Raw genomic sequence first — 70,385 nt, 5'->3', positions numbered from 1 at the left:
TTTGCTTGTTGCATTCATCATTGCATCATGTGCATTGCATCATGTCATCATGTCTTTAATCTTTCCAACTCAACTAAATAAACCGTATGGATCTTCGATCCATTTAAACTGAAGGAACTCACATGGTGGTTTCTCTTTATAACATACCCTCCCGATATTTAGGGAGATATTATAAAATATTCCATTGTTTTGGAATTACCCATGAACCCACTTGCATATTAAATCCCTTGCCTTTTTTTCTTCTACAAGTTTCGACTCTCTAGCATTGCCAATAATTCTTTTACCATTTTTCGGAACTCTACCAAAATTCTCAACATTTTTGGATACTCCTAAAACCCCGTCCTAGTTCAAACCCATTTGAATTAAATTCAAATGAGTTTGCATTCTTATCGTTCGATCTGGCCTTTCTAATTTTCTCGGACCGAGCATATTTTTGTGAGTCCAAGAAAATTAACCACATGCCCAAATTCTTCCTCTAACCTTCTCTTCTCTCTTTTCCTTTCTCTTATTTCTTTGTTATTGTAAAGAGAAGGAAATAGGAGGGAGGGAGAGAGAGAGAGCCCAAACATGCCATTTGGGCCTCCTGCGGCCCATTTGGTCCAAGGTTTCCCGCAGCTCCAGCAGGCCTCTGGCCACTTCCCTCTCCCTGGGCCGGCCTCCAAGGCCCAGTCTCTCCCCTGATCTAACCTAGGCCCAGCCGCTACCTAATCCATCTCCCTCGATCCCTTCCCTCGTCTCCCTCCTCACGCCGCCAGGAGAAGCCACGCCCGAACCCCATCCCATCGATCCCTCCTCCCTCTCGATCCCACCACAGCGCTGTTGGGGAACGTAGCATAAATTCAAAATTTTCCTACGTGTCACCAAGATCTATCTATGGAGTCATCTAGCAATGAGGGAGGAGTGGATCTACATACCCTTGTAGATCGCGCGCGGAAGCGTTCAAGAGAACGGGGTTGATGGAGTCGTACTCGTCGTGATCCAAATCACCGATGATCCTAGCGCCGAACGGACGGCACCTCCGCGTTCAACACACGTACGGAGCAGCGACGTCTCCTCCTTCTTGATCCAGCAAGGGGGAAGGAGAGGTTGAGGAAGATGGCTCCAACAGCAGCACGACGGCGTGGTGGTGATGGAGCTGCAGTACTCCGGCAGGGCTTCGCTAAGCTCTATGGAGGAGGAGGAGGTGTTGGAGAGGGAGAGGGAGGCACCAAGGCGCGTGGTGAGAGGGCCTCCTTCCCTCATTATATATAGGGAGGCCAAGGGGGGGGGGGCGCCGGCCCTAGGAGATCCAATCTCCTAGGGGGCCGGCGGCCAAGGGAGGAGTCCCTCCCCCCCAAGGCACCTAGGGGTGCCTTCCCCTCTTAGGACTCTTCCCCTAGGGTTTCCCCACCCTTAGGCGCATGGGCCCTAGGGGGAAGTGGCGCCCCAGCCCACTTTGGGCTGGATCCCTTCCCACTTCAGCCCATGGGGCCCTCCGGGATAGGTGGCCCCACCCGGTGGACCCCCAGGACCCTTCCGGTGGTCCCGGTACAATACCGGTGACCCCGAAACTTGTCCCGATGGCCGAAATAGCACTTCCTATATATAATTCTTTACCTCCGGACCATTCCGGAATTCCTCGTGACGTCCGGGATCTCATACGGGACTCCGAAAAACATTCGGGTTACTGCATATACATATCCCTACAACCCTAGCGTCACCGAACCTTAAGTGTGTAGACCCTATGGGTTCGGGAACCATGTAGACATGACCGAGATGACTCTCCGGCCAATAACCAACAGCGGGATCTGTATACCCATGTTGGCTCCCACATGTTCCACGATGATCTCATCGGATGAACCACGATGTCAAGGACTTGATCAATCCCGTATGCAATTCCCTTTGTCTATCGGTACGATACTTGCCCGAGATTCGATCGTTGGTATCCCGATACCTTGTTCAATCTCGTTACCAGCAAGTCTCTTTACTCATTCCGTAACACATCATTCCGTGATCAACTCCTTGATCACATTGTGCACATTATGATGATGTCCTACCGAGTGGGCCCAAGATACCTCTCCGTTTACACGGAGTGACAAATCCCAGTCTCGATTCGTGCCAACCCAACAGACACTTTCGGAGATACCCGTAGTGTACCTTTATAGCCACCCAATTACATTGTGACGTTTGGCACACCCAAAGCACTGCTACGGTATCCGGGAGTTGCACAATCTCATGGTCTAAGGAAATGATACTTGACATTAGAAAAGCTTTAGCATACGAACTACACGATCTAGTGCTATGCTTAGGATTGGGTCTTGTCCATCACATCATTCTCCTAATGATATGATCCCGTTATCAACGACATCCAATGTCCATGGTCAGGAAACCATAACCATCTATTGATCAACGAGCTAGTCAACTAGAGGCTTACTAGGGACATGGTGTTGTCTATGTATCCACACATGTATCTGAGTTTCCTATCAATACAATTCTAGCATGGATAATAAACGATTATCATGAACAAGGAAATATAATAATAACTAATTTATTATTGCCTCTAGGGCATATTTCCAACAGTCTCCCACTTGCACTAGAGTCAATAATCCAGTTCACATCGATATGTGATTAACACTCAAGGTCACATCCCCATGTGACTAACACCCAAAGAGTTTACTAGAGTTAATAATCTAGTTCACATTACCATGTGATTAACACTCGATGAGTTCTGGGTTTGATCATGTTATGCTTGTGAGAGATGTTATAGTCAACGGGTCTGAATCTTTCAGATCCGTATGTACTTCGCAAATCTCTATGTCATCTTGTAGATGCAGCTACTACGCTATATTTGGAGCCATTTCAAATAACTGTTCTACATGGAGCTATTCTAAATTGTTGCTCCATTATACGTATCCGGTATCTCTACTCAGAGCTATCCGGATAGGTGTTAAGCTTGCATCGACGTAACTCTTTACGTCGAACTCTTTATCACCTCCATAATCGAGAAAATTCCTTAGTCCACTAGTTACTAAGGATAACTTTGACCGCTGTCCTGTGATCCATTCTTAGATCACTCTTGTACCCCTTGACTGACTCATGGCAAGGCACATTTCAGGTGCGGTACACAGCATAGCATACTGTAGAGCCTATGTCTTAAGCATAGGGGACGACCTTCGTCATTTTTCTCTATTCTGCCGTGGTCGAGCTTTAAGTCTTAACTTCATACCTTACAACTCAGGCAAGAACTCCTTCTTTGACTGATCCATCTTGAACACCTTCAAGATCATGTCAAGGTATGTGCTCATTTGAAAGTACCATTAAGCGTTTTGATCTATCCTTATAGATCTTGATGCTCAATGTTCAAGTAGCTTAATCCAGGCTTTCCATTGAAAAACACTTTCCAAATAACCCTATATGCTTTCCAGAAATTCTACGTCATTTCTGATCAACAATATGTCAACAACATATATTTATCAGAAATTCTATAGTGCTCCCACTCACCTTTTTGGAAATACAAGTTTCTCATAAACTTTGTATAAACCCAAAATCTTTGATCATCATCAAAGCATACATTCCAACTCCGAGATGCTTACTCCAGTCCTTAGAAGGATTGCTGGAGCTTTGCATACTTATTAGCATCTTTCAAGATTGACAAAACCTTCCGGTTGTATCACATACAACCTTTCCTCAAGAAAATCGTCGAGGAAACAATGTTTTGACATCCTATCTGCAAGATTTCATAAATAATGCAGTAATCGCTAATATAATTCCAACAGACTCTTAGCATCGCTACGAGTGAGAAAGTCTCATCGCAGTCAACTCCTTGAACTTGTCGGAAAACATCTTAACGACAAGTCGAGCTTTCTTAATGGCGACATTTACCATCATTGTCTGTCTTCCTTTTAAAATCCATCTGCACTCGACAGCCTTATGACCATCGAGCTGTTCTGCCAAAGTCTACACTTTGTTTCCATACATGGATCCTCTCTCGGATTTTATGGCCTCGAGCCATTTATCGGAATCCGGGCCCACCATCGCTTCTCCATAGCTCGTAGGTTCATTGTTGTCTAGCAACATGACTTCCAAGACAGGATTACGTACCACTCTGAAGTAGTACGCATCCTTGTCATCCCACGAGGTTTGGTAGTGACTTGATCTGAAGTTTCATGATCACTATCATAAGCTTCCACTTCAATTGGTGTAGGTGCCACAGGAACAACTCCATGTGCCCTGTCACACACTAGTTGAAGAGACGGTTCAATAACCTCATCAAGTCTCCACCATCCTCCCACTCAATTCTTTCGAGAGAAACTTTTCCTCGAGAAAGGACCCGATTCTAGAAACAATCCCTTATTGCTTTCGGATCTGAGACAGGAGGTATACCCAATTGTTTTGGGTGTCCTATGAAGATGCATTTATCCGCTTTGGGTTCGGCTTATCAGCCTAAAACTTTTCACATAAGCGTCGCAGCCCTAAACTTTTAAGAAATGACAGCTTAGGTTTCTCTAAACCATAGTTCATACGGTGTCATCTCATCGGAATTACGTGGTGCCCTATTTAAAGTGAATGTGGTTGTCTCTAATGCCTAACCCATAAACTATTGTGGAAATTCGATAAGAGACATCATGGTATGCATCATATCCAATAGGGTGCAGTTATGATGTTCGGACACACCATCACACTATGGTGTTCCAGGCTGTATCAGTTGTGAAACAATTTCCACAATGCCTTACATTTGTGCCAAACTCGTAATTCAGATATTCATCTCTATGATCATATCATAGATCTTCTATCCTATTGTCACGACGATCTTTCAACTTCACCCTGAAATTACTTGAACCTTTCAATAATTCAGACTCGTGATTCATCAAGTAAATATACTCAACATCTACTCAAATCATCTGTGAAGTAAGAACATAACGATATCCACTACATGCCTCAGCACTCATTGGACTGCACACATCAAAATGTATTACTTCCAACAAGTTGCTTTCTAGTTCCATTTTACTGAAAACGAGGCTTTCAGTCATCTTGCCCATGTGGTATGATTTGCATGTCTCAAGTGATTCAAAATCAAGTGAGTCCAAACGGTCCATTTGCATGGAGTTTCTTCATGCATATACACCAATAGACATGGTTCGCATGCCTCAAACTTTTCAAAAACGAGTGAGCCCAAAGATCCATCAACATGGAGCTTCTTCATGCGTTTTATACCGATATGACTTACGTGGCAGTGCCACAAGTAGGTGGTACTATCATTACTATCTTATATCTTTTGGCATGAACATGTGTATCACTATGATCGAGATTCAATGAACCATTCATTTTAGGTGCAAGACCATTGAAGGTATTATTCAAATAAATAGAGTAACCGTTATTCTCCTTAAATGAATAACTGTATCACGATAGACATAATCCAATCATGTCTATGCTCAACGCAAACACCAATCTCGATGGTAGAGGGAGCGTGCGATGCTTGATCATATCAACATTGGAAACACTTCCAATACATATCGTCAGCTCACCTTTAGCTAGTCTCCGTTTATTCCGTAGCTTTTATTTTGAGTTACTAACACTTAGCAACCGAACCGGTATCTAATACCCTGGTGCCACTAGGAGTACTAGTAAAGTACACATCAACATAATGTATATCCAATATACTTCTATCGACCTTGCCAGCCTTCTAATCTACCAAGTATCTAGGGTAATTCTGCTCCAGTGGCTGTTCCCCTTATTACAGAAGCACTTAGTCTCGGGTTCGGGTTCAACCTTGGGTTTCTTCACTAGAGCAGCAGCTAATTTGTCGTTTCATGAAGCATCCCTTTTTGCCCTTGCCCTTCTTGAAACTAGTGGTTTCACCAACCATCAACAATTGATGCTCCTCCTTGATTTCTACTTTTGTGGTGTCAAACATCGCGAATATCTCAAGGATCATCATATATGTCCCTGATATATTATAGTTCATCATGAAGCTTTAGCAGCTTGGTGGTAATGACTTCGGAGAAACATCACTATCTCATCTGGAAGATCAACTCCCACTTGATTCAAGCGATTGTTGTACTCAGACAATCTGAGCACAAGTTCAACAATTGAGCTTTTCTCCCTAAGTTTGCAGGCTAAGAAAATCGTCGGAGGTCTTATACCTCTTGACGTGGGCACGAGCCTGAAATCCCAATTTCAGCCCTCGAAACATCTCATATGTTTCGCGACGTTTCAAAACGTCTTTGGTGCCTCAATTCTAAACCATTTAGCATTACGCACTGAACTATCATGTAGTCATCAAAACGTGTATGTCAGATGTTCGCAACATCCACAGACGACGTTCGAGGTTCAGCACACTGAGCGGTGCATTAAGGACATAAGCCTTCTATGAAGCAATGAGGACAATCCTCAGTTTACGGACCTAGTACGCATAATTGCTACTATCAACTTTCAACTAAATTTTCTCTAGGAACATATCTAAACAGTAGAACTAAAGCGCGAGCTACGACATAATTTGCGAAGACCTTTTGACTATGTTCAGGATAATTAAGTTCATCTTATGAACTCCCACTCAGATAGACATCCCTCTAGTCATCTAAGTGATTACATGATCCGAGTCAACTAGGCCGTGTCCGATCATCACGTGAGACGGACTAGTCAACATCGGTGAACATCTTCATGTTGATCGTATCTGCCATACGACTCATGCTCGACCTTTCGGTCTCTTGTGTTCCGAGGCCATGTCTGTACATGCCAGGCTCGTCAAGTCAACCTAAGTGTTTTGCGTGTGTAAATCTGGCTAACACCCGTTGTATGTGAACGTAAGAATCTATCACACCCGATCATCACGTGGTGCTTCGAAACGACGAACTTTCGCAACGGTGCACAGTTAGGGGGAACACTTTCTTGAAATTTTAATGAGGGATCATCTTATTTACTACCGTCGTTCTAAGCAAACAAGATGCAAAAACATGATAAACATCACATGCAATCAAATAGTGACATGATATGGCCAATATCATATTGCTCCTTTTGATCTCCATCTTCGGGGCTCTATGATCATCAACGTCACCGGCATGACACCATGATCTCCATCATCATGATCTCCATCATTGTGTCTTCTTGAAGTTGTCTCGTCATCTATTACTTCTACTACTATGGCTAACGCTTTAGCAATAAAGTAAAGTAATTACATGACGTTTAAGTTGACACGCAGGTCATAAATAAATAAAGACAACTCCTATGGCTCCTGCCGGTTGTCATACTCATCGACATGAAAGTCATGATTCCTATTACAAGAACATGATCAATCTCATACATCACATATATCATTCATCACATCCTTTTGGCCATATCACATCACATAGCATACCCTGCAAAAACAAGTTAGACGTCCTCTAATTGTTGTTTGCATGTTTTACGTGGCTGCTATGGGTTTCTAGCAAGAACGTTTCTTACCTACGCAAAAACCACAACGTGATATGCCAATTGCTATTTACCCTTCATAAGGACCCTTTTCATCGAATCCGATCCGACTAAAATGGGAGAGACAGACACCCGTCAGCCACCTAATGCAACTAGTGCATGTCAGTCGGTGGAACCGGTCTCACGTAAGCGTACGTGTAAGGTTGGTCCGGGCCGCTTCATCCCACGATGCCGCCGAATCAAGATAAGACTAGTAACGGCAAGCATATTGAACAAAATCAACGCCCACAACTATTTTGTGTTCTACTCGTGCATAGAAACTACGCATAGACCTAGCTCATGATGCCACTGTTGGGGAACGTAGCATAAATTCAAATTTTTCCTACGTGTCACCAAGATCTATCTATGGAGTCATCTAGCAATGAGGGAGGAGTGGATCTACATACCCTTGTAGATCGCGCGCGGAAGCGTTCAAGAGAACGGGGTTGATGGAGTCGTACTCGTCGTGATCCAAATCACCGATGATCCTAGCGCCGAACGGACGGCACCTCCGCGTTCAACACACGTACGGAGCAGCGACGTCTCCTCCTTCTTGATCCAGCAAGGGGGAAGGAGAGGTTGAGGAAGATGGCTCCAACAGCAGCACGACGGCGTGGTGGTGATGGAGCTGCAGTACTCCGGCAGGGCTTCGCTAAGCTCTATGGAGGAGGAGGAGGTGTTGGAGAGGGAGAGGGAGGCACCAAGGCGCGTGGTGAGAGGGCCTCCTTCCCTCACTATATATAGGGAGGCCAAGGGGGGGCGCCGGCCCTAGGAGATCCAATCTCCTAGGGGGCCGACGGCCAAGGGAGGAGTCCCTCCCCCCAAGGCACCTAGGGGTGCCTTCCCCTCTTAGGACTCTTCCCCTAGGGTTTCCCCACCCTTAGGCGCATGGGCCCTAGGGGGAAGTGGCGCCCCAGCCCACTTTGGGCTGGATCCCTTCCCACTTCAGCCCATGGGGCCCTCCGGGATAGGTGGCCCCACCCGGTGGACCCCCGGGACCCTTCCGGTGGTCCCGGTACAATACCGGTGACCCCGAAACTTGTCCCGATGGCCGAAATAGCACTTCCTATATATAATTCTTTACCTCCGGACCATTCCGGAATTCCTCGTGACGTCCGGGATCTCATACGGGACTCCGAAAAACATTCGGGTTGCTGCATATACATATCCCTACAACCCTAGCGTCACTGAACCTTAAGTGTGTAGACCCTATGGGTTCGGGAACCATGTAGACATGACCGAGATGACTCTCCGGCCAATAACCAACAGCGGGATCTGGATACCCATGTTGGCTCCCACATGTTCCACGATGATCTCATCGGATGAACCACGATGTCAAGGACTTGATCAATCCCGTATGCAATTCCCTTTGTCTATCGGTACGATACTTGCCCGAGATTCGATCGTTGGTATCCTGATACCTTGTTCAATCTCGTTACCGGCAAGTCTCTTTACTCGTTCCGTAACACATCATTCCGTGATCAACTCCTTGATCACATTGTGCACATTATAATGATGTCCTACCGAGTGGGCCCAAGATACCTCTTCGTTTACACGGAGTGACAAATCCCAGTCTCGATTCGTGCCAACCCAACAGACACTTTCGGAGATACCCGTAGTGTACCTTTATAGCCACCCAATTACATTGTGACGTTTGGCACACCCAAAGCACTGCTACGGTATCCGGGAGTTGCACAATCTCATGGTCTAAGGAAATGATACTTGACATTAGAAAAGCTTTAGCATACGAACTACACGATCTAGTGCTATGCTTAGGATTGGGTCTTGTCCATCACATCATTCTCCTAATGATGTGATCCCGTTATCAACGACATCCAATGTCCATGGTCAGGAAACCATAACCATCTATTGATCAACGAGCTAGTCAACTAGAGGCTTACTAGGGACATGGTGTTGTCTATGTATCCACACATGTATATGAGTTTCCTATCAATACAATTCTAGCATGGATAATAAACGATTATCATGAACAAGGAAATATAATAATAACTAATTTATTATTGCCTCTAGGGCATATTTCCAACAAGCGCCGCCCGGACAACTCCGCCCCCACAACCCTCGTGCTCGTCTCCCTCTCCTTCTCTCGCGCCACCGCCATGCCGTGGTCTGCCGCCCTCCAGCCGCGGGACAGTGCCGCCTCCCACCTACCGCCGAGCGTCGCCCCTCCTCTGCCATGGCCTTCTCCTTCAGCGCGCGCCTCTGCCTCCCGCGACCATGGACGTGCACGCGTCCACTCGACCCCGTTGCCTCCGTCTACATCATCGTGCCGCCCATGCTCCTCCTCACCGGTCAACAGCAACAGAGTACCCCGTGCCGTGCCAACTCCCAGCACCACCCCATCGATCCTGCGCTCGGATTCGTGCCGCCCCTCGCCGTCCTCACCCATCTCCGGCCAGACCCGACGCCCATGGACCAGATCCGCCCTTCCCCGTTGTCTCTCCATCTCACCGGAGTCCCAGCGCTGCCGCCGCGAGTACCCAGCGCCGCCTGCTATTGCCGTTCTGCTCGGGAACGAGCGAGCGAGCCTGGCGCACCTGCAGCGGCTCCATGGATCGCTCGCCCGGCGCGTGGGCCGTGCCCTTCCCCCTGTACAAGCAGCCTTCGTGCCCCTTTTTTTGCTTTGACTTCCTGCCCGAGTTTCGTTTCCGTCATGAACGTGGGGGAGCAGCTGAATGATACGTCCATTTCGTATCATGCTTTTATATCGATATTTATTGCATTGTGGGCTGTTACTACACATTATGTCACAATACTTATGCATATTCTCTCTTATTTTATAAGGTTTACATAAGGAGGGAGAATGCCGGCAGCTGGGATTTTGGGCTGGAAAAGGAACAAATATTATAGACCTATTCTGCACAGCTCCAAAAGTCCTGAAACTTCACGAAAGTCATTTTCAGAATATATAAAAAATACTGAGCACAAGAAGTTCCGGAGGGGGGCACACCCTGCCCACAAGGGTGGGGGGCGTGCCCTGATACATCTTCAACGTATCTATAATTTATGAAGTATTCATGTTATTATATTATCAACCTTGGATGTTTTATATGCATTTATATGCTATTTTATATGGTTTTTGGGACTAACCTATTAACCTAGAGCCCAGTGCTAGTTTCTGTTTTTTCCTTGTTTTTGAGTTTTACAGAAAAGGAATATCAAACGGAGTCCAATTGACGTGCCAATTTTGGACGATTTTTTATGGACCAAAAGAAGACCCCGGAGTAAAAGAGTTGGGCCAGAAGAGTCCCGGGTTGTCCACGAGGGTGGGGGGCGCGCCCACCCCCTAGGCGTGGGCCCCTGCCTCGTGGACGCCTCGGGCACCTCCTTGACGTGAGACCGACGCCAAAAATTCCTATAAATACAGAAACCTCGGAAAATTAACCTAGATCGGGAGTTCCGCCGCCAGAAGCCTCCGTAGCCACCAAAAACCAAGCTAGGCCCTCTCTGGCATCCTGTCGGAGGGGGGTGTCATCACCGGAGGGCATGGAGGAGGATCCCGGAGGGGCCATCATCACCATGAAGGCCAAGGACCAGAGGGAGAACCTCTCCCCATCTAGGGGGAGGCCATGGAGGAGGAAGCGCAAGGGGGAGAACCTCTCCTCCTCTCTCTCGGTGGCATCGGAGTGCCATCGGGAGGGGAATCATCGCCGCGGTGATCTTCTTCATCAACGTCACCATCATCATCATCATCACCCTCATCTCTTTTATGCGGTCCACTCTCTCGCACCCCGCTGTAATCCCTACTTGAACATGGTGCTTTATGCCACATATTACGATCCAATGATGTGTTGCCATCCTATGATGTTTTGAGTAGATATATTTTGTCTTTGGGGTTATTGATGATCTAGATTGGTATGAGTTGTATGTTTTACTTTGATGCTGTCCTATGGTGCCCTCCGCGTCGCGCAAGCGTGAGGGGTTCCCGCTGTAGGGTGTTGCAATACGTTCATGATTCGCTTATAGTGGGTTGCTGAGTGACTGAAACACAAACCCGAGTAAGGGGGTTGTTGCGTATGGGAATAAAGAGGACTTGATGCTTTAATGCTATGGTTGGGTTTTACCTTAACGATCTTTAGTAGTTGCAGATGCTTGCTAGAGTTCCAATCATAAGTGCATATGATCCAAGTAGAGAAAGTATGTTAGCTTATGCCTCTCCCTCATATGAAACTGCAATAGTGATTACCGGTCTTGTTAATGATTGCCTAGGACAATTCCACACACCGATCCACCATTATTCCACACTCGCTATTTATAATATTTAGTAATATATTCTAACTTCATGATAACAGCACCTACTTTTATATTTTAGCTCTCTGATATCATACAAAGTTATCCTCTTCATACCCACAACCTAGTTTTATTTCTCTTTGCTAGTTGGAAGCAAACGTTCGGTGTACGTAGAGTCGTATCAGTGGAAGATAGGCTTGAGAGAATATTGATCTTACCTTTAGCTCCTTGTGGGTTCGACACTCCATACTTATCACTTCCACCTTTGAAAATTGCTACGATGATTCCTTGCACTTGGGGATTATCACGCCCTACCCCCTGCGCGCGCCCCCTGCCTCGTGGGCCCCCTGGTGGCCCTCTGATGCCCATCTTCTGCTATATGGAGTCTTTCGATGAGGAAAAAAATCGTAAGCCAGCTTTCGGGACGAGACTCCGCCGCCAAGAGGCGGAACCTTGGCGGAACCAATCTAAGGCTCCGGCGGAGGTGTTCTGCAGGGGAAACTTCCCTCCGGGAGGGGGAAATCATCGCCATCGTCATCACCAACGATCCTCTCATCGGGAGGGGGTCAATCTCCATCAACATCTTCACCAACACCATCTCTTCTCAATCCTAGTTCATCTCTTGTATCCAATTCTTGTCTCTAAGTCTGGGATTGGTACCTGTGGGTTGCTAGTAGTGTTGATTACTCCTTGTAGTTTATGCTAGTTGGTTTATTTGGTGGAAGATCATATGTTCAGATCCTATATGCATATTAATACCCCTCTGATTATGAAAATGGATATGCTCTGTGAGTAGTTATGTTTGTTCCTGAGGACATGGGAGAAGTCTTGCTATTAGTAGTCATGTGAATTTGGTATTCGTTCGATATTTTGATGAGATGTATATTGTCTTTCCTCTAGTGGTGTTATGTGAACGTCGACTACATGACACTTCACCATTATTTGGGTCTAGAGGAAGGCATTGGGAATTAATAAGTAGATGATGGGTTGCTAGAGTGACAGAAGCTTAAACCCTAGTTTATGCATTGCTTCGTAAGTGTAACATCCCAAATTTTCAATTTGGAATGTTATACACTAGATCATCATTGCATATCATATTTTATTTCATTTTGGTTGATCCTAGAAAATTCTACGCAACTCAAGGACCCTCAGAGAGAGTTGGGGATTTCGTTATTTTCATATTTGAGTTTTTCTCAAATTTTGAAAATAGAATCATTTGATTTTATTTATTTTATCTTCAATTATTTCTATTACAAAAATATGAGAGAGGGAATAAGATGACTTTCCCAAAATAAAGAAATATTGAGGATTTAATAAAAATCAAATAAGATTTTATTTTGGTTTTATTTGCTATTTTATTTGAATTTAGGAAAAATGCGCGTTTTTCAAAATTGCATTTAGGCCCCAAATAAATGTTCATCTTGTGCGGCTTGATTTTAGAAGCCGGCGAAAATTTATTTCGGGATTTTTGGAGTCCGTTTAGTATTCCTTTTATTTTTTTTCTGAGCGTAATTATTTAAAAAAAAGTCCGAACCGACTCTGGGCCGTAACCGGCCAGGACTCCGCCTGGCCGGGCCTTTTTATAGCGCCGCCGAGGCCTGAGGCCAGCCCAGCCGCGCCCCGCCCCAAACCCTAACCCTAGAGCGCCGCCGCCGCCCCGCGCCGCCTCGCCGCGCCGCCGCCGGATCCGCCGGTTTTTCTTGCCGCCGTTTTCTTAGAAAACCGATCGATTTTCCGTCGGTTTTGTTCGGTTTTTTTAGATTTGGTTTTTTTAAATAGATTGGGTTTTTCCGGTTTATTTAATTAGCGAGCGTTCGCCTGTTCATTCGTTTTAACGAACGTTCGTCGTTTTTCTTTTTCTCAGATTAAATCCGTGATTTTTCTGATCGCGATTCCTGATCCGATTTTCGTTTTAGTCTAACTTTTCGCTCGTTTATCGGAATCAGGCGATTCAAGCGCCTGGAGTTTCGTCTCGAAACCCTATTTTCGTTTAACCAACTCAAACCAGTTTTTGCCACAGTAAAAATTGCCCTAGATCCATAATAGTAAACAAAGTCTGTTTCTTTTGCCGTTTGTCTTTCGTTGCTTCGTTCGATTTGATTCTTTTTGCCAACCGGAGTTCTTAAGTTGAACTTTCTGGTTAGATCTCTTATTTGAGTTTTACCTGTGCATTAGTTGAGTGCTTATTGTATGCTTGTTTGTTTGCGATAGAGTACCCGGAGTGCGCCGCTTGCTACTTCGAATCGCTAGGTTTTGCGGATCATCAGCAAGGCAAGTAACACTTTGATCATACTTCCAACTACCCAGTTTTTATTGCATTAGATCAACCCTCACACATTGCATGATTAGGATCTAATTAAATTGTGGGTTTGGGAAGTAGTGGAGGTAGAACCTATTACCTGTTTATTATCAAACCTTGGGAGTTACTTCTACGTTTGCTTATTATGCCATGATATGCTAGTAGACGTGGATTGGGTAAGTGTATCCATGACGGATGTGAGATTGTTAATTTAATGGTTTATCTAAGGTGGCAACTTAAACACACATCTGGGTGGATTAAGGCACCTGGGTATTCCAGTGATTGCCTGTTTTTCTTTTGGACCGCCACCCAGGCTCAAAGGGATCATGAGATTATTCATGCTAGAAACTTCCGTGTGCAGCCACAAGCTACTATGGGCTCTAGCATAGTTGAGTAGGTTATGCAAAGTCTTACAGTGGTAGACTAGCAGATGTAGGGGAAAGTAGGTGTAACGGTCTACCCGATCGTAAGGTGCTAGCGCTTCTAAAAGACTATGTCTCGGTCATTCGTTTCTCAAACACCATGTAGTGCGAGAAATCTAACGGAGGCGATCGAGTCTTGTGGGTAAAAGTGCGCAAACCTCTACAGAGTGTATAAAATAATCATGATTAGCTGTGTCCCCGGTTATGGACATCTTGAGTATCTAGTACTTGGATTATCATGTGAATCTCATCATGTTACTCTAAAATTTATTTGTTGGGTTTTGTTTAATGATGATGCTTAATTGGGATTGAGAATGCTTTCAACCATTCTCAATGTTTAACAACTACCATGATAGTTAAATAAAATTTATTCCTTTGCAGTAGGTAAAAATTGGCTTTACGCAAAACTATAACCATAGAGCTTTCCACCAGCCAAATATGCATATAGTATAGCCTTATTCTTTCATTGCTCTCTATGTGTTACATTGCCAACATATTCCATGTGCTGACCCGTTTCGGGCTGCAACGTTAATGTTGCAGACTTTTCAGACGACGATTAAGGTGCTTTTAGGTTGTGGTTCTATACTCAGTGATGCCGTTGGAGTTGATGGACTCACTTATCTTCCAAGCCTTCCGCTGTTATCGTTATTAGATGGCCTTAAGCCATATTTATGTAATAAGTTCTCTTTTGAGACACTCGATGTAATAAGTGTGTGATTGCTACTCTGTTATAAATCCTTCAAGTACTGTGTGGTGTCAGCATTACTGATCCAGGGATAACACCTGAGCACAGAGATTGGACCGTCTGAGGTCTGGTCGCTACAAGATGGTATCAGAGCACACGCTGACTGTAGGACACGGCCACTAAGCTAAAAGACCTAGACCACTACTCACTCTCTTCTCATTCCGACTTCTCATCTTTTCTACTCTTTTAGGATGGCAGATGCAAGGAACAAGTTCACGCAACCGGACGAAGATACACCCTTTGGATGACACTTGAAGGAAGTCACTAGATATCTGAACATAGGAGTACCAAGCTTCACAGGAACCTACAACGCCACTCTACCTGAAGAAGAGCACTGGATGATTCAAGTTCAAGTTCCAGGAAGGACGTTCATGCCAGTCACTGAGCCCATAGAGTTTTCTTTTGATGCACCAACTTGGAGTCTAGGAAAGAGCATGGCAGCTCACATCGCCATGGGACGCATTGGAGAAGTTTACCGCAATGATCTCAAGGATACTATCTACCAGATTTGTGGGCACCGAGATGAGCACTGGGAGATGATCAACACCAGGAAGGATAGATCAGTTGTAGCTTTTATCCACGAGTTAAACCAACACATTCGACGTCAGGAGAACCAGATGTGCGCCGACATGATAGATCTGAAGAAGGCGAGGACAAGAATCAAGGAACTGGAGGAAGAACTCAAGGCTACACGTGAAGATTATGAAGAGGAAATCGAAGTATTAGTGGAGAAGAATGACGATCTGATCAAGAAGATTGGAATATTTATGGGAGGCCCTACACCAGTAGAGGAAGACGAAGAACCCAAGGAGATTCGCCCGAAAGACTACATCATCATCGACGACACCGACTCGGATCCAGATGATAGTGATGATGACTATGTTGATGAAGCTGAAGCAGATATCATGGAGTCTGCAACCGAAGAGTATTTCTAGTAGACCACCCCATCAGTAGTAGTAGTAGTCCACCATGTAAATATAGTAGTCCGAGCACTTTTGCGATAGTTAGATCGATTGTATGCCCTTGTTTGATTGAGTGAATGAAGTGAATTGTTTGATTTTGCCTCATGTGCATATGGGTAGTGTTTTCTCTTTAGACCCCCTCTATTCTTAAATCTCATCTTTTCTAAACCCTCATATGCCTCCGAGATGTGACCCTGGATTTACCTTCCCACCGGAGCTCACTCAGTTGATCCAGCAGCAGAACACATTGATGAAGTTGCTAGTCCAGAATCAGAATCAGGGGAACAACAACAACAACCCACCACCACCACCTGTTGATCACTTAGCCCGTTTTCTTAGGCTGAATCCGCCGGTGTTTTCCAGTAGCACCGAGCCGATAGTAGCAGATGATTGGCTCCGCAAGACAGCTAGAGAGTTGACCACGGCAGGATGCACAGATGCGGAAAAGGTGAAGTTTGCCGCACATCAGCTGGAAGGACCCGCAGCATCATGGTGGGAGAATTTCACAGTCACTTTCCCTGTCGACACGGTCACGTGGGATCAGTTTCAGCAAGCTTTTCATACTGCCCATGTTTCAGCAGGAGCTATGGCCATGAAGAAGCGAGAGTTTTGCAACTTGCGCCAAGGAGGACGGACAGTTGGCCAGTATGTGGAGGACTTTAGTAAGTTAGCACGTTATGCCCCAGATGACGTTGCTACGGATGCAGCTAAGTAGGAGAAGTTTCTGGAAGGACTGAATGATGAGTTGAGCATGCAGTTGATGGTAGCAACCTTCAACAACTACCAGGAGTTGGTAGATCGTGCTCTCATGATTGAAGGGAAGCAACAGCAGATTGAGAATCACAAGAGGAAGTATGGACAAGGGAAGTACAATTCAGGAGCTCAACACAAGCCACGTTTTACCCCTAGATCGGGAGGACATTTTCAGCATACCCATGGAGGAGGTAGCTCGCACAACTACAATGGCACCAAGAATGGTAATGGGAATGGAGGAAGCAACGGCCAGAACCGCACCAACCCATCAACCCCAGGCAAGAGAGACCTGAGCCAAGTCACTTGTTTCAATTACCAGAAGACCGGACATTATGCCAATGAATGTCCTGAATCACAAAATGGTAATGGCAATGGAAGCTCTGGAAAGAAGCCGAACCCTTTCAACAGGGGACAGGTGAACCACGTTAACGTGGAGGAGGTTGAAGAGCAGACGGATGCAGTAATCGGTAAGTTTTTGGTTAAGTCATTTACTGCCCTCGTTCTTTTCGATACTGGTGCATCACATTCATACATATCAAGGGGATTTTTGGATAAGTATAACTGAGGGAGTCATGGATTAGGGGGTGTCCGGATGGCCGGACTATACCTTCAGCCGGACTCCTGGACTATGAAGATACAAGATTGAAGACTTCGTCCCATGTCCGGAAGGGACTTTCCTTGGCGTGGAAGGCAAGCTTGGCGATACGGATATGCAGATCTCCTACCATTGTAACCGACTTTGTGTAACCCTAACCCTCTCCGGTGTCTATATAAACTGGAGGGTTTTAGTCCGTAGGACGACATACACAACAACAATCATACCATAGGCTAGCTTCTAGGGTTTAGCCTCTCCGATCTCGTGGTAGATCTTATCTTGTACTACCCATATCATCAATATTAATCAAGCAGGACGTAGGGTTTTACCTCCATCGAGAGGGCCCGAACCTGGGTAAAACTTCGTGTCCATTGCCTCCTGTTACCATCCGGCCTAGACGCACAGTTCGGGACCCCCTACCCGAGATCCGCCGGTTTTGACACCGACATTGGTGCTTTCATTGAGAGTTCCTCTGTGTCGTCGCCGTCAGGCTTGATGGCTCCTACAATCATCAATGGCGATGCAGTCCAGGGTGAGACCTTCCTCCCCGGACAGATCTTCGTATTCGGCGGCTTCGCACTGCGGGCCAATTCACTTGGCCATCTGGAACAGATCGAAAGCTATGCCCCTGGCCGTCAGGTCAGATTTGGAAGTTTAAACTATACGGATGACATCCGCGGGGACTTGATCTTCGACGGATTCGAGCCACTGCCGAGCGCGCCGCACTGTCACGACGGGCATGATCTAGCTCTGCCGCCGAACAGTGCCCTGGAGGCCGCACCCGCATCGGCTTCGACCCTTAATTCGGAGCCAACTACGCGGATCGAGGATGGGTGGTTGGACGCCGCCTCGGGGGCTGCGATCCCAACAGCGATCGAGCCGAACACCAGCCCCGCACTCTGCGAGACTCGTGACTCCAAGGAGCCGGACTCCGAACCCTCCACGCACCTGCCGATCGAATCCGATTGGGCGTCGATCATGGAGTTTACTACCACGAACATCTTTCAGCACTCGCCTTTCGGCGATATTCTGAAGACACTGAAGTCTCTCTCTTTATCAGGAGAGCCCTGGACGAACTACGGTTAGCAAGGTTGGGATTCGGATGATGAAGAAATTCAAAGCCCACCCACCACCCACTTTGTAGCCACTGTCGACGACTTAACCGGCATGCTCGACTTCGACTCCGAAGACATCGATGGTATGGACGCCGATGAAGGAGACGAAGAAGAACCAGCGCCTATCAGGCCCTGGAAAGCCACCTCGTCATATGACATATACATGGTGGACACCCCAAAAGAAGAAGATGGCGATGGAACAGCGGAGGATGACCCCTCCAAGAAACAGCCTAAGCGTCGGCGTCAGCGGCGCCGCTCAAAATCCCGCCAAGACAAATACGGTGATTCCAGCACGGGAGGTAATAATACTCCGGAAAGTGCCGAAGAAAACCCCCTCCAGCAAGAATTAGCACAGGAGGATGAAGAAACCAGCCCTCATGAGAGAGCGGCAGACAGAGAGGTCGAGGACGATAATTATATGCCTCCCTCCGAAGACGAGGCAAGCCTCGACGATGACGAATTCGTCGTGCCAGAGGATCCCGTCGAGCAAGAGCGTTTTCAACGCAGGCTTATGGCCACGGCAAGAAGCCTCAAGAAAAAACAACAACATCTCAGAGTTGATCAAGATTTGCTAGTCGACACATGGACTGAAGTCCTTGCGGCCGAAGAGCATAAACTCGAACGCCCCTCCAAGAGCTACCCAAAGCGCAGGTTGCTACCCCGATTAGAGGAGGAAGCACTTGATGCGGCCGACCGGCCACCTCGTGGCCGCGACAGAGAGGCCTCTCGGCCCTCCACTCAAGCTGCACCCCATACCAAGGCACGGGAATATGCGCCGGACTTACGAGATATGTTGGAGGACAAGGCAAGGCAAACAAGATCGATCTACGGATCGCGTGGGCACCCCACGGCTCGAGACGGTAACCGTCACGCCGGTCACAAATTCGGCACGGCCGAACACAGTAGACAAAGCTCATTGGAGCTACGTCATGATATAGCCCAGTACAGAGGGGCCGCACACCCACTATGCTTCACAGACGAAATAATGGATCATCAAATCCCCGAGGGTTTCAAACCCGTAAATATCGAATCATATGATGGCACAACAGATCCTGCGGTATGGATCGAGGATTATCTCCTTCATATCCACATGGCCCGCGGCGATGATTTCCACGCCATCAAATACCTCCCACTTAAGCTTAAAGGACCAGCTCGGCATTGGCTTAACAGCTTACCAACAGGATCAATCAGTTGTTGGGAGGACCTGGAAGCTGCATTCCTCGACAATTTCTAGGGCACTTATGTGCGACCCCCAAACGCCGATGACCTAAGTCACGTAATTCAGCAGCCAGAGGAATCGGCCAGGCAATTCTGGACACGGTTCCTAACAAAGAAAAATCAAATAGTCGACTGTCCGGACGCTGAGGCCCTAGCAGCCTTCAAGCACAATATCCGTGATGAGTGGCTTGCCCGGCACCTTGGACAGGAAAAGCCGAAGTCTATGGCAGCGCTCACGACACTCATGACCCGCTTTTGCGCGGGAGAAGACAGTTGGCTTGCTCATAGCAACAATATGACCAAGAACCCTGGTAATTCGGATACCAGGGACAGTAGTGGCAGGTCGCATCGCAACAAGCAGAAGCGCCACATTAACGGCGACAATGCTGAGGATACGACAGTTAATGCCGGATTCAGAGGCTCTAAATCCGGTCAGCGGAAAAAGCCATTCAAAAGGAATCCTAGGGGCCTGTCCAGTTTGGACCGAATACTCGACCGCTTGTGCCAGATACATGGCACCCCCGAAAAGCCGGCCAATCACACCAATAGGGATTGTTGGGTGTTCAAGCAGGCAGGCAAGTTAAACGCCGAAAATGAAGACAAGGGGCTGCATAGCGATGATGACGAGGAGCCCCGGCCGCCGAACAACAGTGGACAGAAGGGTTTTCCCCCACAAGTGCGGACGGTGAACATGATATACGCAACCCACATCCCCAAGAGGGAGTGGAAGCGCGCGTTAAGGGACGTATACGCGATAGAGCCAGTCGCCCCAAAGTTCAACCCATGGTCCTCCTGCCCGATCACCTTTGATCGAAGGGACCACCCCACTAGCACCCGTCATGGAGGATTCGATGCATTGGTTCTAGACCCAATTATTGACGGATTTCATCTCACTAGAGTCCTTATGGACGGCGGCAGTAGCCTGAACCTGCTTTACCAGGATATAGTGCGGAAAATGGGCATAGATCCCTCGAGGATTAAGCCCACCAAAACGACCTTTAAAGGCGTAATACCAGGTGTAGAGGCCAACTGTACAGGCTCAGTCACACTTGAAGTGGTCTTCGGATCTCCGAATAATTTCCGAAGCGAGGAGTTAATCTTCGACATAGTCCCATTCCGCAGTGGCTATCACGCACTGCTCAGGCGAACCGCATTCGCAAAGTTCAATGCGGTACCGCACTACGCATACCTTAAGCTCAAGATGCCAGGCCCTCGAGGAGTAATTACGGTCAATGGAAACACCGAACGCTCCCTTCGAACGGAGGAGCACACGGCGGCCCTTGCAGCGGAGGTACAAAGCAGCCTCTCCAGGCAGTTCTCCAGTCTGGCCATTAAACAACCGGACACCGTCAAGCGCGCCCGGAGTAATCTACAACAAGACCGCCTGGCATGACCCGAGCAGGCGTAGCAATGCGGCCCCACCCCAGCCCTCGTAAAAATGCGATACCAGTACTTCGCGTACATAACTACGCTCTAGAAATACCATGGGTACAGGGGGAGGGGCACCATCACGGCACGCCCGAAGCACGGCTTAAACCGCACCAGGGGCTGCCGATTTTTGAATTTCTCTTACTTTCAGGACTCCATTCTTCGGAAGGCCTATTCGGCAGTTCAATTGCCGCACAAACAATGCAAGAACCAGGGAAGCAGACAAGCCACGCCGCATTACGGAACTCCCAGGTGGTCTCTATCACGAGCAGTATACCTGTTTCGCATACTATTCCTCAGCTTTCCCCTGGAGCGGACATGTTAAATAGTCCAACCTTTTGCTTATCGCATTATTTGTATCGTTTTGCTTTGATCGCAGCCCTCTTTAATAAATAATGCATAGCTTTTGTCTATTTTTGCATTACCCTTTTTATATATGTTCCTTAACGACATGTTGCACCCGTACACTTTGGTACGGCCAAAATACGCCAGGGGCTTCAGTCCCCCTCAACATGGTGTGAGAAGTCTGAACACTTTAACAAGTGCGGCACCCCGAACTTATAGCATTATATGCATCGGCTCCGAATCATGTGTTGGGTCAATAGTTGGGTTTGCCCGGCTCCTATGTTTTGGTGCCTTACATTCCGCTATATCGGCTAAGGTAGCACTAGGAGAACCACTGCGATTGTGCCCCAGTTGAGCTGGGTCGAGCACCTCAGTGGAGAAAGCTAAAACTGACTGTCATGATGAAGCGAGAGCTGGTCGCTGTTTGAGAGGTTTTTTTGAGTCCCTAACGACTTATGCCGCTTAGAGCGAGGAGCCGGCTCTGTCCGTCCAAGGCGTGGATAGCGCCCCGAACTCGGTCTTCCGAATACCAGGGGCTTCGCCGAAATTTAAAATTATAGAATTCTATGGCTAAGTGAGAGTGTTCACGCATTATAGTCCGATTGCCTTCTTCGTTGGACTGAGCGCCTCCCTCGAAGGACCCAAACATGGGAAAAAGAGCGCTCAGGTTTATCCCTGAACACCCCAGCACTAGCGGCACGAGGGCAGAAGCCGACGACTTGCCATCTCTCAGAATTAATAAACAGCCGCACAGAAGGTAATATTTTAAATTCTAACAGCATTGCTTAGCACATATGAACAAGTTTTCAGCGCACAGGACAAAATGAGCAAGTTTCACTCAAAAATTACATCCCTAGAACATTCATCCGCCACAAGGCAGGCACCCTTCAGAACATCCTTATAATAATTCTCGGGCTTGCGATGCTCTTTCCCCGGCGGTGGCCCGTCCTTCACAAGTTTCTCAGCATCCAGCTTGCCCCAGTGCACCTTAGCACGGGCAAGGGCCCTACGAGCACCTTCAACGCAGACGGAGCGCTTGATGACTTCGAGCCTTGGACAGGCCTCCACCAGCCGCCGCACCAGCCCGAAATAGCTCCTAGGCAGAGCCCCTCCAGGCCATAGCCGAACTATGAGGCCCTTCATGGCCTGTTAGGCCGCCTTGTGGAGCTCGACCAGTTGCTTAAGCTGGTCGCTTAGGGGCACGGGGTGTCCGGCCTCAGCATACTGAGACCAGAACACCTTCTCTGTCGAGCTGCCCTCCTCGGCTCGATAGAATGCGGCGGCATCGGACACACTCCGGGGAAGATCTGCGAACGCTCCTGGAGAGCTCCGGATTCGGGTAAGTAACAAGTAACTCACGTTTATGTGTTTGCTTTGCATAAAGAATGCCTTACCCGCCGCTATCTTCTTCACCTCATCCAACTCCTGGAGGGTCTTCTGGGATTTGGCCTTGGCAGACTTGGCATTTTCAATAGCCACCGCGAGCTCGGACGCTCGCGTCTTTGAGTCAAGCTCCAAACTCTCATGTTTTTCTATGAGAGCCTGGAGCTCTTGCCGTACCTTGCCAACCTCGGCCTCATACTTCTCCCGCTCGGTGCGCTCCGTGGCCGCCCTCTTCTCGGCCTCGACCAACGCTTGCTTAAGGGTCGCCACCTCAGACGTGGCCCCTACAATAGCCACGATAATCCTGTCATTTTTTGCAATTGCACCTTTTTATATATATTTAAAACAAGGTATTTCTTACCTCCATTGTCCTCGAGCTGCTTCTTGGCATGCCCGAGCTCTTGCTCGGACCGCTCGAGGTTCTGCTTTAGCGTGTCCACTTCCGCAGTCAGTGCGGCGGACGCAAGCAGAGAAGCCTGCATACGCATATTGACTCCTTTTTGTTAGACTCCTGTGAATTTTATTTGATCCTCTATTCGGCTTTTCTTCCCGAACGCCAAACAGAGCATCAGGGGCTACTGTCTATGCGGTAATATTATTTACACATTTTTTACTTACCTCAAAGCCTGTTAAAAGGCTAGTACAAGCTTCAGTCAGTCCGCTCTTAGCGGACTGAACCTTCTGGACCACCGCACTCATAATGGTGCGGTGCTCCTCGTCGATGGAGGCGCCTTGGAGTGCCTCCAACAGATTGTCCGGCGCCTCCGGTTGGACGGGGGTCACCGACACGGTGGGCTTCCTCCTCTTGGAAGGAGGTCCCCCGCCGGACTCTGGAACCTTTGAAGGTTCCGGAGCGGTGTCCGGCCTAGAGCCGGACTTGGAGCCCTGGGGGGTTTCGTCCCCTTTACTCCTGGAGTCCGGGAGGTCGCCTTGCGGCGCCTCCAGGACCACCTCCTCCCGGCTTGGAACTGAAAGAAATATGCCCTAGAGGCAATAATAATGTTATTATTTTATTTCCTTATATCATGATAAATGTTTATTATTCATGCTAGAATTGTATTATCCGGAAACATAATACTTGTGTGAATACATAGACAAACTAAACGTCACTAGTATGCCTCTACTTGACTAGCTCGTTAATCAAAGATGGTTATGTTTCCTAACCATAGACATGTGTTGTCATTTGATTAACGGGATCACATTATTAGGAGAATGATGTGATTGACATGACCCATTCCATTAGCTTAGCACCCGATCGTTTAGTATGTTGCTATTGCTTTCTTCATGACTTATACATGTTCCTATGACTATGAGATTATGCAACTCCCGTTTGCCGGAGGAACACTTTGTGTGCTACCAAACGTCACAACGTAACTGGGTGATTATAAAGGAGCTCTACAGGTGTCTCCAAAGGTAAATGTTGGGTTGGCGTATTTCGAGATTAGGATTTGTCACTCCGATTGTCGAAGAGGTATCTCTGGGCCCTCTCGGTAATGCACATCACATAAGCCTTGCAAGCATTGCAACTAATGAGTTAGTTGCGAGATGATGTATTACGAAATGAGTAAAGAGACATGCCGGTAACAAGATTGAACTAGGTATTGAGATACCGATGATCGAATCTCAGGCAAGTAACATACCGATGACAAAGGGAACAACGTATGTTGTTATGCGGTCTGACCGATAAAGATCTTCGTAGAATATGTGGGAGCCAATATGAGCATCCAGGTTCTACTATTGGTTATTGACCGGAGACATGTCTTGGTCATGTCTACATTGTTCTCGAACCCGTAGGGTCCGCATGCTTAAGGTTTCGATGACAGTTATATTATGAGTTTATGAGTTTTGATGTATCGAAGTTAGTTTGGAGTCCCGGATGTGATCATGGACATAACGAGGAGTCTCAAAATGGTCGAGACATAAAGATTGATATATTGGACGGCTATATTCGGACACCGGAAGTGTTCCGGGTGATTTCGGAGAAAACCGGAGTACCGGAGGGTTACCGGAACCCCCCCAGGAGAAGTAATGGGCCATATGGGCCTTAGTGGAGAGAAAGAAGGGCAGCCAGGGTGGGCCGCGTGCCTCCTCCCCCTGGTCCGAATTGGACTAGGAGAGGGGGGGCGGCGCCCCCCTTTCCTTCTCCCTCCCCACTTCCTTTCCCCCTCCTAGTAGGAGTCCTACTCCTACTAGGAGGAGGACTCCTCCTTGGCATGCCAATAGGGCCGGCCGGCCTCCTCCCCTTGCTCCTTTATATACGGGGGCAGGGGGCACCCCTAGACACACAAGTTGATCCACGTGATCATTTTCTTAGCCGTGTGTGGTGCCCCCTTCCACCATAATCCTCGATAATATTGTAGCGGTGCTTAGGCGAAACCCTGCGACGGTAGAACATCAAGATCGTCACCATGCCGTTGTGCTGATGGAACTCTTCCCTGACACTTTGCTGGGCCGAATCAGATCCAGATGGTCGCTGGGCGGAGTATACTCCCTCCGTTTCTTTTTAGTCTGCATATAAGATTTGGTCAAAGTTAAGCTTTGTAAAGTTTGACTAACTCTATATTAAAAAATATAAACATTGACAATATGAAATCAACGTTATCAGATGCACCACGAAATGTATTTTCATACTATATAGTCTTAATATTGTAGATGTCCATATTTTTATATATAAATTTGGTCAAACTTTGTGTAGTTTGACTTTGACCAAATCTTATATGCGGAGTAAAAAGAAACGGAGGGAGTATATAGCAAAAAAGCAACCACATTAGACTGGTCATAGTGGGGAATAACTTAGACTAGTATCATGCATATGACACTAGTTTATGTTACTATCTTCATAGTGCTAAGTGTTATAGAAGTAGTATCATATATGGTTGCATTTATTAGCTTATAGACTTAACATTTCTTGAGAAGCGCTATGTGATGGTAACATAATATGTTACTCCAAACACCTCTCTCCACGTTAACTAGGTGCCACATAAGCAAATTTGTCTTGGGATGTGTTATGTTACTAAGAGCAAGTACAATAGTCCTATTCAGCAGGCTGCAACAGAGTCCACATCAGCAAAAATCTGAGCTGGAGAGAAAAAAAGAAAGGAGAGAGAAGGAGCGGGCTCTTCATGAAGCGCCGGGCTAAGACACAGAACACGAGAGCCTTCCGCCTGCTTGCAGCCCGATGCGAGCGCTAGTGCCGCCGCTTCCGATCCCGTGCGTCTCCCTTGCCTCGTGCGCTTCTCCTTCCACCTCCGCGCGCGAAATCCATCTTTCCCTCGCTCCAAATCGCTTGGTGCGCGCCAAATCGAAGCTTTAAAGCCTCCAGCTTCCCCCAAATCGCCACCACCCCAAACCCTAGAACATCCGCCGGCGCCGCATCAAGGAGATGGGTCAGCAGTCCAAAAGGACGCGTGCGCCGACGCCTCAGGTCGTCCCGCCGTCGCTGCCTCAATTCCTTCCGCCATTGATGCCGCATCTCGTCCCGCCGTCAGCGCCACACCTCGTCCCGCCGCCGTCGGCGCCACACCTCGTCCCGCCACCACGCCAGCCCGGACCAGGTGCCTCGATTCCTCCACGGCCGCCAAAGGCAGCGGCGGCCTCTGCACCATGCTGGCTCCCCCAGACACAAGGCCCTTTGTGGTACACGAATGTTGATGATCTGAATCCAGAAGCATGGTATGTGTTCTCCCCCTGTTTACTAGTACAGTCTTGCTATGATAGCCTTCTGTTTGATACATTTCACCTGTTTACGCATATCTGGTTAGTTAGTACTGTCATGCAATGCTAGCCTGCTATGTGATACATTTGTTTTTCTGCTTATCTAAACTCTGAACATGCAGATGGTCTTTGTTGGTGTCAAACTGTCAAATATTTGCATGATATGCAGCTATGCGTTTCTGTATGATATGAATCCACATGTATTTGATATGATGCTCAGCTGTTGTAATTTAAAAATGGTTATGACAGAAACAGAAAGCAAATAAGGGTATCCATCTTATCTAAAACTCTGAACATTTAGAATTTTCCCTAATGAATTAATTAATTTTCTTATAATTAACCAGCACGCTAGTCTCCTTGACGGCCTTTGTACTGTACTTAACTAGTAATAAGAAAGCCTTCCTTATATTTCAGTAGATTAGAATATTGTCTAATCAATCTTAAAAATTACAAATGAAAGCAAGTTAGCAGTGTACTAAACTACTAATAATCATTCACACTTTGGTTCCCGGGGTTATATGTTGATGCAGATGGATTCGTTGCTCCATTTACCATCAAAACTAATGGCTTATTTGCATTGTCTCTTGTTTCGTTAATGTTTTCTTAAAAAGACTGGTGTAATGTTTAAGTGTCGATGGCATGGTGTTATGCGCCATCAGTTTGTTGATCGTCGGCGTCAAGATTAAAACTAACGGCTTGTTTGCCGAGCGTCTTATTTAGTTCCATGTTTGGTTAATGCTTCCTTGGAAAGACTCAAGCAATGTTCAACTGTTTTGTCATGGTGCTATGCGTACCTGTTTCTTGCTTGTTTATTAATTAGTTTTCCTTGGTATGTTCTATTGGCATGAATGGAATATATGCATACATAATTATTAAAATTGCTTGAATATTGATCAGTTTCTTTTGGTATATCCGGTATATCCTATTGGCATGAATGGCAGATATATGCTCATTGAAATGGCCACAAAGATGTTGTATGTATTGGATCACAACAGGTGTAAATATTAAATGTCCATGTCTTTATTAGGGTCAGTCTTAGAGCCAACCTAAAAGCCAGCTTATTGTGTGGGAAGGTTTTATAGATGATGTGGCAGGGGCTTATAGCCAGCAGCAGGCTGTGCTATTAACCATGCTCTAACTAAATTACTTCCACTATGACTAGCCTTACCGAAAATGCCTAGGAACACCTGCGGGCTCACCACCCTCATATCTCTTTATTAAATAAGCATAGGGATTCATGCTGTTATATTAGACAATATGTATTCTTTAGTTTAGATTGACGTACGCCCTTCGTCCATTAAAGAGTTTACTTCCAACTTTTTTAGAAAGTCAAACTTTTTTATGTTTGACTGTATTTATACAATAATACACCAATATTTATGCTGTCAAATTAATAGCATTCGATTCAAGGTATAATATATTTTCATCATATACCTATTTGGTTTCATAAATATTGATCTATTTTTGCACAAACTCAGTCAAACTTTCAAATAGTTTAACTCTCCAACAAAGTTGGAAGTACACTCTTTAAAGGACGGAGGGAGTATGTTTTCTTTTAGGAGAGGTATAGGGTTTGTATTCTTTCAAACTTTTAATGATCTCTGACTAAGAATAAATGTATGGAGATGTGGGTGGCAGACTGACATCTGACAGCGGCCCTACATGCATGCGGATTTTATTGAGCCATGCGTTTTGAATCATATAACACATCTAATATTTAGTTTCTACCAAGTTTTCAAACTGCAATATTATTTTTCATTTGACAATAGCCTTTGCAAGATTATGTTTTTGTTTCAGTTTTAAAACTGTAATATCGAAAAACACATCAAGTTATGTGTCTTCTATAAAATTGAGAACCTCATCCTATGACAATTAAAATAGCGGATTTTATTGTTATTAGAATTTTAAATAAAGAGAGAATTCCAATATTCTAATTGCTTGAAAACTCATGGAATAAATTCCATGAAATTAAGTCTTCTTATTTTTATTTTAGTTAAACCCGAGAACTTCGTGATAATAATTCTAGACAAATTAATTATAGTAATTCCAAAACTTTTCCTTCTCTAGAAACTATTTTATTAGTCACCTTGTCTGGTTTATCAGTGCAGCGTAGTCGCATTTAATCGTTCATCTTCATGGGCCAACAAAGATGAATTAATGATAATTACATTGCATACAACTGTTTTGTTTTTATTTATTGAGTCGTGCCATACCTCTAAGCTCCAACACAACATATTGATTATGTAGTACTAATAACTACTCTGACATACCTATGCAGACAAAAAACATCACATGAACCTTTCTTGCATGCAAATGTGTGACATTAACTGAGAATATTGACTTTTGCTGTCCAATTTAATATGCTACCCCACCATGCTGCACAAATATACCATTAAGTGTCAACTATATTAAATGTCAAAAGACATGTACGCACTGCTAACTTATACAACTTCGCCGTGTATTCACACGTAAAAGAAATCAGTTCGGCTAAAGTGACGCGAATCCCCAGGGGGTAGACGACAGGCCGTGATTTCGGAGAGAGTCGCCGCCGAGTGCTCTTACTCCACCTCCCCATATTACATGCTTTCGTTTAAAAAAATTACCAATTTTTTAATTTTTCAAAAAACTATCACAAAATTGGTTGGTTGTTCCAAAAAACTCAAGTGACTGAACCGTTAAGATTTAAGCAATATTATGACATGTCTGGCCCACCCGTCAGGTTGACTGTTAGATTTGACTGTTAAGTTGACCGTTGACATGTTATGATAGGTGGGCCCCACATATTTCTAAAAGGCAATCATGTCCCGACAAAAAAATTGATAGCAATCCGGTCCCTGTAATTTTTATAAAAAAGGCAATCAGGTCCTTTCCAAAAAATATGAAATCCAATCAGGTCTCGCCGGCAACGAACTCGCTAGAGTCGAGGGCGTCGGAGAAGCTCGCCAACCACATCCATCACATCCATGTGCGACGAGCTCGCCGTCCGCCTTGCAGCCGCGTGGTGGAGATGGTGCAGGGGGGCCAGCCGACAGCAGAGGCGCACGACCGCGACCTCTCTTCTCCGCCTCCGGCTTCTCCACCCGACGATGGGTGCTGCCTCCTTCCTGGCAGCTGCGACGGGCGACGGCTCATGTGGCCACGAGTCACGAGTGGGGAAGGGGGAGGGGTCCATCCATCGCTCAGTCGATGGTGGGGGTGCGCGTCGGTAAGCGCCCTGTGCACGGGTGGGCGTGAGCTCCTGGGCGCGGTGGCCCGAGCTCCAGGGCGTGGCTGCTCGCGGCCACCCGAGCTCCTAGGCGCGGTGGCTCGAGTATCACGCAACGGCGAAGAGCACCAAGATCCAGCGACAGCTGGGGTGGGGCTGCTCGCCGACGTGGTGCTGAGGCGGTGGGGGTGGGGCTGCTCGCCGGCGTGGTGCTCAGGCGGCAGGGGTGGGCCGTCATAGCTTCTCGACGGGACAAAGAAGAAAAGGAAGGAGGAGGAGAAGATGACATGTGGGCCCCACCCGGTCTAACAGTCAACTAATTGTTTACATAACGGTGTTGACTTTTTTGCCACGTGGAGCTGACAAGCGGGCCCTTCATGTCATAGTCTAGATTATGATAATAACCATTCAGTCACTTGGGGCTTTTTGGAACAGCCCACCACTTTTGTGGTAGTTTAAAAAAAATAAAACAAGTGGTAGTTTTTTGGAACGAAAACATGTAATGTGGTAGGTTTTTGCTATATACTCTCGCCGGGCGCCGCCACCACCGCAGGTACCTTCCTCCCTCTGTCGTCGGTTCATACGTCGCCTCACTTCGTCGGGCAAGATCGAGCCACGACAAGCTTGGGTACGGTTAGGCGGGGAGGATCCGGCCATGACTGGCCACAACGAGGTCGGGGATGGCTAATACAGCGAGGGTCCAGCCAGATCGGCACTCTACCATGGTTTTGCGTGAGGCGTTGGGGACTGATTGTGGCGACGGTCAGGCACGGCGGATGAGAGACAGAGAACCGAATCTAGAGTATGTTATAAGTTTATTTACAACCAATTTCTTTGTGGGCCCGAGCTCTCCCCCGAGTACCGCCGCCACCGCCGCACGCCGGCCATCTCACCGACCTTGCACGGGTCGTCGCGAGCATCGAGGAGTACGACGCCTCTAACTCCTCCCCCCGGAGAAGCAGTATGATACAAATCAAAAGGATCAATACGGTCCACTAGAGGGGTGGGGTGAATAGGAGCCTACAAATATAATCTTAGTTACCAAATTTAAGAAAATTATGAATAAAGTAGGTTCTCTGGATATACGATTAGATAAACACAACCTATATGGCAAGCAAGCTCAAAGCAATGTAACCTAGGGCAGCAAACTAATTAGGGCCTCTTTGATTCAAAGGATTTTCATAGGATTTTTGAAGGATAAGAATCCTTCGGAATTTTTCCTACGTTGATTGTTTGATTCGCAGGATTGAATCCCATAGGATTTTTTCCTATGGATTCATTTGAACTACATTTCATAGGAATTGTAGCATCCACTCCAACCTCTTGAAAGAAATCCTTTATTTTTCCTGTGATACAATCAAACAAACTCAAATCCCATAGGAATCCAATGGACATGTCATTTCAATCCTACGTTTTTCCTATTCTTGTGTTTTTGCAATCCCGCGAATCAAAGAGGCCCTTAACAAGCCCACGAGCATACAAAGCAAACTAAAGTGCATGAAGAATTAAACACAAGTGAGTCGAGGACGCGGATTTTACCCCGGAGTTCACACTTCCTTGGGAAGTGCTAATCTCTGTTAGAGTAGTGCTGGAACCAAGTCTCGAGAGCACCACCAAATGGCTCATGATAGTCTCCTCGATCATGTTCAATGGATGAGCCTCAAATTACCCGGGGTTGGTCTTGAAGGTGACTACCACACATTTGCATATTCACTCCGGAGCACACCACACACAAGGAAGCTTCTGGAGGGACCACTATCACTTAGAAGCCCAAGCTCGAACAGTAACAAGTGTTGGTGAATAATTAGTTGGGGAAACACAAATTGATTTGGTGAAAGTTTAGATCGGGTGAACCTTTTCCAGTCCTCAAAGAATCAGAGTGTTTGGGTGGAGTGAAAGGGAGATATCAAGCTTTTAGGGTTTTGGAAATGGTGGATTAGCTTAAGCACTACTGGGTTGAGAGGTGGAAAAGGGGGCTTTTACACTTTCACCTGCAAAAGCATAAAAAAGAGTCATTACCCTAGGACTCTATGGATCTAGATTAATGCTCAGGCATCCAGAATACACAAAAGGTGAACCAACCACAGGAGACCGAGCACCTGTAGTAAAGGGACTCCAGCAACCCGGAGTATGCACAGAGGTTTCCCTCCCTCCAAGCACTGGGGGGGGGGGGGGGGTAGGACCTCGGGAACTTGGGTTAGCGAAATGTGCATGCTTCTTCTCGGGTTACTCCGGGCACTCGGACCTTCTGGCATAGGAACTTTGAACCTTGGTTTTACCATTATTTCGACAAAAGCTAGTGAGGAAGGCAATGTATATGATTGATATGAATTTCTCCACTCCAAAACCTCTTTATAGAGCGACTTTCCTACGACTAAATAAACTAAAAACTTCCGAGCCTTCGGAAATCACCGTCTTTTTAAATACGGGGTCACCGATGTCCGTAGACAATCATTGAGAGTCCAATGTCCTGATTCATGAGATAATCTAGAAAACGACATTAGGTCTTACTAATCCTATTGCCATCAACACCAAAATAGTGATTAAGAGACAATGCACTTACAACCGGGAACCCATGTCAAATGGCAAGAATCAGGAAAAGCAAAAATACTTCAACAATGTTGTTCTCATGTTTGGTTTCATGTATTCACATGTGACCTGGAAACGTAGATTAATCTTCCTCTACTACTTGCTTTGATTCTTTGTCGAGCACCTGATAGCATAGATAAAAAGAATCCGCAGAAGTGAAAATGACAACATCTGGAGATTAAATCAAAAGAGAGTGGGAGGGAGTGCATGAGAGGGCGGAGGCTATAATTTTTCGTTGGAAGCTTCAAAAGCATTGCACAATTTCGAATAGCTCGACACTTGCATTCTTCATATGGTCCTTACAATATGACTTTTACCACTTTTATATTATTTTAAATATAATCCACGTAAGGCATCAAGGTTACAGATTGTATTTTCGGGAAAAAGATTAAGGATTGTGGAACTCGCGTAGGTTGAAATTGATGCCAGCTTTCTGTACAACATACTTTAGGCGTGTCCCATGTCAAGCGGGTCTGGGTGGTGTAGTTGGTTATCACGTTAGTCTCACACACTAAAGGTCCCCAGTTCGAACCTGGGCTCAGACAAATTTTTTTTTCAGTCTTTCATTTTTAAGACGTTTCATCCTCCTCTCTTCCCCCCCGATAATGCTTGATTTCCATCTTTCCCCCAGATAATGCCTGATTTCTACAGTAAAAGAGATATCTGTAGGTCTGTATTTTGAAAATTTTGAATTCCTAAAAGGTAATCAATGTCAATTTGGTTCGAAATTAATCCACTTCATCACGTTCATTCCATCACATTTATCAACTAAAAGTGGTAAAATAAATTCATCACATTTACTGGCCGAGCCTCTGTTCCCATGCCAATTTGTAAAGCGATCAACATCGCATGGATAATGAGCTTTCGCAGACCATTTATTAAACAGTCTAGCAGTGACTGGTGTGAGCCGAGTAAATTTTGCAGTAACATTTTTTGATCCAAGCAGAAGAGCTATCACAAACGGGGGAAGGAAGGACCGGCACGGTAAAAAACAATTCAAATTTCGTGCCCTTCCTCCTCCCGTTCCCGAACCCTCCCCCCATTCCCCGTTCCCCAATCCCCACGCCTCGCCGCGCCGCTTCCCGCCCAAATCCGCCCGATCCCGGCCGCCGGAACCCTAGCCCGCGTCGCCATGAAGATCTCCGAGCTCTCCCCGGAGTACCACCGCCCGCCGCCGCACGCCGCCCACCTCACCGACCTCGCGCGGGTCGTCGCGGACGTCGAGCGGTACGACGCTCCCGACCCCTCCCCCCCGGAGAAGCTCGCCGCCGACTTCCGCCGCGTGCTCACCAACCTCGGCTCCGCCGCCTCGTCCCTCACCGACCCCTGCAGGCTCCAGATATGGAAGCTCGCCACCCGCCTCTGGAACGCCGTCGTCGACCGCGCCAACTCCGCCGCGCTGGCCCGGGGCCCCTCCGCGCGCGCCGCCGAGGCGGAGATCAGGCAGGCCGCGCCGGAGCTCCTCCTCCTCGCCGGCTGCCCCGACGAGGTCCCCCTCGCCGCCGCCAAGGCCGCCTCCTTCTTCCTCCGCGCCGGCCAGGAGTGGCTCGGCCTCGGCCGCGTCGACCTCGCCACCGCCTGCTTCGAGAAGGCCACGCCGCTCGTCTCCGCCCCCGCCGCGGAGGAGGAGCGGGACGTCCTGCTCGGCCTCAACCTCGCGCGGGCGCGCGCCGCGTCCGACGCGGGCGATCAGTCCCTCGCCGTCGCGCTGCTCGGTCGCTCCAAGCCCCTCGCGTCCGCCTCCCCCAAGGGGACCAGATCCCTCGCCGAGGGCTACCTGTCCGTCGGCGAGGCCGCGCTATCCACCAAACCCTCTGACCCCGCCGTTGGAGCGTCCAGCCTCATCACCGAGGCGCTAGATCTCTTCGAGAAGCTGGCCTCCCCCTGCCCCTCCAGCGCCAGTCCCAAGACCCCAAATCTCCAGCAGCAAAAGGGTCGATGCCTCCGCTACCTTGCCCTGGAGCGTCTCGAAGCCAAGGACCACGAGGGCGTCCTGCGTTGTGTCCAGGTCTCGAGGGCTTCAGTGGGGCAGGCGGACGAGCACCCGAGCATGGGGTTCATGGCCCTGCACGCGTGGCTTGGCACCGGGAACTTGGCGGAGGCCGAGAGGGAGCTCGAGAGAATCATGGCCAACGCCAACGCACCAGAGAATGTATGCGTGGGGGCAGCTGAGGTGTACCTTGCCTCTGCGGGGCCTGAGGCTGCACGCAAGGTGCTCGTTGCGCTTGCTGCACGTTGCCGCGCAGGAGGTGCAGCTGCTGCTGTGAGAGTGGTGACCACGGTGGTTGATGGTGGTATCGGTAGCCCTGGGCGCGCAAGAGCGATCCGTGAGCTCGTGTCGGATGAGAGGGTGGTCGCCCTGTTCGATGGCCCGGCTAACACCAGTCACCGTGGAGCAATGCATACACTGCTCTGGAACTGGTCTGCACTCTCTTACACAAGTAATTTTACAGCATTTTTATGTACATATGATTTCTTGCTGAGGCTGACATTTGGAATTTGGGACAGCGGGTTTGAGCATTTCAATGCAAAGAACTACGATACATGTGCGGACTTGTTTGAGACATCGATGCTTTATCTATCCCGTGAAGAGGGAAGCAGAGCCCGGCGAGCACAGTGCCTCCGAGTCCTTGCCGTTTGCTATCTAGCCCTTCAACGTCTGGATCGAGCACATGAGTTTGTCAATGAGGCTGACAAGGTATTGATCCCTCTCCTCATCACTCCATTAAATAATCTTGCCTGCTGCTTCTTACGTTTGACTCAAAATTTGTATCTGTAGGTGGAACACAATGCCCATTGTGCCTTTATGAAGGTAATAAATATACATGTTAATTGTTCAGGGGTCTCATTTAACTCCGGTATTGTTTGCTAACCCAGAAGAGTTGTGTAGATCAAAATTCATCTTCAGAAGAACGACGAGGACGAGGCTATCAAGCAGATAAAAACCATGATGGGTTGCATTGACTTCAATCCCACATTCCTAATGCTCACAACTCATGAGGCTATTGCCTGCAAGGCTGTCCGGGTAGCAGTTGCTTCATTGACCTTCCTTCTTGGTCTCTATTCTGCCGGAAAGCCTATGCCAGAGCGTGAGGTTACTGTCCTCCGCACTCTTATTGAGCTCCTCCGTCGTGAGCAAGGTACTGAGGATGAGATCCTGAAGTACTCGAGACGTGCCAAGCTACGGATGTCTGACCTTGGCGCGGAAGGCTTCTTTGGCAATGGACCTGGTGGGGCGCGTGAACTGAACTGGTTTGCCAGCAATAGCTGGAATATGGGTAGAAAGGTGGCAAAGGAGCAGAAGTATGATCTTAGTGCTGAGTTCTTTGAGCTTGCAGCAGAGTTCTTTGGTGCTGCAAGTAATGATGAGGGTGATGGAAATCGCCCCACACTTTGCAAAGCGTTAATCATGAGTGTCACTTCCATGCTTGAAGCTGAGGAGCTAAACAATTCTCCCTTGTCGGATTCTGATGTTAAAAAAGGTGTTGACATGCTCAGCAGAGCTGGCAAGGTAAACATAGGGTTTGACAAATACCAAAATTTACTACCCCTTGTGTATGTTCTAAAGTGGTTCAGTTTTCTCTACTATTATTCTGATTCAGTTCTATTAATGTGCAGCTATTACCTTCAATCTGGCCCTCGGGTTCAGTTGCCTCTGATCAGGCTGAGGCCAATGACTTTCTGTTTCTTCATACCTTCTACTCCTACCAACTCCTTGACAGGATGGACACCAGCGCACATCCTCAGCAGCTCCAGCTAGTCAAGAACTTCGCTTCCTCTAAAGCATGCACGCCGTCCCATCTTCTCAAACTTGGAAAAACTGCTTCTGAAGGCACCCCACCAAACCTGCTGGTTGCTGAATTTTCCCTGAAGGCTAGCATCAAGACCGCCCTTGCTTCTCACTCCCCAAACTACAGGGTAATCAGTGCTGCCCTCAGGAACCTAGCCTGCCTTGCTGGCTTGCAAGACTTAAGTGGTAGCAAGAGTGATGCAGTGTATGATGTATATCGACAAGCCTACCAGATCTTGGTTGGACTGAGAGATGGTGAATATCCATGTGAGGAAGGGCAGTGGCTTGCAGTGACTGCTTGGAACAAGTCATATTTGGCTAGGCGGCTTAATCAAGCTTCAGTTGGTATAAAATGGATGAAGATGGGATTAGATCTCTCTCGGCATGTTGAGAGCATGAAGCAGTATACAGCAGACATGGAGCAATGCCTTGAGTACTTCCAGAAATTGTTTCATAGTGAAGCTGGTGAACATGCTTTGCTCGGGAAAAACCCTGATGAATGTAGTCAGCAAGAGGGGGCACCAAGCACAAGTATGTCTGGTAGCATGTCTCAGCCTGTCCTAGTATAGTATAGATAAATGCTCCTGAACGGGGCAGTTCACAACCAAGAGATAAATAGATCATTGAGTTATGTACTTGAGTGGTTGCATATGACAGGCCAAGTATTGTCTGATTTACATCTCTAGTAAGCATTTGGATTCTTTGTCGATAGTAACCATGTCCGTGAATATAATGCATGCTGATGTGTAGGAGAGATGACTGAGTGTTTGTAATAAACATTGAATTTGGGAACCTACTGGATTTGTTCAGGCAACCTTTATGACCATTTTCTGTCAAATTCAACTAATCTCCTGATGCCCCTATCATTTTGTAGTTATACTATAGATGGCATTACCATTCAAACTATTCTAGTTGAAAATTGGAGAGGGGCAGAAATACATAAAGAGGGTAAGGACTCCCTGAAACCTTCTATAGTCTACACAACCATATAACTACTCCAGATTCATAATGCTGAACTAACACTTGTGAATGATGTGTATCCTCTTTGAATGCTACTTCAAATTTTGCTATGAATATCCTATTGCCTTACACAGGGACCAGGTTCATATGGTGCTGTACGACCATCGCCAGCTAATGGTGCAGCAGCTACCCCTCTCTGATTCAGCAAACACCTGAAGCGTGACAGTCTTGATGTGGCTGACCTGGTGTCTTCAGCAATCTGCTCAAGTGGACTCCACAGTCTCTCTTCAAGCCAAAACAGTTTAAAGTATATTGGTGAGTCAAAATATGTCATAGAGAAGGCACTGCATTCATGCATCTAATGATTAATAATATTAACAGTCGATGTGACATGTACAGAAAGTAATATCAGAATCGACAAGATTGCATATAGGTTCTGCTTCTATAGCTGTAAATCATGCTCTTAAGTAAGATGCCGATATATAGGGTATAACAAGACGGTTTTTGTTGTGAGCATTCATGAGGAATTAGGATGCCAGCCCTCCCAATGGAAAAGTGTGAATGCAATCATCTTTAACTGCTCAGCAATGTGCTAAACTATTTATGCCCTTGATAATAGATGCCGTGCTTGGGTTTTCTCTTCATAAGCATGGAACAGACCTGAGCATTGCACACTTAGCTGATATATTCAATTGCACTATATGGGAATAGGAATGTTACACGTTTCTGAGTGTGCTCAATTTTTTCATTCAGACATCCATGGCATGTGCATATACAGAAAGGAAGCTATCATTCCAAGTATACCATTATATTGCATCAACATAACCGATTTGAATATGTCTAATCAGGCAACATGGTATGGTGTCCCTTTAATCATGAAGGAATGCAATGTAGTTGATCATATCATATAACTAACTAAGATAATGTTTTGATAAAACAATGCATGCTCCGAGTTTTCAATGCATAGATTATGAGTCTGAAACTATTTATATTACTTACCTGCAGCTGCTGCAGCACGTGGCCAAATAGTTTGTTCAATATCCGATGCATCGATTTGCTCTCCCCACATGCAAACCTCACCACCAATAACCAACCGTTGCTGTTCTGTGTTGTTGATTCCTTTCAGGGGTTCATTCAGGTAAAATCCTTCCCATGTGGCATCCAAGTGATCTAGGTACCACTTATCCTGGTTGCTTACTATGCATCTCAGCCCTGCAGCAACCACTTTTGGTGCTACATCCCCCCCAAGCCTGTTAATTTATGTGCATATGGCTTGTTAGTTACTGAAACCAGCAACAAGTGTCTGAGATGCTATATCTTACTTTACTGTGAGCATAAATGTCAAGAACAATGGCAAGCTTGTAAATGAGTCTAATTCCATTTAAGTCCTATGGTACATTGAAGATTCATTACTGATTCTTTGTGCATGCATGTATTATTCTACAGTTTCCAACAGAGCCATTTTCATGATTGAGGAAGTACCAGTTATGCACCACAGTTTTACGGTCCAACTTATCTCCGAAGTTGTTAAACGTTTCTTCCCTGCAAACATGGAATGGTGTCTGTTAAGGGTTAAGAATTCTATCGACCCTGTGAAATTTTCAACTAATAGGTATACCAGTTAATGACTTCGTATCCATGTGATATTGCTATCTTTTGGGCTCTCAACACAAAATATCTGTATGCATCCGACACATTCATGTGGTTATTATTCAACCTGTGTGCCATGAAAAAGGATGATCATTAGATTAACTGGCTGATACAAAAATATATGACTGATTTGCTTTTGCATTGATAACATGGTTATGGAAGCACATCAGGCAAAGTTATCGATTTTGAGTTCTCTTATGTTGATAAGAATATACCATTCCTTAATGTGTGGTGTTGCAGTCCAGCAGCCTGAAATTCAAAGGAAATGATAAAATGGAGTTAATCTATAGGTTCACTGTTCAGTAATACTATGACAACTGTAAAAGCAATGCTTCGACTTACTTGTATTGACTTCATCACCTCCTAAGTGGACAAATTTGAATTTGAAAACCTTGCTAAAATCTGAAAGAAAACAGAGTTAAGAATCCATTTAGACTGTCGACTAATATTTGCCAATAGCTACTGAATCTAGGTAATGTAACCACTATGTATTATGTGCATTGGTCACTGGTTTCTTTTGGAACACACTCTCGGGATAAATGGTCTTTTGAATAAACAAATGAAGAACCTAACTCCACTGTTGCCAACAAAACTAGTATGATTCATCACCTGAAAGAATACCATCAATAACTTTGAAGGTAAAGTTGTTACTGACATCAAGCGGTTCTCTGCAGCTATCTGATGGCCACAATGATGGGTAGCCAACACCCCTGAAAAAGTGCAACATCTACAACTTTCAGTCATGCTTATTGCTACTATATAAATTAGGTTGCACATTTGAACTCCAATAAGGTATCTGGACTCTACCCTCACTGCATAAAATGTGCCTTTTTGCTACAGAAGACATAACGGAATTCTGGACTATATGCAAGGCAAGGTTGGTTCCTGAGCTTTGCAGTTACAAAATTGATAATTGTTTGCGGGACATTAGGAAATTATGCCATTAGCCGGAACATATGAACTCTAGCAGAGAAATGGGATGAAAACTTAAGCCAGCATTTTCACACCTGCTGTGTTTTCTAAACACTAATGTGACATATTTTAGTTGGTCCGATGTGTTCTAGCAAACAGTCATGATTTTAGAATGTACATGAGCAAATTATCGATTTACAGTATGATCCATCAAATGCCAACCAATTGAAGCGCCTGGGAGTCGTCAATCTTGCCTATTTTCAATATACATAACTGAACAGAATGGAATGTCTTACCATGAACGAGCATGGCCAGGAACATCAATCTCAGCCAAGACATTTACACCTCGTTTTTCAGCATACCTGCAAAGTTATGGATTGGCTACATTATTTCTAGTGTCATAGCTTCATAACTGCGTATCTAAGTTAGTAGAACATGGAATCTATTATCTATGCCATCTCTTCATGCTGCAGTGTTTACACTATAAGCTTTCTTTGCTGTGATATAAACAAATTTCAGAGGCCAAGAATTCTAATATGAATATGGAAGTGAAAATAAAACGCACCGTACAATGTCGATGGCATCAGACATTGTGTATCTCTCGGAATAAGAGTATGAACCGTTCCACAGATTTGGGTATGAAGGTATTTCAATCGGAAATGACTGCTCATCCACGATATGCCAATGGAGAACGTTCTGCATGACAGACAGAGTAAGAGTGCATGGTATCATAATGAAAACTAATGTGGAGAAAACATAAACACAATGATATTTTGAAGTCTCGTGCAACTTATTAGTCACACAATTAGTATTGAATGGTCATCAGACCTACCAGTTTACTGTATGTCATTGCATCAATCACTCCTTTAATTATCGCGAGAGGAAGATAATGCCTTGAGGTATCTGCAAGCGTCCAAACACAAGTTAGTATTGATAATCAGCAGTGCAATAATCATGAGCAGGATGGGCATATTAATAAGATTTAACATATAGAAGCCTATGAGAGAATTTTGGCATAGAATTGAGTTTTTTTATGTGGCTGCTCATTTTTTTTAAAATCCTTCAATAAAAAGAAGTAATTTCAAGGTTCTGCTTCTTTTTTTTGAACGAAAACAAGGTTCTGATTCTAGTTAATGGAATACAATAACTGCTTGTTGGGCGAAAGTTAGATAATATCACACTGTATCTCACCAATAAGAAGGCCTCGGTAAGGAAATCTGGGCGCATCACTAATCATCCACGGAGCTGAGTTGAGTCCAATAAGCCTTGATGTGAACTCAAAGTGACACAGTTGGCTAAATGTCTACATTCATAAATAATTTACTGTTGGATCACCTCAAAGAAGATTTAGTGTCCAGAAAATCATACTGGAGCAGTAAGTTACCTGTAAGGCGTGAAGTGCTCCAAAAACTGTTTGAGCCTACAAAATATTGCAAAGGTGGCATCAATTATTTTTATGAATCGTATCATGCTATTTGCGTCGGCTTGCATCTTCCATAAATTTGAACACATCACTCATTTCATAAGCTGAAGAACATGCAGAGCATTACCAATACTAGCAATTATTTGTTGGTAACCAGGTTACAGCAATATGCATGTCACAAGTGATGCTGGAATGCGGTGAAGCACAAAAGAGAAAACTACCTTGATGCCTTGTGATATACTCCGTAGTATGTAATAACTTGCCTGTTCAAATTCTATTAAAGAATTGTATATGTAGCAACTGGGTTTTATCTTCATCGAAAAAGCAACTGGGTTATGTTTTGCAAAGTAAGCATGTTTAAAATACTGCTAGTAGCATGCAACTCTATGCCACATCTGAAGTCTGTTGTTTGTGTATAGAACAGTAACTGTATGGTTTGTTTCTCTGTAGGCAGGATACTCTGTCAGGCAATTATCACAAAGAGGACAGAGGAGTTGCAGTAACTAGAAGTAAAGCAACCAAGTAAGTTCTGATGTCTTCCCAGAGCATTATATTAGGAATTTTCACAAGATGAAGCAATCAGCTTTCACTAACCTCAATCTGCGCATGCAGCGGCTCTCCTATTGTAGGAACAGTCAGGTTGTATGACTCATCCACCTCAAAGCCGAGCTGCAGAGGGTGAACAGCAACAGAGTCAGGCCTTTGCAATTTGTGAAGAAACTCACAGTTCATCGGATAAAATGAGAGCAGGTTACCTCATCTTGTGTCGAAAGAACGACTATGTTAACACCGGTAAGCAGGGAGGAGCTTGGGTTTGCACCGTCGGCGTTGTGGTTCAGCTTCATCAAATCGAGCATCCTCTGGAAGGCGTCCTTGAGGATCGCCTTGCCGTCGGAGTACTTGCTTCCCGCCATCGACATGGTGGCGTTGTTGCTGACGTAGAGCCTCTGCGTCCCGTGGGACACCGTCTTGGGCATCGGCCACAGGTCGATATGGTCGGCAGCTATGCAGGATCCAATTGCCAGGAACGCGAGGAGGAGCCGCAGAGCTAGCGCCATCTTCGCGAATGCAAGAACCCGCCGCAGTCTGCGGGGGGAAGAGATGATGGAAGTATGGAACGGAAGGAACAATGCGGCAACTACTGGAAGCGCGAGGCAAGTAGGAATTGGAAAACCCTCCTCTAACTGATCTTCATTTTTGTGTCTCACTTTTGGAAGAGAATGATCGTGGGAGTTTGTGCTGGGCTCCTATCTTGGGACGGAGACGAGTGAACGAGTGAGGAGGAGGTAGAGGAAGGAGGAGCGTGAGGCGAGGAGGGTAAATGAAGAGCGGGTGAGAGTGGCGTGGAGGGCTGGGGGAGTGGTTAGATGGAGGGAGGAAATGGCATGGGCAGGTCCGGCGCGCGTTGCATTTGGTGACCCAAAACAGGTACGGACGGCCTGGCAAGTAGCACGGCTAATTTTGGTACGGTTGGCCGGGCGAGGAGAGCTCACCTGCTCCCGTATGTATATATAGCCTGGAGGGTTCAGGTTTGTCAAAGCAGGCTTCCAAATTTCATTTCAAGTGCTCTGTAATTTGTTGCCGCTGTCATGTCATGCTGATTCTACATATATTTTGCTGGCGTGCCGTGCTTATGCTCATCTTCACTAAAATGTGGAACCGGGAATGCCAAGGGATCTTATACTGATTATTTTTCGGTTTGGCTGTTCTGCAGGCTCCGTGGGTTTTTCGCCTGGATTTGGCAAATTGGGGGAGCACGCCGGATGCGGTCAGTGTGAGAAGAGAGGGAAGGAGGGGCCGTTGGGGTAGGTCAGGCATGCTGCTGCCATTGGGCGTTCACGCTGTCTGTCACTCATGGTCATGGTGCCGCGCTTTCAGATTCAGAGCGAGTCATGGCTTGTTGGCCTTCCTCCGACCTCCGGTCCAGTCTGGTCTGGTAGCTGTGACTCGACGCCGACGGCAACAGGATTGAGAAACAAACCAAGGAAACGGTAGGAAGTCGTCTGAAAGTTTTGGTCTGTTTCACTCAGCTGCTGGTGCGTAACGCGGCAGGTGTCTCGTTGAAGTCGAAGTGTGTGTGATGGTGCACGAGGTTGCGCCAGGCCGTCCCAGGTTGCTCTTGCACAAAATAAAGAGGCCGGTTGGCACACTTGTCTTGCACTCAGTTGCAGCCCAGTTTTGTTTTGCCGGGCCGGATATCGTCAAAGACGGTTTTTAACTTTTTATAAATAAAGGATGAATTTTATTGGCTTAAAATGAAGCATCAAGAGGATACAATCACAATGAGCACACGCCTGACCTCTGCATAGTTAGAATACACATAACAAACACGAACACACACGCATAAAAAAGACGCTAGCAAATAGTAAAGTCATATAAGACCAAACCTATGGTAGGTGAGCAAAAAAAGAAAGAAAAAACCAAAGCGATCCAATCTGTGATTGGCAAACAATAGAAAACAACCATTTCCGCTCTTGCCAGTTGTCGCTGCCCCAACCCCTAGCCACCTTCGGCAGATGGGCCCGCTGCCATCGCAGCCGAGATCGGTGGTAGTGGCGGCGAGAGAGTGGCCACAGAGAGGTTCTTGGGTGGATCAGGTCACGCCTTGGTGCCGCCTTGGGGAATGACATGGAATCGGTCTCTGTTTGTTGCCAAGACGGTTTTTACTGGACCACAGCATCGAGCTCGGTCTTTGACACAATGTTACCTAGTCTTTGAGATGTCGTTAAAGAGGGGAAGGACTAGATAAGGGGCACCCCTTCAGGACAACTGTAGTAATCACTATTCAGGGCCTGGAGCATGTCAAGTGGTGTGCTTAGACGTCGCCATGTGTCACGCGCTGAGCGCTATCTCCGGATTTCTTTTTTTCCTTTTGCACGTGTTTCTATTTTTTTTTTGGTTTTCAGGGCTTTGATAGTTTTGCCCCCAAAAGCCATTCTTTTCCGGGAGACTAAAAGGGAAAAGCACAATTGTGCTTCCTTGGGAAAAAAGGAAAAAATTACAGTCCTTGTGCTTCTCTGAAAAGGTAAAACCGTAACTATGATTCCCTTAAAAAAGCAAAGCCCGTGATTTCACGAGAAGCATATTTGTGCTTCCTGAAATGGGAAAAGCACATTTGTGCTTCCTCGAAAAAACATAGGTTAAGGTTTCGTGCCCTTAACCCATGCTTTCTGAAAAAAAGAAAAACACAACATGCCCTTTTTGAAAAGGGAAAATCACAACTGTGTTTGCCGAAAAAGGGCACCGGGTTAAGGTTTCGTGCGGTTCCAATTTTTGGTTCTTTTTTTGATTTTGATTTTTTTCTTGATTTTTGTTTTCTGGTTTCTTCGTGAAAAAGGTTCGTCGAAACTACCTATTAACATGGGATATAGTTTTGAGGATCTCGACATAAGAAATTCAACTGTGAAAACAGTTTATGATTTGGACGCACGGCTCAAGAGATAGAACGTCTTGAAAAGCAAATCTACGAAAAAAATGAAAACTCTCAGGCTGCGAGAAGTGTCACACATCTAATGAGCACTTGTGAGGGAGTGACCTATGTGCGGGGTACCCCTTAACTAATGATTTCTCAAAGGATGTCGGATGATAAAGAGTACAACTTCCTTTTGAAATTTAGAGTCGAAATTAACTGGTTAAACATAGTCCATGAGAGAGAGCTCCTATTTGATTCGATTTGTGTCCAAAAAAGTGCGAGATGCACAGGGAAGCCCGACTGGGCCGGCCGATTGGTGGGCACTGCAGCAAGTGGTTCAATGTAGCAACCGGTTACTGCAGCACTGGTTTTTTGTTTTATCGACTTGTTTTCCCATTGGTGAAAAAACAGGGAAAACATATTCCTAAAACGTATGAACATTTGTTGAAAATTTTGCGCACCACTTTTGAAATAACTGAACGTTTTTAAAAAGCATGATTTTTTTCATAATTTTGATCTTTTTTGAAACAGACATTTTTTAAAATTTTAAATGCTTTTTGAAAAGAAAATACTTAAAAAATCTGAACAACTTTTGAAATTCATTTTTAAAGCAAACATTTTTTAAATTACAAATACTTTTTAAAAAGGGTGAATAATTTTTTTGGAAAATTGTTTTCTAATTGTGAATGATTTTGTAAAATTCAGCTGGAAGTATCTAGAGTGGGTGACATAAGAGCTATGGTTGTCGTTTGCTGGGACGAGACATGTATGCTTGAGATTTTCTGTTGTAGTATACCCAGGTATATTGGATCCTCCGACTCACGAGGCGCTTGCCTGTCGGGAAGCACTTTCATTGGAAAAGATATTGGTGTTCATCATCCCTATATTGCTTCAGATTGCTTGATTGTCATCAGAAACATCAAGGAAGGAGGAGGTGGCCATTACGCTGCAATCATTAAGGAAATTACAAGTTGGAAGCTTTCTTTTGCTACTTGCACTTTTGTTCATGAAGCTAGGAGCTCAAATTATAAGGCTCACAATCTTGGTAGGCATACTTTTTCTCTAGATCATGGGTGGCATATTTAGCTGTGTCAATCTCATGATCGGAACATTATCCCTTTAACTATTGTTATTGATCAATAAAGCTTAGTAGAGTGTTCTAATAAAAAAACTATCCGTTAAAAAAGAGACATGATACACCTCTCTCCGCATGCCTAAAATAATACTCCCTATGTGTTACGTACCAGCATAAAGGGCATAACTTTTCAGAAAACTAGATGATGCCCCGCATGTTGTTGCGGAAATATTTTGCAACATATTTCAATGTGATTCGTTGTATGAAACGGGAATATTTGAAGTAATAATATAAAAATCTAAAACTGAAAGTACATAAAATTTATTATGTTTGATTAGCATATAGTTGTAAATTTTTTTGCATGTTGAGATGGGTCTTTTTCCTATTCATGATGAAGTGGCATGCTTGGATGTTGAGAGACATGTGGTAGTGGGGATGGGCATTTTCTCATGCATGTTATGCAATGATGTGGCATGTTTACATGTTGAGAGAAATAGTTAATGAGAGTTAGCTATTTAGATATAGAAGATTAACTTAACATGGATGGAAATGCCTTCATCCACCAGTAGGTAGGTATCTTTGACCCCAACCACAGCGTGAGCAGCTCAGTCAAAGGTAGCAAAGGTAGTAAGTGCAGCCACACCTTGGGAGAGCCAGGTACAATTTCTTTTTTCATTCAACATTTTCCGTATATCTGCAGTTGAAGAAAACAACCTAAACTTTGATCAGTTTGCACCTTGGGTGGTTTGATCTCTCGAGCAAACCATGTTCCTACATCTGCTTTTGTTCGCTTTTCAATTCAGTTGCCCTCAGCGTCGAGTCACTATTATCAGATCACTTGAATTGAATATATTGCCCGCTTTGTCAAACTTGAATCGAATTGCTTTTGTGATGTGTCTACAATCAATTATTTTGAGTGGTAGGATAGAATAACCAATACCATTCCCATAATACAGACAATAATCCTACATTACGAACTGACTTAGGAAAGGTTACGTAAATTTCCCTCAACACAATCCCCTCCTAAATGTAACTGGGGTGGGGCCCTCCTTCCCCCCATCCCAATCACAATTTGCCATGTGGCTAATTACATAGCATTTTTACGTTAATTCCTTTGTAGGTGTACCAAAGCCCTAATAAAAATCCAGCGAAACAACATAAAGAAAGAATTTGTCCTTCCTTAAAACCTCAATTGCAAAAACCATCCTTGGTACTAGAAGTAAATCCTAAATTAACCTTAAGACCTTAATTGCAGAATATTGTTCAAATGTGTGGGGACCCTAGAGGGGGGTGGGGGGGGGGGCATATGCCTCCACTGTTAAACACGTCATTTGTATTCTGTTGTAGCCATGTATTCGGTTCTAACCTTCCCCTCATATTCCTCAGGCATAGACTCGATTGAGGGACATGCATGCACTTGTGCATGCCGCTGCTGTCACTCCACGTTCTCTTCCCACTAGTTACTATGCAACAGATCATTTTACGCAATACAATCACACCAAGACATTATCTGTTCAGCTCCCACCCTCTCCCTAAACACTAGAACAATCCTCAAATCTCGCCCTTGACAAACATGAAGAGGTTAACACTATTGGTTTAAATCAGGAAATCTAAAATCAATGTGGGCATGTGTGTATCTAGAGCTTTGCAGGGTGGTTTTCGCTGGGCAAGGTGGAATAAATCTGCTGCCGATGAAACTTGAAGATGTATGCTTCAACCTTCTCGTCCAGCAGTGGATCTCCATCCTCCTTGCTACACGGCCTTGGGGTTTCCAAGGGGCCCCGCGTATACAATAGAGTCACCATAGCAATAGTTATACATTGAAAATCAAATTGCTAACTATTTGTACGAATAGATACAATGAGAGAGATTGAGAGAACATGCTAACTTATTGTACTTATTGGTGATTCTTATTATATAATTGTTGATTGCTATAATTTGTTACATGATTGCCCTTGTAATAATATTAGAGTATCATTCAATCTATTTATTCTATCTATATGTATGCAATATTAAAAATAATTGTTGAAATAAATTGTTTGTAGTCATATTTTTTCTTTCTAAATAATTATTAAAATGTCAACCCATATACAGTCTTTCAGGCTTTAGTTATATTACAGACAATTCCTATAAAATCAATGGTTAAACAATTTTTAGCCTTTTCATACTTCTTAACTCACGATTCACAACAACTTTTCCAGAATCCACAGCTCAACTGAACACACACCCATCAATTGTCTCATGACGCCGAAGTCTTGCACCACGTTGGGCCAGCCCGGCCCAACTGTTCTGCATAGAGAAAGGTTGTCACACTTGTTTTGCACTCAATTGCGACCCGATTTTCTTCCGCCGGGTCGGATGTGGCCCAAGACGGCTTGCAATTTGAATAAGTCAAATCGGTTGTGGTCGGATGATACAACTCGGAGATAAATAATTTAATAATACAATAGTTGTATGTAAGTTGACTGAATTTGCAATTTGGATAAGTCGATTTTGTAGGAGAAGGAGCGGTTTTAGGAGGAAGAAAGCTGGAGGAAAGAAGAAACAATGACGACCGTTGGATCTTAATCCAATACCCCAAAATAGACTTAGCTAAATTTCTTTAGTCGAGGTCCCGTAAGTTTAGTAAGTTAGCCAATGATTTACTTTCCCATATTAGTTTTATAGAAACAATTGTCCTTACTAGTGTAATTATGTTAAAAACATTTCATTTGACAACCTATTTTGATAAATATTTATTGGCTTATAAAAACATACACAATTTTATTTGGTAAGTCAATAAAAAGTGGGGTAACTGATGCGGTTTTCAGGGAGAACCGGTGACAAAAACTGAAGATGGGAAAAAAGAATTAAACAAGTGAAAGGAGGTGGCAACGTACGTAAGGTTGGACGAAGGACAAGCAAACAACACAACCTTACCTTTTTTTTTTGAGGCAAACAACACAACCTTACCTCGCTTTGAGTAAGGGAGATTAACCCAAAACACGCAGTCCACAAGATTTCGCCAGGTAACTAATGAACACTGTACCCTGCAAAAAAAAAAACTAATGAACACTGAACACAGTGATTGACGGTTTAGTGGTGATTGGTGAGCAGCAAACCAGACTGGACCTTGACTCGACGTACGGGCCGAAGTAGTTGTTGATATGTCAAATCTTCCTAGGTTTGGCTTGGGTTGAGATGTGCCCAACCCACCACTACAACCGACATGAGTCAAAGTTGCTCTCCTACAACGATCACAAGCCTATGGACTTCGGACTCCTGGCTCAAAGAATGCATGGGGTCTCCATCACTAGTTTCTACGTGCCTGCGTTTCAACGGTGGTTAACGCTGCTAGATGACTACTCCATTTGTCATTGAAGCAGTTAGTTAGAGCAACTCTAGCAGATCCTGCAAAACGTCCGGCCCGCAAAAAATTTGATGAGTATGCGGGCTCCGTTCATTTTTCCGGCCAGAACAGAGCCCGCATACTCGCCCGGCCCGCAAAACTTTTTACCGCAGCCCGCAAACCGCATGCCCCAAGCAGTATAACTGCGGTTCCGCGATCCTTTTGCGGGTCCAAATTCTATCCCCCGCCGCCGCGAGCCACCCGATTCCCCTTTTCCCTCTCCACATTTCTCGCCGTCGGCGACCACCCGCCCCGCCTCCAGCCGCTATGTGGGGGCGAATGTGGAGCTCCGGACGCGGCTCCGGCAGCAGATCCGGCCGTGAGAGGGACCCGGAGCGCGAGCGGCGCGTCCGGTCCGACGGCGTGATGAATCGCGGCGCCCGGAAGTGGACCAACCACAGGATGTCGCCGCCGGCGAGCTTCAACCGCCGCGAGACGGAGGAGTACGACCGCCGGCGAGCTTCAACCGCCGCGAGACGGAGGAGTATGACCGTCGACGCGCGTCCTTCTCCTTCGCGAGGTCTTCCTACGCCGGATCCTCCTCGTCCTCTGGCGCGGGCTTTCTCCCCGTGAAGAGGGAGTGGTCAGACGACGAGGAGGAGGCGGAGGAGCCGGCGCCGTTCGCCTTCGTCCCGGTGAAGGAGGAGCCCGCTCCACTCGGTCGCCGCGGAGTCATCGGGCACGAGGACTACGTCGCGGACTTCGACGCCGTTGCTGCCGCCATCGCCGAGCGGAGCGTGCGCGAAGAGGCGGAACGCCGGCGCCACGCCAAGGAGCTCGAAGCCCTCGAGTGGCGGCAGGCGGTCGCCGCCAACGAGAAGGCTGAGGAGTGGCGCCGCATCCGCGCGGAGCAGGCGGCGAAGTACGTCGATCTGTGCAGCTCCAGCGAGGAGGATTGAGCGTCGCTCGGCCTCCATGGCGCCGTCCATTTTGGCACGACCTCGCCGCCGTCAGATCCGACCCCCTCTACTACTAGTTAACGTAGCATTTAGTATGATCTATGCTTAATTTGTTGATCATGTAGTATGTATGAACTTTCTAGTATGTGATGTGATGAACTATGTTTGTGCAATTTCTTCCGCGAACGTGTTTTTTCAAATTATGCAGGTTTAGATACGGTATCTGATCGGCCGCGCATGTTTTCGACCCGCAAACACGTTTTGCAGGTCGAATTTTTGCGGGGTCTGCTAGAGTTGCTCTTAAGGACCTTCCTCATGTCATGGCCGCTTTCTGGTGGTCAAAAGATTGATTCATCTATCTACAAGTCGTTTTTGCAGCGTAACAGTAGAAGACGACGTGAACTGTAGTTAACGAGACGCTGAAACATAAGCTGCATGGTGATCTTGATTTCCAAATGCAGCCATAGAAGTTGCTAAGTGGCCAACCCAACTAGCAGCAACTAGACGGTACAAATGTGTGCGGATCTAGAAGCGCTGCGCCTTTAGTTTGTTGATCAGGTCGCGGGATTCTCCAACTGGGAGCTCAAGTTTTGAACTCGGTCGCAAAAGCCTTTTAAACTGTTTTTCTTTTTGACAAAGTTGTACTAAGTGAAGGTCAATTAATATAAATTGAAGGGAGTACCAACATACTCCTTCCGTTCCAAAATAAATGACTTAACTTTATACTAATTTTAATATAAAATTGAGTCATCTATTTTAAAACGAAGGGAGTATAATGAAACATTAAAAGAATACAAACATAATAAGCATACAACCGGCCTCACAAGAGTAAACAATTGTTCTTGAAACATGTAAGAGTAAACAATGCGTTTGCTCCACAAAACCATCAACGATCAACAAAAGCAGCTAGCACACACATGAAATTTGCATGGGCCGCAATGGCATGATTCCAAGAACTCACCAAACGCATGCACTTTAGAAAGTGTTATCATACGCACATGGGACTTTCATAGTCTCTCATGTCAAAGATCACTAACTACCAGCTGGTCTCCCATGGTAGGTAAGTACCGTACCCAACCCTGCTCGATCACCATGTCCTAAAGCACTAAATAAGGCTCTAATTAAATTACTGATTCACCAGCTTGATTCACTTTTCATAAAAAAACCGGCCAAATTCGGCCACTATAAGTACACGTGTCCACCTCAGTAATAACATTCCTCCTGCAACACCGTCGACGTACGTACCTACCAAGCACCTGCAAGCTCGCGGCGCAGGCAGCAGCTCGGTCGGTCGCCATGCTGGGCCTGCTCGCGCACCTCCACGCGGCGCTTGTGTTCCTCCCCAACAACGGCGGCCCGGCCTGGGCCGGGCCAGGCGGCGGCGCGGGGGCGGTGTACGACGTGACGCGCTACGGCGCCCGCCCCGACGGCATGACGGACGCGACGCTGCCGTTCCTGCGCGCGTGGGCCGACGCGTGCCGCTCGCCGCGCCCGGCCACGGTGCTGGTGCCGCCGGGCATGTTCCTGGTGGGGAGCGCCACGTTCATGGGCCCGTGCGCCACCCGCGCCGTCACGTTCGCCGTGGCCGGCACGCTGCTCGCCCCCTCGGGCTACGGCTGGGACAGCGCCTCCCCCGGGCGGTGGCTCACGTTCGAGTCCGTGGAGGGCCTCGCCGTCTCCGGCGGCACCCTCGACGGCCGCGGAGCCCCCCTCTGGGCCTGCAAGCAGCAGCAGCCGCGCCTCCACTGCCCGTCCGGCGCCTCGGTACGTGCCTCGCATATATGTCTCGCAGAGCTCGACGATTTCTAGCTAGGTGATCTTGACGATGCCATTTGCGTGCGTGGGCGTGCAGTCGCTGACGATCTCGAACTCGAGGGACGTGGTGGTGGACGGGCTGAGGTCGATGAACAGCGAGCTGTTCCACGTGGTGGTGCTGCAGAGCAACGGCGTGACGCTGAACCGGGTGACGGTGGACGCGCCGGAGGACAGCCCCAACACCGACGGGATACACATCCACATGTCCAGCCACGTCTCCGTCTACGACGCCAACATCCGCACCGGCGACGACTGCGTCTCCGTCGGGCCGGGCAACTCCAACCTCTGGATCGAGCGCGTCGCCTGCGGCCCAGGCCACGGCATAAGGTGCACAACAAGTTTATCGCTGTGATTTTTGGGTCGGAGTTTGCAAGATTAGAGGAGCTGAGCTAACCCAACGACATCATGTTGATTGCGTTAACTTAGCATCGGAAGTTTGGGGCATCAGCAAGGGCTGGACATGGAGGACGTGCAGAACGTGACGGTGAAGACGACGTGGTTCACCGGCACCTCAAACGGGCTGAGGATCAAAACCTGGGGGAGCTCCAAGCAGGGTTTCGTGAGGGGCGTCACCTTCGAGGACGCCACTATGACCGGCGTCCACAACCCCATCATCATCGACCAGAATTACTGTCCCCAAAAAGTTGGGTGCAGCGACCGGGTAATGTTCCAAACAAGTAGGAGTACTCCACATGCCCCATATTCATGCATGTATACAACAATAGCCTTTTTAAAATCTGTATGAAATGGTAAAAATTTTGAATGTGACATGGACGGCGGAAATTTGACAAAAAACGATGAAAACTGCTCAAGATCCGAGCTGCTGAACCTGATTCGAGAAAACGCCGCCATGGCAGCAAAAACGTTTATATATTATTATACTTCGTATTCGCGTTTTCTCCATATGTTAATTAATCGGGCTGTTGTTAGTGCTAGTAAATATTGATTTGGTATTTCTTGTTTACAGAGCTCGAGCATCAAGATCAGCGAGGTGAAGTACGTGGACATACGGGGGTGGTCGACGACGCCGGTGGCCGTGACCTTCAACTGCAGCAGGAGCCACCCGTGCAGCGGGATCAGCATGCAGGACGTGAAGCTGATGTACGACAGGCGGGTCGCCAAGTCCTCCTGCCGGAACGTTCAGGGGAGGTCGGTGGGTCTCGTCCTGCCGCCAAGCTGCCTCTGACAACATTGACGACGGCTACACTCATGACGACGAGATGCCACACACGTGTAACATAACTGGCGCGGAATGTAATCGTAGTATAGTGGATAGTGACGTGGTGTGATAATTTACGATTATATTTATACTGTAATTTGGTGCATAATGTTTTTTAGAAACGTTTCAATTTGTGGGATTTTTATATGTGGAGCTCAGAAGTTCCGAATCATTTGAAATCTAATTTATTTTTGCTAGGAAAACAATCCCTTCCCGATTTCATCGACGGAGGCAAGTATTTGCAACAGGCCCAAAAGATCTGTAAAAGGAAAATGTGTCCTCTCTACATCAGAGGATGAATTAGGAATACCATCATGTAGTTGGTGCCCATCCATTTGTGCGATAATCCACCTTGTAGCTACCTCCCCTAATCTTCTGTATCATTGTTGGGGAACCTTTCGTCTGCTTTATTTCTGCAAATTCGACCAAATGTCCATCATGTAGCAAGTTTGATGGGCAATATCAGTAGGTCATTTGGGAAATTTCCGCCAAAGCAAGCATTGTTTCTTGCTTTTTAGATTGCCCAAATAGTGGCTTATAAACCCACGGGCACCATCTTCCTTTGATCCAAAGGGAAGTCAGTTATCACATAAATGTGATAAAAATGGAATGTACACATTGGAAATTCATTTCACATTGAAGAACACTTTGCACAAATGTGCAACAAGACATGGGGAAAAGAAGAATTGGCCAGCCTCACAAAAAGGTGTTTCTTACCCCTAACATGTCCTCCGAGTAAAATATATCTAGTCAAAATGCTTGTATGAAGCACAAACCAACAGAAATCTTAATTTGGGATGTAACTTGGACTTTTGTAGCCAAGTTTTAGGATACATACCAAATGGAATTTAGTTGCAAGCTAAAATATTTTACAAAGTGTTTACCCGTAGTTCATGGGGTCCATACCACTGTATCATCATCATTGGAAACACAACACCATCAAGTAACCTTTCCATTGCTACCCACATTTCTATACATTGTCCCCTGATATTTCTTCTAAAACTTAAACATGGCAAACCCAAACCTTGGTCATCATAGTATAGATTGTTGATGTTTTGAGAGAATGTAATGGTCTATAACATTGCAAATGCTACAACAAGAGGTTAGTTGACAATCTACCTGTCCTCACAGACCTTAATCATTTTCCCATTTCCCTCTTTCCTTCTACATAAGGAACAAAACAAGCCTTCAATTCCATCATTTTAAACAATGACTGGCATGCGTACTTCATAGTCTAAATAAGATTTATGTTTCTTAAGACATCTCACCTTACTCCCTGCCAATTCTCCAGCTAAATTCGTACCAGGTTTGTACAATATGTGAGAAGTACCTATGAGGGTGTCGACGTTCTATTGACTGTTGACCCATCACAAGCATCATGCTAGATTATTGTATTATCCCCTTGGGATATTATCCGTCTTTGGCTCGTCATCGACAAGGCTTCTATCAAGATCCATCCTGAATTCAAGTGGCGAAGGGAATAGAGAGGGTGTGTGTGTATGAGAGAGAGAGGGAGAGGGAGAGAGAGAGAGAGAGAGTAAAGAGGGAGAGAGAGATCACTACTAACACTTCTAATTTAAGCAATAAAAGCATTTTCTTTGCAAAATATCTAATCAAACTGATCGGATACACTCGCACGAGTAACGTAGAGATGTGTGGCATCATCCATAAGATGGCAATCGTAGTACGTGGTAAACTAAGAATACTAAAAGAGTGTATGCATATATCAATACTACACACAAGACATCCGCAAGTAGTAAATATGTGTATGCAAATGTTATTTGTGTAAGCAACATATAATACCACACGACATGTGTGACAAGCGGAGTCGAAATTAAGTTATGATGATTTGGGTCTCTACTTTAGAAAATTACATAATCCAAAGCAAAATATAATACCAAGGAAGTAAAGCAGTGTCATGGTAACAACAATAGGAGTTTGAAGCAATACATCATGTCAAATATCTAATATACATTAAAACAAAACAACATATGCAAGATCGCAAATAACATGCTATGTTGAGAAAGTGTGCCAAATAATGTTTATCATTATTTATGGATATACACTGACAAAAATATTGCATCATAGAGACCTAATATCGCCTAATAAAAACCCAAACCCAATCCAGCATTGGCAGGTGATGATCTTGCCCGTATCCAACTTTAAAGTGTGTGCTACCAATATTTATTTCTCTAGAAAATCTCTAAGAACACATCATGCTAAAGTACGTACCCCTTCTATGGTGTCTAATCTCCTATCAGCAAAAGCATATAGGACAGACATATGCAAAGAATTAAATAAAAAACTTCACATGAAGAAAGAAGTACGAAAGCGATACACACATAAAGAAGAACAACACTACGCTACCTCTTCGGTGGTAGAGAGGAGAATCATAATGCTCAGCTTCGACTAGTAGATAGCGGACGGATGACAACATTTCTTCTTCGAGTCAGTCTTTCGGGCTCCAATTCTCCTCAAGTTCGTCCATCGAGACATATTAGACGGAGCTCCGGCGTAGATCCTCACCAGCTCCTCGGGGCAGTGATGTTAGGGCTTCTCATCGTGCATACGCAATGGCGAGATTTCGTGTCAGCTTCTTCAGATTGATTCAAGGGTTCAACAACGACGACTACAACTCCAGAGCATTTTCCTTTAGGGGCACGTGCATGATGACCTACCGGCTGTCATCGATAAGGTTAGTCGACTCCAGTATGGGAGCGGCGACAGCGGCGCGTCGGTGGCTCGTTCTGGCAGCAGTAGTGGTCGTGTGATGGTTCGGGGACTTTGATGTATTTTTTAATTATGTTGGGGATGCTTCATATTTCTGGTGAAACTTTATAATAGATACAAGTCCTTGTCACAAAAGAAAACAATGTTCAAATGTTGTGGTTTGTGAGTTCTTTAAATAAAAAATTCTTTCAACTAAGTACATTTGAATATAGGGGTTTTAAATATGGAAACTTACAACACTATAAGAGCATCTCCAACAGCCGCGCCAAACAAGCGCCGCGCCACAAAATTGCCATTTTAGCGCGTGCGCAATCGGTATAGTGGCTCCCGCGGGCGCGCAAAAACCGCGCGCACGGCATATCTAGTTCGGCGCGCGGGCCAAAACTCCATCGCGCGCCGCTTATTTGCTGCGCCCGCTCCCGCGCGCTGGACTCTCACGCGCTCGCTCGCAACTCACCCCCTCCAGCCGCGGCGCCGCCGCCGCCGCGCCACCCGGCGACCGTTCCGGCGCTTCCCCGGCCTATCCCCGCACCGCGGCGGCTTCCTCCGCCCCCTCTAGTCACCGCCGCCCCTCGCGCGCGTCCGTCCTCCGACGAACAGCGCCCGGGCGCTCGCTGCCGCTCGGCGCCCGCAAGGTGTTCGACAAAACGCCTGCAAGGTATGTATTGCTCAAACTTCATGAATTTGGTGCATGTTGACTGTAGTTTTTATAGCATAGTATTGAACATTGTAGATGAGTTCATCGTATGATTCTTCCGAAGAAGAATTTGATATGGAAGAGGAGGAGGATCTTGCAATGATCCTAGCTATGCACATCAATAAAAAACCGAAGCACGGTGGTTCGGTTATGGGTCGGCAGAAAATTTAGAGGGATAGGATCGATGCCCACAACAGATTGATCAGGCATTATTTTACGGAGAATCCCACATACCAGTCAACCCAAGAGAACTGTTGGCGTGATGAGTTAATGGGTATAGATATTTTTAGCAGGTTGGATACCGTTGAGGTCAGTGCAGGTATAAGAAAGGCTGAGAGACGAGAAAACGGTTGTCCCGTGGCTATCGAATTAAGAACGATAACAGGACTTGTAGGTTCTCGTGCAATTTTGGATCATGTGACAAAAACAGGTCACTTGACTCAGTCTGTAACTTTCAAGCCGTTGCACAAGCACTTATTAAATTGAAATAGGGGCATCCATTTTCGAGCTCTATCGCACTTTCCACACCTGTTGTGTACAATCATCCAAGTTGTATTTTCGTCGCCGGTTTAGGATGAGCACCAAGTTGTTCAGGCGCATTGCAGAGAAACTAGCGAGCCATGACCGATTTTTTCAATAGAGGAGGAATGCCGCCGGAGAGCTCGGGCATAGCACCTTTCAGAAGGTGACAGCCGCTTTGCGTATGTTGGCATACGGTATCCCGGCTGATTTAGTTGATGATCACTTGGCTTTGGGTGAGAGCCAAGCCATCATGTGTGTCAAGCGCTTCGCAGTCGGAATTGTGCAAGTGTTGGCCAGGAGTATTTTGAGATCTCCCAATGTTGAAGACGCCGCAAGGCTATTGGAGATGAACAAAGCTCATGACTTTCCTGGTATGCTTGGCTCAATAGATTGCATGCATTGGAGTTGGAAAAATTGTCCAAAGACATGGCATGTGCAATTCCACGGTCAAAAAAAGGGTTCCACTATAATCCTTGAAGCGATGGCCGATCAAGAGACTTGAATTTGGCATGCATTCTTTGGAATGCCTGGATCTTTGAATGACATCAATGTTGTCAACCGATCACCACTGATGAATAAGATTGCAAATGGTGATTTGCCACTGGTGCAGTTTGTAGCAAATGACCGTACATACAACTACGACTATTATCTAGCGGATGACATCTATCCAAAGTGGCAAACCTTTGTGAAGCCGTTGAAAAAGCCGGAAGGTAAGAAAAATCTTGATTTCCACAATGCTCAGGCGGCGGCTAGAAAAGATGTGGAGAGAGCTTTTGGGATTTTGCAAGCCCAATTTGCTATTGTGAGAGGACCGGCTAGATTTTGGGATCAAAAAATGCTTTGATACATCATGCACGCTTGTGTGATCATACATAACATGATTATCGAGAATGAGTGTGGCCAAGATGTAGACTACTCTCAATATGAGCTCTTGGGACATCCCGTGCGAGTGTGTCGGAGGGCTGAAAGGGTGACCCGTTTTGTTGCCTCCTATCATGCCATTCGACGTCCCGCAACGCATGATGATCTTCAGAAGGATCTCATTGAGGAGTGGTGGGCATGGAATGGACGACAAAGAGCATCATGATTTGTGCGTTTGATATTGTATTGTTAAACTATTTGTTGTGTTTATTGCACTATTTGTTGTATTGAATGATAAACCGTTTGTTTGAGTTGTAATAATGAAATTGAACTATTTATTTTGATTTATTTTGTTTGTGTTTGATCTTTTTGCTTCTGTTTTGAAATGCATATGTTGTTTGTGCGAGAGTCGCGCGCTGTGCATTTTAGCGCGCCTGCTAGAGCCAGCGCTGCCCGCCGCGCCAAACCAGGCGATGGGCGCGCGACAAAGTAGTTTTTAGCGCGCGGCGCGTTCGGCGGCTGTTGGAGATGCTCTAATCAAATAACACAACTGCAACACGAGCAATGATGAGAAAGGTGCATGAAGAGAACCATAATTTAAATTTTAAGCATCAATGTTTATATAAAATTGCCAATGAAATTTCCACAAAAACATACTAGTAAAACGCAGACACTCGAGGAACAAAGTGCAAATAAACAAATACAGAGATGTGAATGGAAGTCTATTGATTTGATCTCGAACAGTGTTGGATTTTTGTAGTCCTCTATTCCTAAATAGGTACAATCCATTGCCAGTTTTTTCTTCTAATCATGCAGCCATACGGAAACCAATAAGTTAATTTTTTTGCATGCAACCCACTATCTAATTTTTCTTAGCACGCAGCTATGCTGATATTCTCCATCATACGGAAACCAATATTCAATGAAAACTTCATGAAAACCATATTTTAAAGTTTTTAAAAATCTAAAAAACATGGGATGTTAAAAATGTGATGTTTTATTGCTACACAAAATTTCAAGTTGAAAAACATTACGAGATGTAAGCTATGAAAAAGACAAATTCAGCCTTAAATAGTGACATTACTATTCGACACTATTTAACGCTGATTTTGTCTTTTTCATACCTCACATCTCGTAATGTGTTTCAACTTGAAATTTTGTGTGGCAATAAAACATCACCCTCTTAACATCCCGTAATTTTTTTGATTTTTTTTGAAATTTCAAAATATCTTTTTTTTGTGGTTTTCATCGGTTTCCACCGAATGTTGGTTTCCGTATGATATTCTCCCATGCGAATCAACTATGCTTAAGTTACTTTTTGCATTAATTTTACCACCAATCATGCCACATTAGGAAGCCATGCATACCACTTATAAGTTATATTTTTGAATTCTTTTTTATGTTATCATTGCGATATATACGTCGGATAATTGGAGCACACATGCATAGCTTATGGTTCAATTTTTTATTAGAAAATGACATTATGTTAAGTGCAATAAAAAATCACCTTTATACATCATTTTGGTGTATACTATTTCATATGTTTACCCTTTTAAAACTATATATAAATTGAGAACACTCCTACTTTTGTTTTTACATTTTTAGTTGTTTTTAGCACATATACAAAATTTTTTGAATTGCATATGCATTTTTTTTAACAAAACGTAGTCACCATTGACGAGACTAACGGCTGAAAATGATTCGGCAAAGTTGACCCAACCGGTTTCCCCCCTCCCGACCGTCGGATTCAGCTACCACCCGCGGCACCCCCACCTACCTAAACCTCGGCGACTCTCTTCCCCCCACTGTTCACCGGCAGCTTACCTCACCTCGGCGAGTTCCACTCCATCCGCCAAAGACGCTCTCTACTCCCCGGACGGCGGCAATGGAGCAAGCGAGCCCGCCGGCGGGGTCGGCGAGGAACAGGAAGGTGGTGCTGCGGGAGTACATCAGCCGCGCGCCGAGGGAGGACGACATGGCGCTCGTCGACGGCGGCGCCGTGCCGCTGCGCGTCCCCGAGGGCGCCGCCGGCCCGGCCGTGCTGGTGAAGAACCTCTACCTCTCCTGCGACCCCTACATGCGCGGCCGGATGCGGGACTTCCACGGCTCCTACATCCCCCCGTTCAAGCCCGGATCTGTCAGTCTTTTTCCCCTTCTGACTGCTCTCCCTTGTTGTTGCTGGTTACTGATCAGGCAAAGTTTTATCTGTCAAGGTTATAGAAGGGCTGGGCGTGGCGAGAGTGGTGGATTCCACTCATCCGGGGTTCGTTGCCGGTGACATTGTTTCGGGAATGACTGGCTGGGAGGAATACAGCTTGATTGACAAGCCTGAACAGCTGAACAAGATTCAGCAAAGTGGCATACCACTCTCCTACTATTTGGGGCTTCTCGGTTAGTTTCTTGCTGCTATTTTTACTCATTCAGTTGAGTCCTGAAGCATCGACAGTATATATCATGAGTGAAGATATGTAATTATACGAAGGAGAACACCGTGTTTCTTTTAGAAAGTCTTTCCCTGATTGCATAAATTTGTAATGTGTAATCGTGAAGAAAATGGAGGTTAGAATAGGCACAAAATGAATGAAGGTATGTGGTTGAGGGAAATGTGAAAGGGACTACACCTTTTTTGTTGATGAATTGACAATGGCGTGGTCAAGTGGTCTGTTGCGGATTGACAATGTTGTAATGGGGACTATTGTGTACTGATCCATGTAGCTACTTTTTCTGATATTGCTGTTTGTGAAATTTTCTTTGATTGAGCATGCTTGCTAATGATCTGGTCTTTTCTGCAGGCATGCCTGGTTTTACAGCTTATGTTGGATTCTATGAAATTTGCTCGCCGAAGGAAGGAGAGTTTGTCTTTGTTTCTGCTGCATCGGGAGCAGTTGGCCAGATTGTTGGTCAACTTGCAAAGCTCCATGGCTGCTATGTTGTCGGAAGTGCTGGAACAAATGAAAAAGTACTCATCAAACTTGTAGTACATCATTCGTTAACTGTTTAGCTGTATCATTCAGGGTCTACAATATTGTTTCAGGTTAAACTCCTAAAAGATAAGTTTGGATTCGATGCAGCTTTTAATTACAAAGAGGAGCCTGACTTGACTGCAGCCCTAAAAAGGTCAGACCTTCTCCTTCAATAAGATACAACAGAACACCTAAAAAAAGATACAATGGTTGCATAAACCATGGACGAATCAAGCTAGGTTATAATGAACATCTGAAAGCCATGTTAACAGAATGAACTATTGATGAACCTAGCTGAATTATGAGCCACACTTTCACATATTAGGATTATTGTGTGTTTGGTTTAGGGATTATTGTGTGTTTGGTTTAGGAACCAGATGGTGAATGAATCATCTGGTCCTAAGTCCAAGCCTAACACATGTCATCTCTTATTAACATGGAGACGAGTATAAAGTAAGGGATATGACAAACCTACCAAAAGTCATGGGTGATCTAATGATGGTCGGATGAATTCTAGGATGAGATGGGCCCTCAAATCAAACATATTGTAAATTTGGCAGATCTTTTTGGTCATCATCTGCTTACCCTTTTTGTTTTGAAATTAGTAATTCTATTGCACTCAGTAAACGGGTTGCCTTTATTGCACCCAGTAAACGGAGAGAATTAGCACCAAAATGATGTTATCTTTGTTCTGCAATCTTTCCATACATAGGTACTTTCCTGAAGGTATCGACATCTACTTCGAGAATGTAGGAGGACCAATGCTAGATGCTGTACTCCTTAACATGCGGATGCATGGTCGCATAGCAGTATGTGGGATGGTCTCCCAGCACGGCATGACTGATCCTGCAGGGATCCACAACCTCTTCTGCCTGGTGCCAAAACGGATTAGTATGAAGGGCTTCATCCAGAGTGATTACATCAACTTATTCCCACAGTTCCTCGATTACATGACCAAGCATTACAAGGATGGCAAGATTGCATATGTAGAAGACATGAGCATTGGGCTAGAGAACGCACCAGCTGCCTTTGTTGGTCTATTCAGCGGTAAAAATGTGGGCAAACAAGTCGTGTGTGTGTCACAAGAGTGAAGTACGTGTACATTCTGATGAATATACAAATATCTCATGATTCAAATAAATAATAAAAATTGTGAACCCTCTTATGTCGATGTGTGTTTATCTGATCGGTTCATGCTTTGTGGAATATGAAGTGTATTTTTTGACCTATTATTTTATCACCAAGTTGTGGTTTTATCCTAAAGTAATCCAAGTATCTACTAGTAGTTAGTATAGTTAGGACTAGAAGCACTGTTTTACTTTTGACAAAGTATTAGTTGCCTGTCCTCGTGAACTGCTTACTTGCTTAGAAGTCCACCAATTTTCTCTTAGTGGGGTAAGTCTTCGTGCACTGCTTACTTGCTTAGTAGTCTTTCTTCTATGTGCTTCGTGCTTGGTAGTCTCCCACTCAGTTGGACTTTGATGAATTAGGAGAAGAAAAAAAATCAGGGTTTGACCCTTTTGAAGAGTTGTGCCTGTTCAACATGGCAGGTTGTGGCTTCTGTCTTAGCTTGATCAACTGGTGAGTTTTCTGAAGCACCTCATATTCTCGATGAAATATTCCTTTTGCCTTTTCTGGAGGCTGGTTTGTGTGGCTTCATGTCTGAACAAACTATTTCTTCGTTTTTCAAGTATTCTTACACAAGTTTTAATCAGGTGACGCTAGAATTGACAACCTGCAACTTTTGGCCGACCAGCGGTTTGTTTCACTCCATGTTTGTGATGGCTGATTATACCAAGTTCCTCCTTTTGTTTCTGCTCTTGAGCTGCTCATCATTGTGTTTTGGTTCTGAACCTGATATCCGGTTTTGTATGCCAATTTACTGGCGTGGAATGTTGGCACCCTGACGAGAACAAGGTTTACGCTTTGCGTCTCGGCAACCTAGGGCTTGAGGGCCCATTTCCTCAAGGTCTTCAACATTGTACAAGCGTGATCATGCTGGACCTGTCAAGTGACAATTTTTCAGGACCAATCCCTCCTGACATCTCATGGCGGCTGTCATATCTGTCATCTCTGGATCTTTCCTTCAATGAATTTTCAGGTGAAATCCCAGATAGTATCGCAAATCTGACGAATCTGAATGCCCTCAACCTTCAGCACAACCAACTAAGTGGTCAAATTCCTGCATCGCTATGGAAGTGGTCAAATTCCTGCATCGCTATGACCCGATTGTTCTGGAACTTTGTTTGTCATCCGGATGCCAAACGGGCACTTCCAACAGCAACTTCAGTTCCCTCCCCTGCAGTAAGAGTTCACCAACATGTATACCTGGTACCCTAGCAAGTCCTGTGTTTTTCCTTCGCTTGTAGTGCAAATGGTGCAAGGCATTCTCTCGAGGAAAGAAAAGTGCACAGAATCACGGTTAGTCGGTTATAAATCTGTAATGATTTATGTACTCTTCTCGTTCTCGAGGTTTGAAAAGAGACAGAATTATATTTGTGTTTTCACTGTCCTGAATCATTTTTCTCCAGGGAAATGAACTCCCATCACAGCAACATAACATATCAAATTTGATCAGCTGTATTAAGAAAATATACAGGAGCAAAATTGATATTTTATAGGTGTGGCAGAATCAGAATAATTATGCCCTTCATGTTTTCTGCCTAGTAAGAGAGCAGACATCCCAGTTCTGCAGCGTTGTCCTCCCTCAACCTTGAGGGCGTCTTTAAAGCGCCCAGATTTTATCCACAAGGGTACGTTCGCACTCTATATTCGGGTTTTTTGTCCAGTGATTTAGGTAGAGTTATAGGAATGATATATATATTCATGTTTTCTGAAAATCCAGAATATTTTCGGAGTAAAAGTAACTGCAAATGCACCCAGCGAGACCGTGAGATCAGAGTTCTCGCAAGTGGGTTCAAAATTCTATTCTGTTAGGCGATGATGCAAACTCCATCCACACATTCCTCAGTGACAATTCTACTGACACTGGAGACTTGACGACGCTGGGTTGGTCTCTCTGCCGTGTGCCTTCTTTCCATACTCATGACCATGATTCGTATTGAGATTGGTCGAGTGCTTTACAAACTTTTGTAGAAGATACACTTGGGTTATCGTAGAGGTTACCACCGTTGGTCCACCCAGAGTAGCATCACATAATTCCCAGTATTTTTTCCCAATATGGAAAAGTAATTTATAAGTACCAAGGCATGGTTTTATACTTTTATCGTAAATTAATGCAAATGCCTACTTAGTTAGGGCTGGCAGAAGCACTGCCTTTACTCTTGGAAAAGTTTACCTTCCTGTCACATACGTCTTCATAAATTGATGATTTGGTGGCATCAGCTCCACAAGTTATACACTAGAGTGGTATTTTTCTCTCGACGGTGAGTCATGACTAATGAAGTCTTCGGAGACAGCTCAGGATGGGGACTATTGGCAGTAGGCACACGGTAGTTCTTTCTTCCATTTATACTTGTAGCAAATCCTTCCGAGTCAATAGGACTTCGGGTTTGGCAGAAGAAAAGTCTATGCTCCAGTGCAGGGATTCTCTGTTTTAAAAGGGCTGCACCCGTTCATGTACAGTAGATGGTGGCTTCTAATTTGGCTTGATGAACTGGTGAGTTTTCTGAAGCACCTCATACTGTGTAGGAAGTATGACATGAAATTAATTTGTTATTTGCACTTTTGGAGTCTACTTTGTGGTGTCTCCATGTCTGAGAAAATCATTTCCTATTTTTCCATTTAGCGTGTTCAAGTGTTCTTACACAAGTTTTGATCAGGTGGCGTTGGAATTGACAAGCTGCAACTTTTGGCACAGAGCAGCTGTTTGTTTATCTCCCCATTTATGATGGCTGATGATACCAAGTTCATCCTTTTTTTTCTCCTCTTGAGCAGCTCATTGTTGTGTTTTGGTTCCGAACATGATATCCAGTGCCTCAAGTCCGTACATCAATCAGTGATTGATCCCAACGGTGTACTCAAATCCTCTTGGAACTTTGAAAATGCCACCAGCGGTTTCATATGCCGCTTTACTGGTGTGGAATGCTGGCAGCACGACGAGAACAGGGTTCTCTCCCTGCGCCTCGGCAACCTTGGACTTGAAGGCTCATTTCCTAAAGGTCTTCAATATTGTTCAAGCATGACGGGCCTGGACCTGTGGAATAACAATTTTTCAGGACCGATCCCTTCTGACATTTTACAGCAGGTGCAGAAGCTGACATATCTGGATCTTTCGTACAATAGCTTTTCGAGATCAATCCCAGAGAGCATGTCAAATATGACATATCTGAATGTCCTCAACCTTGAGCATAACCAACTCAGCGGTCAAATTCCACCGCAATTCGATTTTCTTACTCGGTTAACTACGTTCAATGTTGCGGAGAACTTGTTATCAGGGCCTGTTCCTACTTCGCTACAGAAGTTTTCGGCTTCGAACTTTGCTGGTAACCAAGGGCTTTGTGATGCACCTTTAGATGAGTGCTCCGCTTCGCCGGCCTTCACCGTTAGACCGGTACGAATCAGGCTGCACAGGCTCAACGACTGGTCGAACATCGGAGCAGCCGTTGGATTCATCGTGTGGTTCGTGGTGGCCTTCTACTTCCCGCAGTGATTCGTCTGCTCTGAGAGGCCTACGTGGTTTGCATATGATTCACTTGTTCTGAATCTGTGTCTGGCATACCTTTGCGGAGGCCAAATGAGCATTTCAAACAGTAATTTTAGTTTGTTCGCTGCAGTAACAATTATCTTAATTCACGTGATGTATACCTGGCAACTTGCCAGTGCCGGTGATTTGGTTTGCTTGTAAATGGTAAAGCATATTTCATTTCTTCCAGAAAGATTCAAGGCGATAATCTATATACCCGGACAGAGAAAGCAGCTCACTCAAAAAGGACTACTTCCAACAGCACCTTCAGTTGTCACCCTGTCGAGTCCTGTACTTTTACTTTGCATGTAATGCAAATGGTCTAAGACATTCTCCTAAAGAAAAGAATGATTCAAGGAATCACCAGTTATGAACTTGTAATGGTTTATGTACCCTTTTCGATGTTCCAAAAGAAAGACAAAGAACGATATTATTGTTCACTCATCCGAATCATTTTCCTGGGGTAAAATAAAGTCCCATCACAGCAGCATAGCATATCAAATTTGATCAGTTATACTGAGAAATATACATGAGCAAACCTGATATTTCATAGGTGTGAAGAGTCAGAATAATTCTTCTTGTGTTATCTGCCAAGCAAGAGAGCAGATATGTCAGTTCTGCAGCTTTGTCCTCCCTCAACTGTGGTATGTTCACACTCTATTCGATTTTTTTGTCCAGTGTATACTTTTTTTAAAGATGCATGATAAATGTTCTACTCCCTCCATTCCACAATGTAGTGCTTCCTCTATCTCCGTGCTTCAACTTTGACCGTAAATTTAACTACGAAGACCGATTGCGGTGGGAGCAAAAATTATATCAGTGAATTCGTATTCGAAAGAAGTTTTCGGTTATATAATTTTTTCTCCCGCCGCAGTTGGTCTCGTTGGTTAAATTTATGGTCAAAGTTGGACCTCGGGAAACGCGGGCGCACTATATTTTGGAATGGAGGGAGTACTATGGTGCGCAGACTTCAAAATTTGATACAGAAATATGACCATATGTGTCATGTAATTTTTTTTAGTGGATATGAGTCATGTAATAACAAAAGAAATTGGTGCAGCTTGAATAATAAATAGTATACTTTCTAAACCGTACCAGTTTGCGCTGTATGCACAGGAGACACATGGCCATATTTCTGCATCACAATGTAGGTAGTGTTAAAGGGATGATACCCCTTCATGATTTCTGAAAGTCCAATAATATTTTCGGATAAAAGAAACTGCAAATGCACCTGGCAAGACCGTGAGGTCAGAGTTCTTGCAGGCAGGTTCAAAATTCTATTCTGCCAGGTGATAATGTAAACTCCCTCCACACATTACTCGGTGACAATTCTACCGAGACCGGAGAGTCTCGACGATGCTGGGCCGGTCTTTCTGCCGTGTGCCTTCTTGCCATAATCGTGACATGAGGGGTGCGGACAGCCTATCAGAGCCGTTGGATCAGGCTAGAGCGGTCATCATTCGGACTGAGACTGGCCGTGCTTTTCAAACTTTCGTACAGTAGAAGATACGCTCGGGTCATCTTAGAGGTTGCCATCCTTGGTCCACACCAGAGTAGCATCATATCAGTCCCAGTATTTTTGCCCAATGTGAAAAAGTATATTGTAAGTACCAAGACATGGTTTTATCCTAAATTAATCCAAATGCCTAAATAGTTAGGACTGGGAAAAGCACTATCTTTACTCTTGACAAAGTTTTACCTGCCTGTCACATACTCCCTCATAAATAGAGGATTTCATGGAATCAGTTCCACAAGTTATACACCTATTTTTCTCTCGGCAGTGAGTGACTGGTTACGGATGAAGTCTTCACAGACTTCTCAGGATGGGGACTACTGGCAGTAGGCACACGGTATGTCTTTCTTCCCTGTATACTTGTGGCAAATCCTTCCACGTCAATAAGACTTGAGGGTTTGGCAGAAGAGAAGTCCATGCTTGCGTGGAGGCATTCTCTGTTTTAAAGGGGCTGCACCCGTTCATCTACTGCAGATGTGACTTCTGATTTGCCTGGATCAACTGGTGAGTTTTCTGAAGCACATCATATTGTCTAGGAAGTAGCACATGAAATTAACAAAACAAGTGTTTTCCAACTTTGTTATTTGCGCTCTTGGTCTTGGAGTCTACTTTGTGGTGTCATCATATCAGAGCAAATTATTTTATATTTTTCAAGTAGTGCGTTCAAGTGTTCTTACACAAGCTTTGATCAGGCGACGTCGGAATTTACAAGCTGCAGGTTTTGGCCGAGCAGCGCTGCTGTTTGTTTCACTCCATGCTTGCGATGGCTGATGATACCAAGTTCATCCTTTTGTTTCTCCTCTTAAGCAGCTCATCGCTGTGTTTTGGTTCTGAACAAGATATCCAGTGCCTGAAGTCTGTATATCAATCAGTGATTGATCCCAACGGTGTACTCAAATCCTCTTGGAACTTTGAAGATGGCACCGTCGGTTTCATATGCCGCTTTACTGGTGTGGAATGCTGGCACCCTGACAAGAACATGGTTCTTTCTCTGCGTCTCGGCAACCTAGGACTTCAAGGCGCATTTCCTCAAGGTCTTCAAGATTGTGCAAGCATGACCGGCCTAGACCTGTCAAATAACAAATTTTCAGGACCAATCCCTCATGACATTTCACGGTAGGTGCCGTACCTGACATCTCTGGACCTTTCGTACAATAGTTTTTCGGGTTCGATCCCACAGAATATCTCAAATATGACATATCTGAATGTCCTCATCCTTCAGCATAACCAACTCAGCGGTCAAATTCCACCGCAATTCGATTTGCTTACTCGGTTATCGACGTTCAATGTTGCGGATAACTTGTTATCGGGGTCTATTCCTCCTTCGCTACTAAGGTTTCCAGCTTGGGACTTTGATGGTAACCAAGGGCTTTGCGGTGCACCATCGGATGATTGTCCCCGCTCCAGGAGGAGATGGAGACCGGTACGAATCAAGCTGCACAGGCTCAACGACGAGTCGAGCATCGAAGCGGCTGTCGGATTCGTCGTGGGGTTTGTGGTGGCCTTCTACTTCCCGCACTGTTTCGTCTGCTCCGAGAGGCTCCGTGCCTACGTCGTCCGCATATGATTCACTTGTTGTTCTGAAACTTTGTTTGGCATACCTGGCTCTGATACCAACTTGTAACACCCACGATGCGGCTATATCTCCCACGTGTCGGAGCACGACTTAGAGGCATAACCGCATAGTAGGCATGTCGCAAGAGGGGTAATCTTTACACATCCCATGTACTGAATAAGAGAGGGATAAAGAGTTGGCTTACAATCGCCACTTCACACAATACATAAATATAGCATTTCATCATCCAGAATACAATCAAGGTCCGACTACGGAACCAAATAAAGAAAGACAACCCCTAATGCTAGATCCCCGATCGCCCCGACTGGGCTCCACTACTGATCAACTGGAAACGAAACAAGACTACGATCAAGATCTTCATCGGGCTCCCACTTGAGCTCAGTTGCGTCATCTACATGGTTATCATTGGCACCTGCAACTGTTTGAAGTAATCTGTGAGTCACGGGGACTCAGCAATCTCACACCCTCGCGATCAAGACTATTTAAGCTTATGGGTAGGAAAAGCTAGTGAGGTGGAACTGTAGCAAGCACTAGCATATATGGTGGCTAACTTACGCAAAAGAGAGTGAGAAGAGAAGCAAAGCACGGTCGAGAAACTATAATGATCAAGAAGTGATCCTGAAACTACTTACGTTCAAGCATAACACAAGGACCGTGTTCACTTCCCGGACTCCGCCGGAAAGAGACCATCACGGCTACACACACGGTTGAAGCATTTTAATTAAGTTAAGTGTCAAGTTTTCTACAACCGGATATTAACAAATTCCCATATGCCCATAACCGCGGGCACGGCTTTCGAAAGTTCAAAACCCTGCAGGGGTGTCCCAACTTAGCCCATCACAAGCTCTCACGGTCAACAAAGGATATTCCTTCTCCCAGGAAGACCCGATCAGACTCGGAATCCCGGTTACAAGACATTTCGACAATGGTAAAACAAGACCAGCAAGACCACCCGTTATGCCGACAAATCCCGATAGGAGCTGCACATATCTCGTTCTCAGGGCACACCGGATAAGCTAAGCGTACATGAGCCAACATAACCCAAGTTGCCAAAGGATGGCCCTGCACGGTGCTCTAGTTTGGACCAACACTCAGAGGAGCACTGGCCCGGGGGTTTAAATAAAGATGACCCTTGAGTCTGCAGAACCCAAGGGGAAAAGGCTTAGGTGGCAAATGGTAAAACCAAGGTTGGGTCTTGCTGGAGGAGTTTTATTCAAAGCGAACTGTTAAGGGGTTTCCATTATAACCCAATCGCGTAAGGAACGCAAAATCAAGGAACATAACACCGGTATGACGGAAACTAGGGCGGCAAGAGTGGAACAAAACACTAGGCATAAGGCCGAGCCTTCCACCCTTTACCAAGTATATAGATGCATTAATTAAAAATAAGAGATATTGTGATATCCCAACATATCCATGTTCCAAACATGAAACAAACTTCAGCTTCACCTGCAACTAGCAACGCTATAAGAGGGGCTGAGCAAAGCGGTAACATAGCCAAACAACGGTTTGCTAGGAAAGGTGGGTTAGAGGCTTGACATGGCAATATGGGAGGCATGATAAGGCAGTGGTAGGTGTTAAGGCATATCTCTCTCGATGTAGTTTTGGTGACTGATGACAACACATTTGCGGACTAACCTTGTGCGTTGAGCGTTTCAGAGATTCATCCTTTGGCTCGAGACGATTTCTCTCCCCTCAGAAGTGTTTTTCAAGACGGTGTAGCTCTTTGGTTTCTTGTTGGTGGACTAGTTTCTTAGGAGTCACCGTACTATCAAGAGGGGGTCCACTTTGGTTTGGCTAGGGTGGAATCATCACGTACACCTTCGTTTCTCACCCTCTGGGCCTTCCCGCGTCGTCGGAGGTCTCTTTCCTTGCTGTTTGAGCTATCT

At 45.6% G+C, this 70,385-nt stretch overlaps 4 protein-coding genes, 1 non-coding gene and 2 pseudogenes across 10 annotated transcripts; 6 read left to right on the top strand and 1 right to left on the bottom strand.

Annotated features, from left to right (window-relative positions):
* The first annotated feature begins 32,917 nt into the window (after positions 1-32,917).
* On the top strand, positions 32,918-32,991 carry TRNAV-CAC (transfer RNA valine (anticodon CAC)). The gene has a single exon. It is a non-coding gene; the product is annotated as a tRNA-Val (tRNA).
* Positions 32,992-33,459: 468 nt separating this feature from the next.
* On the top strand, positions 33,460-37,464 carry ATSPO22 (Tetratricopeptide repeat (TPR)-like superfamily protein). 3 transcript variants are annotated; one of them, XR_007300100.2, is made up of 7 exons: positions 33,460-34,867; positions 34,955-35,144; positions 35,226-35,258; positions 35,337-35,957; positions 36,065-36,767; positions 37,111-37,184; positions 37,331-37,396. XR_007300100.2 is itself a non-coding variant. In XM_048709604.2 (6 exons), exons 1-6 carry the CDS (start codon positions 33,579-33,581, stop codon positions 37,369-37,371), a joined length of 2,877 nt encoding a protein of 958 aa, XP_048565561.2. In that variant the 5' UTR covers positions 33,460-33,578; the 3' UTR covers positions 37,372-37,464. The 3 variants fall into 3 exon arrangements, 2 of the variants coding, with proteins under 2 accessions (XP_048565561.2, XP_048565562.2); XM_048709604.2 differs by lacking the exon at positions 37,111-37,184 and having other exon boundaries at positions 37,331-37,464; XM_048709605.2 differs by lacking the exons at positions 37,111-37,184; positions 37,331-37,396 and having other exon boundaries at positions 33,473-34,867; positions 36,065-36,954.
* LOC125530177 (beta-hexosaminidase 3) lies at positions 37,177-42,239 on the bottom strand. Its single transcript, XM_048694583.2, has 14 exons — positions 41,937-42,239; positions 41,776-41,850; positions 41,143-41,178; positions 40,950-41,061; positions 40,591-40,661; positions 40,324-40,454; positions 40,055-40,120; positions 39,456-39,556; positions 39,189-39,248; positions 39,062-39,095; positions 38,815-38,913; positions 38,679-38,738; positions 38,196-38,446; positions 37,177-37,481 (listed from the first exon to the last, which is right to left on the bottom strand). The coding sequence occupies exons 1-14, from the start codon at positions 42,237-42,239 to the stop codon at positions 37,315-37,317; spliced, it is 1,566 nt and encodes a 521-aa protein (XP_048550540.2). The 3' UTR covers positions 37,177-37,314.
* An 8,942-nt stretch (positions 42,240-51,181) lies between these two features.
* Positions 51,182-53,136, top strand: LOC125545542 (polygalacturonase-like). The gene is made up of 4 exons (XM_048709533.2): positions 51,182-51,719; positions 51,808-52,097; positions 52,197-52,431; positions 52,738-53,136. The coding sequence occupies exons 1-4, from the start codon at positions 51,252-51,254 to the stop codon at positions 52,954-52,956; spliced, it is 1,212 nt and encodes a 403-aa protein (XP_048565490.2). The 5' UTR covers positions 51,182-51,251; the 3' UTR covers positions 52,957-53,136.
* Positions 53,137-59,537: 6,401 nt separating this feature from the next.
* LOC125545543 (Zinc-binding dehydrogenase family protein) lies at positions 59,538-62,732 on the top strand. Of its 2 annotated transcripts, XR_015598752.1 has the most exons (7): positions 59,538-59,936; positions 60,013-60,190; positions 60,592-60,758; positions 60,834-60,916; positions 61,475-61,854; positions 62,253-62,343; positions 62,478-62,732. XR_015598752.1 is itself a non-coding variant. In XM_048709534.2 (5 exons), the coding sequence occupies exons 1-5, from the start codon at positions 59,685-59,687 to the stop codon at positions 61,851-61,853; spliced, it is 1,059 nt and encodes a 352-aa protein (XP_048565491.2). In that variant the 5' UTR covers positions 59,540-59,684; the 3' UTR covers positions 61,854-61,927. The 2 variants fall into 2 exon arrangements, 1 of the variants encoding a protein (XP_048565491.2); XM_048709534.2 differs by lacking the exons at positions 62,253-62,343; positions 62,478-62,732 and having other exon boundaries at positions 59,540-59,936; positions 61,475-61,927.
* A 385-nt stretch (positions 62,733-63,117) lies between these two features.
* On the top strand, positions 63,118-66,178 carry LOC125545540 (probably inactive leucine-rich repeat receptor-like protein kinase At5g48380 pseudogene; annotated as a pseudogene). The gene is made up of 3 exons (XR_015598754.1): positions 63,118-63,515; positions 63,608-64,381; positions 64,545-66,178. The product of XR_015598754.1 is annotated as a probably inactive leucine-rich repeat receptor-like protein kinase At5g48380 pseudogene (transcript).
* A 449-nt stretch (positions 66,179-66,627) lies between these two features.
* Positions 66,628-68,816, top strand: LOC125545544 (probably inactive leucine-rich repeat receptor-like protein kinase At5g48380 pseudogene; annotated as a pseudogene). The gene is made up of 2 exons (XR_015598753.1): positions 66,628-67,424; positions 67,613-68,816. The product of XR_015598753.1 is annotated as a probably inactive leucine-rich repeat receptor-like protein kinase At5g48380 pseudogene (transcript).
* Positions 68,817-70,385: the final 1,569 nt, after the last annotated feature.

The sequence above is a fragment of the Triticum urartu genome, chromosome 3A, assembly GCF_056163025.1.
Source record: "Triticum urartu cultivar PI428250 chromosome 3A, HENAU_Tu73, whole genome shotgun sequence".
Taxonomy (NCBI): Eukaryota; Viridiplantae; Streptophyta; class Magnoliopsida; order Poales; family Poaceae; genus Triticum; species Triticum urartu.
The sequence above is the reverse complement of the archived record's forward strand: the minus strand, read 5'-3'. Positions and strand labels throughout refer to the sequence as shown.

Coding starts and splice junctions, on each gene's coding strand:
- ATSPO22 (XM_048709604.2), top strand. CDS start 33,579: ATGAAGATCTCCGAGCTCTCCCCGGAGTACCACCGCCCGCCGCCGCAC. Junction 35,259..35,336: donor CCCATTGTGCCTTTATGAAG/GTAATAAATATA, acceptor AGAGTTGTGTAG/ATCAAAATTCATCTTCAGAA. Junction 36,768..37,330: donor AGAGGGGGCACCAAGCACAA/GTATGTCTGGTA, acceptor TGCCTTACACAG/GGACCAGGTTCATATGGTGC.
- LOC125530177 (XM_048694583.2), bottom strand. CDS start 42,239: ATGGCGCTAGCTCTGCGGCTCCTCCTCGCGTTCCTGGCAATTGGATCC. Junction 40,121..40,323: donor GATGCCATCGACATTGTACG/GTGCGTTTTATT, acceptor ATAACTTTGCAG/GTATGCTGAAAAACGAGGTG. Junction 39,249..39,455: donor TATTGATGGTATTCTTTCAG/GTGATGAATCAT, acceptor GTTTTCTTTCAG/ATTTTAGCAAGGTTTTCAAA.
- LOC125545542 (XM_048709533.2), top strand. CDS start 51,252: ATGCTGGGCCTGCTCGCGCACCTCCACGCGGCGCTTGTGTTCCTCCCC. Junction 51,720..51,807: donor ACTGCCCGTCCGGCGCCTCG/GTACGTGCCTCG, acceptor GTGGGCGTGCAG/TCGCTGACGATCTCGAACTC. Junction 52,098..52,196: donor GGCCCAGGCCACGGCATAAG/GTGCACAACAAG, acceptor GCGTTAACTTAG/CATCGGAAGTTTGGGGCATC.
- LOC125545543 (XM_048709534.2), top strand. CDS start 59,685: ATGGAGCAAGCGAGCCCGCCGGCGGGGTCGGCGAGGAACAGGAAGGTG. Junction 59,937..60,012: donor CCCCGTTCAAGCCCGGATCT/GTCAGTCTTTTT, acceptor TTATCTGTCAAG/GTTATAGAAGGGCTGGGCGT. Junction 60,759..60,833: donor GTGCTGGAACAAATGAAAAA/GTACTCATCAAA, acceptor ATATTGTTTCAG/GTTAAACTCCTAAAAGATAA.